This window comes from Gastrolobium bilobum, unplaced genomic scaffold, assembly GCF_033153095.1.
Source record: "Gastrolobium bilobum isolate Gb01-03AN ecotype WA unplaced genomic scaffold, APGP_CSIRO_Gbil_v1 utg1487, whole genome shotgun sequence".
Taxonomy (NCBI): domain Eukaryota; kingdom Viridiplantae; phylum Streptophyta; class Magnoliopsida; order Fabales; family Fabaceae; genus Gastrolobium; species Gastrolobium bilobum.
The window spans coordinates 352,866-424,954 of record NW_026899081.1 but is presented as its reverse complement, the minus strand read 5'-3'; the positions used below and the strand labels follow the sequence as shown (position 1 = coordinate 424,954).

The 72,089-nt window shown below is 34.3% G+C and overlaps 4 protein-coding genes across 4 annotated transcripts; 3 read left to right on the top strand and 1 right to left on the bottom strand.

Annotated features, from left to right (window-relative positions):
- The first annotated feature begins 24,120 nt into the window (after positions 1-24,120).
- On the top strand, positions 24,121-27,664 carry LOC133287030 (probable nucleolar protein 5-2). The gene is made up of 9 exons (XM_061484580.1): positions 24,121-24,213; positions 24,388-24,484; positions 24,866-24,907; positions 25,073-25,252; positions 25,352-25,516; positions 25,604-25,804; positions 26,143-26,640; positions 26,717-26,851; positions 26,932-27,664. The coding sequence occupies exons 2-9, from the start codon at positions 24,407-24,409 to the stop codon at positions 27,304-27,306; spliced, it is 1,674 nt and encodes a 557-aa protein (XP_061340564.1). The 5' UTR covers positions 24,121-24,213; positions 24,388-24,406; the 3' UTR covers positions 27,307-27,664.
- A 17,356-nt stretch (positions 27,665-45,020) lies between these two features.
- Positions 45,021-48,878, top strand: LOC133287024 (leucine-rich repeat receptor-like kinase protein CLV1B). The gene is made up of 2 exons (XM_061484572.1): positions 45,021-47,688; positions 47,793-48,878. The coding sequence occupies exons 1-2, from the start codon at positions 45,105-45,107 to the stop codon at positions 48,137-48,139; spliced, it is 2,931 nt and encodes a 976-aa protein (XP_061340556.1). The 5' UTR covers positions 45,021-45,104; the 3' UTR covers positions 48,140-48,878.
- Positions 48,879-55,151: 6,273 nt separating this feature from the next.
- Positions 55,152-57,314, top strand: LOC133287065 (V-type proton ATPase subunit E2-like). Its single transcript, XM_061484619.1, has 6 exons — positions 55,152-55,272; positions 55,415-55,515; positions 55,926-56,082; positions 56,281-56,483; positions 57,025-57,124; positions 57,291-57,314. The coding sequence occupies exons 1-6, from the start codon at positions 55,171-55,173 to the stop codon at positions 57,312-57,314; spliced, it is 687 nt and encodes a 228-aa protein (XP_061340603.1). The 5' UTR covers positions 55,152-55,170.
- A 3,582-nt stretch (positions 57,315-60,896) lies between these two features.
- On the bottom strand, positions 60,897-64,369 carry LOC133287064 (G-type lectin S-receptor-like serine/threonine-protein kinase At4g27290). The gene is made up of 7 exons (XM_061484618.1): positions 63,124-64,369; positions 62,590-62,730; positions 62,244-62,389; positions 61,948-62,158; positions 61,615-61,852; positions 61,377-61,527; positions 60,897-61,202 (listed from the first exon to the last, which is right to left on the bottom strand). Exons 1-7 carry the CDS (start codon positions 64,367-64,369, stop codon positions 60,897-60,899), a joined length of 2,439 nt encoding a protein of 812 aa, XP_061340602.1.
- Between the last annotated feature and the right edge of the window lie 7,720 nt (positions 64,370-72,089).

Here is a 72,089-nt window from a genome sequence, read left to right as displayed (position 1 = left end):
TTTGACTAAACTCGAGATGGTAGACAATTTTGCGAATTGCTCTTGAATGATTGTGAAAGTGGATGAAATGGAATTCAATACAATAGTAATGTTCCATTGAACTTGGATGTAGATAATTCATGTATTCTTCCAAGCATGTTTAAATCTGTCTTGTCTCTGTATTGTGGTGTTTTGAATGATTTTTGTACTGGTGTATGCTATTTGATCCAACTGTGAGGTGCATATGCAATTTCACACCAGTCTTGGTTGAAGAAGTGGGTGGTTAGATGAAAAACTAGTACTAGTAATAATAAAAGCTGACAATACCAAAAAAAGAAAAAAGATTTAAGATTTCAAAAATTTACCCTAGGACCTTTTCACAATAATTAGTGTTTTCACCATGTGATCCTGAGATGACAGGTTCCATATGCAAGTTAAGATTTCTCATATTGGTAAGTATTGTTTCCATCCTGACCCGAGATCACATGTTCAAACTACAGACCATTCTGTAAACCCTGTGTTAGGAAACTTTTTTGGGAATGAATTCTCTAATATTAAAAGCTTTACTCGAGAATAATGTAAAGTTTTTACGTCTATCTTTCTTTTTATACATATTAATTGAGTTATATTTACGTTCTATGTACTCCCGAAAATACATATTGTTATACTATATACTTCCAAGAGTATATAGTATAATTTATAAAAATTTATAAAAAAAATTTTGTGAACGAATCATTACCTTATTAATAATATAATTTTTTATATTTATCTCTTTCATATATAAGAAAAGTGTTTATCCTTTTAAATGACACAACTTATATCCTTTCACTCTCACAAAAATGTGAGTCCCACACTTTTATTTTTTTTTTGTCAATTCTCTCTCTTTCTTTATCTATCTCTTTCTCTCTCATAAAATGATACAACTTTACATCCTTTAAAATGACACACACTTTACCCTTCATTATATATATATATATATATATATATATATATATATATATATTAAATAGATGAAATTTAATTATAATTTATTAATATCAATAAAGATAGACATATACACAAATTTTATATGACCGTCTTATGCAAAATTTTAAAATAAGAGGGTCCATTTCCCAATCGTTCTAGCTCGAATCTTATGCCATTAGCCTACCCTATTTTATTTGTGTTGTCTAGAAGCCTCATGTGAGATACATATCGCAAGGAAAAGTCCAAAAATGACCACCAAAAGAAAAGGACAACAAGTGTATAAGAAAGTAGGAATTCCTTTTAATCGGAAAATATACACAAACATGTTTGGGTAGTGTGTGTCTGCTGTATGTCTGGCTCCAACAGAGAACCATTATAGTCCTCAGAACTCTCTTAGCTTATGTTTCAGAGAAGACATTTCAGCTCTACGATTTTTCATTTCCCTAAGTTTGTCTAAGGAAACATTTTCATAATAATAGATGTAAAACGACAACAAAAAATGATGAACGAAAAAAAGTGACAACAAAAACTGAAAGTAAAAGGTTACGACTTTTGAGTTAAAGTTGCCAGACCAAGTTCTTCGAAAGTTATAAAGATACATGTTTTGAGAAAATAAGAGAGATGGGTGCGCTCATGTTGCGAAGGTACAAGCTCCACGTGCGAGGAACAAAGTTTTAGGAGTAACTGAGCAAGTATCTATGGACATGGAATTTAAAGCTCAGAACTGAAGTCATGATTTGCTTATATGTTGTTAAGCTTTGTTCATTTACCTGAATCTTATTAATAGCAAGTGGCATCAAGCATGTGATTATTAGTCATATGGAAGTCGCTAAAATTCAGTTCATACTTTATGAGTTTATGAGATATATGAACACGAAACCTTTTGTAAATTACTTAAGGGGGTGTTTGGTTCAAGTTTTTGGAGAGGATTACCGGTAATCCTTCTTTGGTAAATGTAATTACCACGTTTGGTAGAAGGAATAAATTATGATTCCCGGATATCCAAGGATTACCGGTAATTTGATTTATAAAGAAAAGTCACTATTCAGATTACCAAAAATAATATGGTAATTCGGAATACCAATCAGAATACCAAGTAAAGGGAAAACACAACAATAGATTTTGAGACAAAAATACCCCAATACATATAAAAATCTAGACACAATCTATCAATTACAAAAGTAAAAATAGTTTGGGGTTATTTTTGTAAAATAACCTCATATTCCAAGTCATATTTCGTTCTAAACCAAATATGGAATCAGTAATTTTTACCCAGTATTTCCGGTAATATTTTGGCGAACCAAACACATCTTTCGTAAGATTCCAAGTAAACTCAATTTCTACTGAATTCCCATTAATCATGATTCCCGGTCACCAAAAAATTTCTCCTGTACCAAACACACCCTAATTGTCTAAGCAACAAATCCATAACAAGGCAATGTGTTTATTAACATATGCAAACCAATTTAAAATATGGTAACTGAATTAAAAAATCGATAACTGAATTAATCAAAAATTGAAAAAAAAAAACTCGCATATTTTAATTGAATTAGATCAATTTTCGGTTTAGTTGATGAAAATCGATCAAATCCCATATATTATATATTTATTATTTTTGAAAAATAGTGACTTAGAATCTTGTTATTTTGTAGAATTGGTATAGTGGATGTTATTGATAACAAACTATTATGTTTTAGTTTTTTATTGTCTATTAATTTATTTTAACTCTTCGTGAGTTTTAAGACTTATTTTACTTTGAAGACTTGAATTTTCCAGTGATTTGTAATTTTGTATGGCTTTATTTTAATATAGTTAGTGATTTATGGCTTTAATGTTTCTAAAGTGAATGTAGATAAGTTATCTACATTCACTGCTAAAACGACGTCGTTTTGGGATAAAAATTAAAAAATTATAATGAAAGAGACTATTATAATTCTGAAATAACTTATAATTACAAAAATACTTTGATTTTTGCCTCAAAACGACGTCGTTTTGGGCTCAATGTAGATAAGTTATCTACATTGAATGTAGAAAAAGCGAACCCGTGATTTATATGGCTAAAATTTTAGACTTTTTGAAAAACTAAAAACTGATCTAATCTAAATCGAATAAAATTTGATTGCATTTAAAAAAAATCCAAACAAATGGATGATTAAACGATCAAACTGAATGGATTGGATCTGATATTTTTGCTTTAAAACTGATCCAATCTAAACCGTAAACATCCCTACAACAAGGGATATGATACTATATCTCAACTCAAAATCTTAAGACATTATATTTATATGTCTTTTCACTTGTATGTACCATATTTAGCCCATTTCTTTCTGATACGACTTTTTATCACTCGCATTTGAATTTTCAATAATTTATTGTTTTATTTACGTACTTTTGAAGTGAAACTTCTAAAAAAGGTGTAGCAAGAAGTCTAATTTTAACTAGAAAATTGTGTTAATTAATATAATATCTACTTCACAAAACGCCAATGAAGGTTGGCTTCGGAGAAAACAATCTCGATTCAAATGCCTTTAAGTTAAAAGGGTTTAGCTTTTCTTATCTTGTAGGATTGTAGGAGAAAAAAAAAAGTAGAGAGAAATTAAATATGGGTCATATATTTTATATTAAAAAAGAAAAGAAAAATTATTTGGTACGAAAAATGAATTTGTGTAGAAAAATGAGAGTATCTCATGTGACATGAAAGTATTATTTCACTAAGTTAAAATGTTAAATTAGACTCGTACTAAAAAATTTTCTTTGGTAGCTCATGTTGAGAGTGAGACATATTGCATAAATTTAAAATAAATAATATTAATGTTTTACTCTTTATTTAGCATTGCTCGGGTGTTTTACATATTTGTTTTAAAAAAAGGATGAGAGAGTTTCATGCAATAACAGCAAAGGCTGCTTAGTGCTTACTTCTAGCCCGTTTGTTTGCATTTTATATCTTCCCTTATTTTAATAGTCTTTTTTACAAAAGTTAAAGTTATTTATATTTTTATAAAAATATTTAAATTTTGAAAAAAATATTTGACTTTTAATTTCTGTTTTTTTTAGAAGTTAAAATTTTTAGCTTAAAAAAAAAAAAGTAGATTTTTAACTTTTTTTGTGATTTCTGCTTTTTTTAAAAGTAGACATTTACACGAACTAAAAATGAAAAATGCTTTTTTCAAAAAAAAAAAAAAAAAAAAAAAGCAACAGAGACATAATGCCTAAGAAAAAGTTGGCACGCCATCTTCTAGTTATGACGTCGTTTTTGTTCGAAGCATACAAGATTATAGTTCTTAACAGCTAAATAGCAATATAGTTCTTAAGTGGGATAAAAAATAGCTTATGTAGACGAAATTTTTTATACTTTTTTAACAAACTGTTTTTTATTTTCATATTGGCTTCTAAAAATCTCATTTTTCTTTATTATTCCGTTTTGTTCAGGTTTTTTTTTTTTTTTTGGGTGCTTCTCGCAATCATATAATTTTTTTTTATAGCCGCAATCATATATTTTTATAAAATATGAGAAAAGTGTTTGTCATTTTAAGAGAGATGAACACAGAATAATTTTTTTATTTAAATTTTAAATTAAAAAAAATCACTCACTTTCTCTCTTCCATGATTTTTATTTTCTGTGTCTATTTCTCTCCTAAAATGACATAACTTATATCATTTAAAATGACAAACATCAAGCCAATAAAATATTGTTTTTGACAATGACAGGGTAATATTCAAATTTTTCTTCTGAGAATATCGAAATAATTACAATACTTAATTCGTTAATTAAACTAATTAACACCTTTTGAACAGAATTCTTATGAGATTAGTGGAAGGTAGCTATAAAGCACTCTAATGCGCAAAGGAAGAATGAGTGTGAAATTAAAAAGAGATGATTCTTACTAGGGATGTAAATATATTAGGTTAGGCTAAATTTTGACTTAAATAATTTAGGTGTGTGTAAAATACCTTATGATAAATCTGGCATGTTAGTCTTGTGTAACTTAAATTATAAGTTTGCTTTGATCTATATTTAAAAAATAAAAGCCTTAACCTAGACCTTTTAACCTGTTTAAGCATATTAAACACTTAATAATTAAAAAAAATTAAAATAATATTATTTTATCCTTGAAAATTATTTAAATAATAATTTTATTTATTTTATTTAAAATAAATAATATGATATAGGTCAATCTGGAGACTTATAGGCCCGATATGTAAAAAAAGCCTACGACCTACTTTTTAAATATACTTTTTTTTAAAGCCTATGCTTGTTTTATTTGACTATATGCAATCAGTCAAGTCTGTCCTGATATAGACTATGTCGTAGGCCTCTGTAGGTCGGGCTAACCCATTTACACCCCTAATTCTTAGACCCACACACACATGTGAGGTTGATTCTTTCACGGAATTCACCTATAGGTGAGTCTTTCCTATAGAAATAGAATTAACTTATGCGGAAGGATCTGTTTACAAAATTTTTTTGCAAATTAACTTACTCCGGAAAGTACATTGTGTAACCTAGTGTACTTCCGAGAATACATAGTGTAGTTTATAAGAGTTTGTAAATATAACTCTCCCCTTAACTTATATATGAAATTTAAAATGGTATGAAATTCATAAAAAATAATAATGCAAATATCAGTTAAAAATTAAAATTTTAAGTTGCTTTCCGATTATTTTATTTTTTTAGAATTATATTTGTGAGTATTGGAATAATAGTTTAGTTTGTTAATTTAATTTTTTGGATAAATTACATGTATACTCCGCGAGAGGAAATTCTGTTCGAGCCGAAAATATTCATATCATGGTAGGACTAGCTCTCCCAAAGGAAATTTTTTTCCATTCACAAGAACTTGAGTTTAAAACTTTACTTAAACGAAATCAAATATGTACCACTTAAACCAATCCTTTTTGTATTCTGTTAATTTTATGTTACTCTGTTTTGAAGAAAAAAAGGAGGGTAAGTAACATGACAAAATGGCTCCAATTGATTTTTAACACTTAAAAATTGAGGCTCTAGTTTCCTTAAGATTCCAACATCTTTTGCACTTCTAAATCTTTAAGTAATGAAAACAAACAAAAAGCAATAATTAAAAGATTCTTTTTTAAATTTTCAATCACTATCTTTGTCTTTCAATGCCACAATTTTCTTCCACAAAGAACAAAACATTGTAAGGGGTCGACTCTAGGGTTGTCAATGTTTTTTTAGTCACAGATCAATGATAGTTAAAAATTATGGTCTCGTGGCCACCTACGCAACTTACACTCTTTAAATAATCTTCTTTTAAAGAGTAACCATTAAAGATTGTTCATTGTTGTCAACCCTCACAACTTCACAACAGACAAGAGCACCACCACCAAGCATGACTTTTTGAAATGACAAATACGCCATTGGAGGACTTTGCATGCCCAAAGAAAACAAAGATAATTACATGCAAACCAAGAAACAAGCAATTTGTTCTGGCGTGCTAAAGTTCAGCCTGCCATATCTCTCCTTTTGTTCTTTCTCTTTTCAATCTTACCAAACAGTTAATTGAGAAAATTTTCTAAAAAATTGAACAATTGAAATGGAGTTAGGTGGTGGAGTGAAAAAGCATGCAAAAGAGATAGCCAAGAAGCCATATTAAAATTTAAAACCATACAAAGGACATAGTGTTGGACAAAACCACAAAGGTCTAGTTCATTAAACTGTGTGTAATTCTATTGTAGAGTAAGGTAATCTTAGATTGCTAACAAAGGTTGGTTCAAAGTGGCAGTATCGAAAAATGTGGACAAAATGGTAATAAGTTTGATTATTTTTTTTATATTGTTTTTGGGTTTTATTACTCTCATTCAACATAAGATAGATATCTTATGTTGTAGAGAGAAAATAGGTGGGTCCCACCATTACAAAAAAAAAGAAGAAAAAAAAAAAAGATGGGGCACGAAAATCGAAAGGAGAGAAAATGAGAGATGATATCTCATGTTGAAGGAGAGTAATATTTCCCATTGTTTTTTTATTAACAAATTATTTGTATATACCATCTGTTGAGAATTGTGACATGCTTGGCCTTGTAATGGACAATATTTCTAAAATTTACATATAACCACCACCAAACATGTGGATACCAGTAAGAGATTGTTCTAGTTTAATCAATGGTCTTGAATTTGAGTCCCTAAGAATGCAACTCCTCAAGATCTATATGATTCTACTTGATTTGAATCGAATTAATCAAATAATCAATGAACCAATGTATAATATAAAAATAAATTGCATATAACCAACAAAATTGAGTAGCCTTAATTTTTTTTATTTTTAATTAATAAAAGTAGCCTATTAGATTGACTTTCATGTGAGACTATGACTAAGTGGCATCCAAACAAGAGCAGTATCCACCATTGTGCATAAAAAAAGAAATGGAAGTCAATTTAATTTATCCAAAATAGTGTAAAGTAGAAATTCCACACAGTAAGTATGTGAATGAAAAAGTTAAAAAAATAGATATTTTTCCAATAGGGTTAGAGGAATCTGCATATCTCTTAGTTGTTCTTTTCATTTCAGTAATCCATAAAGTTGCTGAACCAGAAGCTTAAGATATGTAGAAGGGACCCGTGGTGACTATTGCTAGATTGGCGTGCATTTTTCCGAATATAACAAGATTTCCAGTGGACGGTTGACAAAAAAATTGGGAGAATAATCCGAAACTTTCAAAAGGAACATGGAAATATAATCTGTTATTTGGAATTATCTGCAATTTTAATTTGTGATGAAGAATAAAATCTTGTCCATATATACCTTTTTTTAAGTGAGTATCCATATATCTTTTTCCTTTCTTTAATTAAGAACTCTTATTCCTCCTCTTAACTGTGTGTATACAAATGGAAAGAATAATTCCCAATACACAAAATTGAAATAAAAAGAATGGACGTTTTGGTTGGCATCAATCAGATGAAAGCAAAGGCTATTTCTTTTTGCGATGCTCTATGGCAGTACCATATTATGTGAGGGAATGAAAGATTGCTCTGTAAAGAAATTAAACAAACGGAAAAGTTAAAACTCTATAAGTAAAAATTCTTTTAAAATAATATTTTGATCAATTTATAAAGCTTCTCTAGTTCTCAACTATTCAGACTTCTGGCATCTGGAACCATTCTTTGAAAAAGGGAAGCACTAATTAGGTGAAAAATTCAAGATAAGTTATTTAATTTTGTCACTTAGTTTTTTTTATTTGTTTTTCCCTTCTAGAAGCATATACTTTAAATGCAAATCTGGAGATAAAGTATTGGTGCTGATTCTTTGTTTTCATGTAAAAATGTGTCACCAATAAGATTCCAACGCATGCAATATTAGGCTAAGCACAAAAGTGCATCGAGTCTAAGCCAGTTCTTATTATTTAATTAATTGATCGACAAAAATACATAAAAGGAAGGTGAGACTAGGACCCCATGTGTACATTTCGAAATTTTGTACTGCTTGAGAAATATACAAAAGAACATAAATGGTACGCATTAAGTTTAATGACCAAAAGGGCTCAAAGTCGGTGTATTTTGGTATTCTGATTTATATATGATCCCTGTCTGGAAGAAAAAGTAAGTATGGAGCTTATATTATTATATACATGTGTGTATAGGTCCAACATTGAACAGAGGGGACAAGGATGATGAAATCTCCTACGATGTCTTCATCTTTTTGGATTTCTTTGCATGTTAGGAAAGATTGTTTAGGAGATTTATTAATATCGAAAGGGGCGAGCATGTGGCCAGCCAGGTTGTAAATATTTCACATGCTTTGATAAAAGGTTGTCTTAATTCGGAGTTTATTTTGTAAGAAATTCGTTTTTAATTGGGATCTAATTGAAGTATTTTATATTAGTGGCATTAGCTAGAGTGATCTAGAATTGATCAATTTCTTGAACATGGGTTGCGCTCTTCTGCTAATAAGAAGAGAATTAAAGGATTTAAGAGTTGTAAACGATACATGATATACGAGTTAAATGAAAATGTGGTTTCTTAAGTGATATGTTATCAAATTAACACTAAGCATTATTGGAGGTGGGAGAGGGGACCATTTGCATATCAACATTTTGTTGGTGAAAGTGTTTTCCAATTTCAGAATTGCTACTCAACACGGGTGGCTCTGCGTCCAAGTTACCGAGTCACTCGCTTTTTTTTTTTTTTTTTAGAAGCAACTTTTATTTCCCTATGCAAAGTTACAAAGACATTTTCAGAAAAAATACAAATTAATAACCACAAACTGCTATATAGTCCATTAAAGAATTTAAGTTAGCAAGAATTATCCGGTTCAGGTTATGAGCTAACCCATTAAAATGACTGATGTGGGGAAGTAGGATCACAATGCATTAAAACTAGCATAAATCAGTACAAATCCTTCACCAGGGAAGGCTTCTATTAAATTTAAACACATTATCCTTTGCTTCTGAAAAACCTAATTTAGAACCACCTCTTGTTAGTTCATGAAATTCACAATCACAGAGGAGCAACGGAACAGCTTGTTTGTGCTAAGAAAAACTAGAAAAATAAGTTGCTCTACCACCAAATTACCGTACTGCACAACAAGATGTTATGATATAGAAAGTGATTTCTAAGAGTAAGAGGTTTGAAAGGCTATTTATTTTTAAGGTTTAATGTCTAGGATATAAAATAATCTCTTATACACATATAAAAATACATGAGATCTATATTTTTTTTTTATTTTTTCCTTCTCTTCCACGAGACAAATCTTTAGTACTACGGTGGATATTTCATTTTTCCAAATTTTCTTCCACTTTTCAATTTTTTTTATCTTGCCACATTACAAAAAATCTCACATTTGGAAAAAGGGAGTACCCAAATCCATTGGTTACTCCCATAGCACTAAAGATTTGTCTCTTCACAGAGGTCTCACATATTTTTATATATGTATAAAAGATAATTTTATCTCTTATAACATGAAAAAATCATACCGTTATTTTTATTAAGAAGAAAATCACTAGATAGTAATTATGAGGAAAAAAACTCTTTTAAAATGTGTACGTGAAGGTAAAAGTATATTCACTTCTAAATTTTAGTGATTTAAGATCATAACTCATTTTATCCTTAATTATATCATTGGTGCAGTCTCATCAATTAATCTTATTCTCTCTCATCAATTAACATGCTGGATTGCATTAAAGCTGGTAGAAATTATAATGTTTCACTTTTCTTGTTCATGAAAGAAGGCAGCATTAAAAGCATTTTAATGTCATTGGTCATCAATAAAGTTACACTTTTGGAGTGGGTGCATAAATAAAAGGAGCATATAAAAATAGGAATTTGCCTGTATCGCAAAGTAAATTGAAGAATGGAAATCCATATGGGTTCAATTGATAAGCAGGTGCAAATAAATAAATAAATAAATAATTCAGGGAAAAATGTTCTTTTTTCCTCCAGAGTAGATTGAATGTGAAATAATTCGTTCAAGTTAGTTTGTGGTTAAATTAGAAAAGGTAAGCCAACAACCTCGTAGTCTAGCAGCATCTCTTCTTGTCACTAGGAAATTGTGGTGTTCAAAGTAGGGTGTTTGGTGTCTCCACATACCATTTCCCCACCTAGCTAGAGGTTTCGTATCTTAATTAAATAAATACAGATAAGAAAAAATAAAATTATCCCCCGTACAAATCACCTGCAGTATCTGGCCAAAGAGCTCTCGGAAAATGAATAGAAAGGATCCGAAATATCTATCGATCTGTGTTATTTTCAATGTTACTACTCACTCAACTCTTTTGTTAACTAGTTTTCTAGGTTTTGGAGGGAATTCCCATATTATGATGCCTTACCTAGGTGAATTGTAAAAAACTTATTAAAGATTATATTACCAATAAAGGCCTAGAAGTGTATTAAATATAATCAGTAGTCACTAAATAAATGATAACTTATCTTGAATACTGATATTAATTTTTTTTTAAAAAGGATGGATACTGACGGAGTAATGACCAACCCATTTGGCGATTGACTAATATATCTTATTGAGTACATGGGTCATGCATTGTGGATCGAATTAATACACCCAAGGTTGGGTGCTCCATATCCAATGTAAAAGATTGTAAAAAGTAAAACAGGTTTCCCTTTTCTTGGTATCTGAATTTCTAATCCGCCATAACGTGGGAACATTTTCTTGGTATACGCATTTAGTCAATGCCCAAATGCCAAATAATGAAAATTTATTCAGTGGCGTGATGCACTGAATTTTTAATGTATCTTTTATTTTTGTCAAATTATTCTTTCGTTTGATATTAAAATAAATTATTTATTAATAATTTGATAAAAAATAAGACACATATCATATTGTGAATGGAAAATGTAGTGAAAACCTAATGCATTGATAGACCGAAGAAATTATCCAAAATAAGGCATCAAAGTTAGCAGCTCATGTGATTGTTGCTCACATGTACCAAACTGTTCACATCTCAGGGCAATCCACAATGCTACCAGAAATCCTTGCAAGAGCAGTTATCATCTTTGAAATGATAGAAAGGTAATCTCTCTCTCCACACAATCACTTTGGTGACAGTCCTTGCGAGACCCTTTGATGTGTTTGGATGAAATTTTTTTAAATTATATGAAAGTTAAAATATCAATTAATTCATTTACTTTGATTGAATTCTCTTTGTTTGTAAAATGTCTTATTTAGATAATAAAATTGAAACGAACAAAGATTTGTAGGATTGAATCATGAATCAGAAAAAAGGAAATCGAAACGAATCTGATTTGTCAGTAGTGGTAGACCTAGACAACGGCTTTGGTGTGGGTTTAACGTGCATTTCGGGATGGAGTATTGGGCCGTTAAAGCAGGCTAATTTGTTGGGCCGGCCTATGTACTTGACAAAATTAAGCCAGTTATACTTATAAAAATACTTGCTTATTCAAATCTTTGTTTTTTTTAACTTGGCTCGATCTGTTAGTTAACCTCATGGCCCAGTTTTTGTTGGTCTATAACGCTGCTATTACAATTGGGCCAACCAAATAGGCCTAAAATTACTCAGTTAAGTTTCTTAAAATTAATGTTCAGATAGGTGCTTAAATAGTAAAAGCCATAAGCCAAAATTTCTGAAAGCTAAAACTTAAATCCAAACTTGAAAAATAAAAACTCATTATACATAACACGTTTCACATCTCATTGTTTGAGTATTGGACCGACATATTACATATAAAAACAGTATAAGACCTGTATTTCAGTTTTGTTTTGGGTTTAATATGTAATTTGAGCATTGTACACATTTTGTGACGATTGTTGTTGTGCTGAATTTGCTTCGGAAGCTTGGATTTAATATGATTGTAAAATTAGAATGTTATAATGTATAACTTTTTTGAAAAAAAAAAAAAACAAGGGTAATCCATTTTGGCCTATTGATTGTCCTTAATAAGCTGGACTGATAAAATATCAACACATTTAGCATTCATTTTTTTGACTTGGTATGTTAAACTTAGTGTTGGCAAAAATGACCCATAGAATTGGCTCACAATCCGTAAAAAATGAGTCGGGTTGGGTTGACAAAAATGAGCTGTCAACCCAAGCCAGCTCGGAAAAAAATGAGCCAACCTGCCGGTCAAACGAACCAGCTCGCGGGTTGAGTTTTTTTTTTTTAATAAAAAAGTACAAAATATAATATACAAAAAATGGACAAAATCCACACATGCTGTCATTGTCTTTCTTCCTTCTCTAAACCTAAGTCCCTAATCTTCTCACATCCTACCATTTTTATTTTATTAGGTTGTGCTTGCTCTATTTGGTTCAAAAATCTTACCCACTTGGTAGCAAGTGGTTCTGATTATTTCTTGACGTTTGTGCAAATTTGTTGTGGAGAAAATTCAAAACTATAATATTTTGCTTTTATTTCTTATTTTGTAAACCTTTGTTTAAGGGGATGGAAGCCATATAGCTGGTACATTAATACTGCATGATCATTTAAATAGGCTGAAAATGAGCCAATTTGCGAGTTATTTTTTCGAGCCAACCCACGAGACATATTTTTGATCCAACCCGCGAGGCAACCCTAACCCGACTCAGGTAGGGTTGGGTTGGTTTTCTGTCTCGTTTGTTTTTTCGAGCCAACCATAACTCGGCTCATTTTTTTCGGGTTGTATATGGGTTGGGCCGGGTTGGTCCGTTTTGCCAACCCTAGTGAAACTCACAGGTTAAATGGGTTTAAAAACTAGTAGTTTAAACCATTGTTATTAAAATCAGCCCGATCATTGATCCGATCGAGGTATCGAGTCTCTGAGTCACTAATTCAACCAGTGGGTCACTGGTTGAACCGAATGACCTATAAATTATATGTAAATCTAAAATTTATATTAAAAAATTATAAACATACTCAAATAGCTAAAAAATAATATAAAATCTAAATATTTTAAAATAAAAAATAATAGATTATATATTAATGTCCAATAAATGATCAAACAAACTTATAATGCTTGCGATACTAATGCTTCAGGTTTAGTAAATGATATCTCTAACTATAAATTAAATCAAAATTCTCTACATAGTATATAACTAATATAATATTAATATTGTAGGTACATACCTATATAAGTCAATAAGCAACAGATTACTCAAATATGTCAATTATAAAAATATTTTTGGAATTTGTTTTTTAGAATAATAAGTTAGACTATTTGAATTTTGGCATAAATTTGAATCTTAACATACTTTTTCAATTTTAATTGGGTTCAAAAAAATAGGTAATGTTCATAGAGTGGGCTTTTGCAAATTAGGTACTTATAGAGTTTACAAAATCCTGATATTATGATCAGGGACAATGACAGACATTGGAGAAAAGATTAAACATAAGCTATGATAAAATTTATATGCAATGGCATATTAATTTATGAGAATAAGTTATTATATCTATCTTTATTTATCACTCTTTAATATTATTAGATCGAAATCTTAATAGGAGAGAATAATGATAAAGGTAGTTGAGATTCTGATTTAATGGTACTATAGAGTGGTAGACAAAATTACGTATAAATAGAAATAGGTAGAATAACCTATCCACAGTTTATGATATTAAAAAGTTGTGCAAATATCACTACTAGGTGAACTAACATGTGTGTGCGAATACTCAGTATAGAAATTTGATTTATTTTTTTTTGGTTACACAATTGACATTTGAATTTAATTACCAAGCTATAGTTCAAAAGAGTGAATAAAGTAAGGGGGGATATATAAAAAAGTATAAAAAAAGTCCATAATATAGACCTTTTAATATTTGATCGATTCCCTTAATTAAAAACTAAAATCGAAACCGAATTTCACCCGGTGTGTTTTGATTATGATTGATTCCGAATGATATGTTTTGATTTATAATCAAATCTTGTGTTTTGAATCTTTTGATACATGGCGAAGTTGGACTCTTATATGAATTGTGGACCATCTTTCTCGGTGTTTAAAATGTCCAAAAGAACTAAACTGATCCATAACCAAACTGCTTCACATCTTAAACATCAGTTATTTTTTAAAATCAATTTTCTATGAAACTGCATTTTATTTTATAAACTATTTATTTACCATAACTAAATTGCTTTACGATTAAAGAACAAATAAGTATTATCTTTTATCATGCCTATTATATTAGTGAATTGACTCAAACTTCTAAACAATAAACTAGCAACAAAATTTAAGCAGCTCAAGTAGAAAACATTTATTAAAAAAAAAAACATAAATCGAAAGGTCGCATCCTAATAAAAGCACTTCTTATATAACTTAACAAATTTTTTTCTCAAAAAAAAAAAAAAAACCACATACAGGCTTCCTGACAAACTCATAACTTGACAAGGCGAAGGCTTTGAAATGACAACAATGAAGTTAAAAAATTATAACAAAATTAATCAATTGGCTTAACGTCTCTGAAAGAGCGCCGTTAAAAGGACAACTCACAATGGATTTACTTATATGTTCTTTAAATATAAAGGAGTTTAGTTATGAATAACCAATTATTTTTATGGTTTGGTCAATAACCAGTTTATAAAAATAAAATACAATTTCATATAAAATCTTTTTTTAAAAATAATCGATTTTTGAAATATGGAGCAACTTGATTAAGAATTGGTTTAGTTCTTTTGAATATTTTGAATATCCCTAGGTTTAACGGTCAAACGCGGGCGTTGATACGCTGTATGGTGTTTTGTTATTTTATTAATATTTAATATCATTATTTAGTAATTAAATTAATTAAGTTGTTTTTGGCTTTATGCTTTTTAAAGAACAGGGATACAGTAAGTGTGCGCTTTTATTGCCAAAACTAGTTTCAAGTTTCAACGCTTTGTTACAAGGAAAATGATTTTTTTTCTCATATTTTATTTTTGTAATAAATGAACTTCCTAAATACTTAAAAGTTTGAATTATTAATTAGATAAATTAATGAATGTTATTTTGACTCGTTAAATTTTGAGAGAATGAAGAGCAATTTTTTTTTTATAATTTTAAAATAATTCAACTATTCTTCTACCAATCACTCTCAAAATAACGTGAAACAATTTCTGTAAGAACCATTTCGTCCTGAGAGTTCCAAAACAATGAAGATTCTTGCAAGAAATAGTTGGTCAACTACCTGTAACCGGGAGAAACAAACGACTACTTATAAAAATAGCACAATCTATCAAAAATTAATTTTGAATTTGTTAAAAAATCGGTTTTGAACATGATAACCGGTTTTGATTTAAAACCGATTTTGAATTAACCGGTTATAAACCATAAACCGGTTTAAAAAATTATAAATTGGTTTTAAAATAAGAAAACCGTTCGGTTTGAAAACCAAACCGTTTAAAATCGGTTCGGTTCGATTTTGTTAAAACTGATTATGAACCGCTCATGCACACCCCTACCCGCTACTAATGTGGCATTGTTTGATGAGCTCACGAGTCTGTAGTTTATTTTCTTTTTTCACTGTACCAAAAAACAACTTATGTTTAGAATATCAAAATTAGTAAACAGTTTAATTTAATTTTAGTTATGGACCTGACAAAGGTCTATATTCTAGGAGGCCCAAATAGGGCTAACAGCTAAGAGGGAATTAATGAAACATTTCTTAATTATGTTAATTCTACTACGGCAGCAATGGATCAATAATTGGACTCCCAATGCTCCTGAGAGGCCCAAAAGTCCACTTCTGCCAGGTAACCCATCTATAAATAAGAGGTTAAACCAATAAGGTGCACACACTCCAAACCCTCTCTCTTAGCTTGTCAGTGTGCACACACCCTATGCCTTGACTATGTCGTTATATTATTGTGCACAGTGATCCGCTTATCTGTAGGGTACCTATCCTATAGGTACCTGAGGGAGGGCAAACATATGCTATATTAACATACCAATCTATGATTGGACATATCGATCTATCAAATCGTAACATTGGCGCCATATGTGGGAACCATAAATTTCGATTCCCACGCAAATATGGTAAAGGCGTAAAAACCGCCGACTAACCAAATCCTAATACGGTGGACGCAAAATGAAGCTCATCAACAGCTCAAGGCGGACCAGAGTTCGTAATCCGAGATATGAAAGCCAATCTCAACGAGCGTGATGAAACTGAGATCAAGGTCGTGACCACCGCTGTCATCAGAATCGTGGCTTAGATCCAAACGAGATTGTGGCCGAGATCGAGGTTAAAAAGAAAGGGGCAAATCAAGCAAAGAGCAAAAGCTAAGTATCCTTCCTTTTAAATTCTAAATTTTCATGAAAAGGGGAAACAAGGATCCACCTTTTTTAATATTTCATATCGATATTTGATAAAATGATTCACCTTTTTAATATTTTATATCGATATCTGATAAAATTAATCAAAGATTTGTCTTGATTGACATAATGTATTTAATACAGCCTTTGATTAAAACCTGATTAAATTGAATGCTTTGGGAGTAATCTGTGGACAAATCGAAGATTTGTCTTGATTGGCATAATGTATTTAATACAGCATTTAATATATATACACACACATGGCATTTTCCAACATTGGTTTACAATATATATTATTATTGTTGCATCTCAAATTGAGAGACATTATTTAAACATTATGTATTGTTGAACCATTGCTTGCGGGACCCGGTGTCCTTGTGGTTGCAATTGAATTTGCCTTCTTGTAGCAAATACAATAAATCAAAGTGCTTCATGGTAACACCAAGAGTGGCAATACCGTTGTGAACAAAACTCATGGAATATTGGCTTTGGAAATATAAGTCAGATAAGGAGATATTTTCTCTCATTTATTTTCAATTGTCGAGATATTATACCGGCACGATCTACTCAAGTAGATAATTTTATTGATGGGAAACCACTAACAATTTTCCCAAATAAAAGATGGGTAATTGATATGCAGAATACAGAGGATTTGGATTGAATAACATCCAATAATAAGCATCTCGGCCAAGTCATTACCGAAGTCGGGATTAGGCTTCAATAAATATGACAGCTCGGCATCATAACCAGAGCCGAGATCAAGAATAACACGCTGGAACCATGCCAATGGGCCCAAATTAAAATGACTCGAGCTGGTTTATGTTACTCCCACTGCAGGAATCGTCCTCTATTGCAAGCAAGATGGTTACAGAATGATAAGGAAGCATTCTTTTCCTTATTTTTATATCCCAGAAATTATTATCGTGATTATATATGACTTCATGCTTGACCAAATTATTATATGCTATGAAATTTCCATAAGCATTGATATACGAGATGTATTCTGGTCAAAATTGTTATGCATGTATGTCGGCAAAAGCAGGACGACAAATATTTTGAATATTACGACAAAAGGAGCATCGAGATTAACAATGAGGTCACGTTCCCTAAGTTTCATAGAGCATAGATCAACAAATTGGGGAGCATGGAGCCTTCATGATGGATGCTCAATCAAAATTGATAGCATGAAATATGGTCAACTAATATTAATTGTTAGATTGATGCTGGTCAATTATTATCAATTGCTGATTGCAATTATTATCTGGTTACACTTGGATAATTATTGATTGCTAATTGAATCAATTTTATTGCTAATTGCCTACTTCGTACTTTATTATGTTGCAAAGAATAATCAAACAGGTGGTGTAGAGATCCCCTTTAAAAAAGAGAAGGAGATCCAGATCCATTCAAATAAGGAAGGAAATCCACCTAGATGAATGCAAGACTTGGGCGAAAGAAGCCAAGCTGAAAAAAGAGACGAGGCATGAGAAGCCGGGCTCGAGAAAATGAAAAGACCACAGCAAATGAAACCGAGTTTAGATAAAATGGCACCGCAAAAGAAGTGGGGCCCAAATTAAAAAGCCATGCAAGAAGAAGAAGCAATGCAATTCAAAGAGGCAAAATGTGTCTCCTTAAATATAAGGCTTCGACAAAAGAAGCCAAGTCAGAATGAAGACCGGCCCTCCGGGATATAAATGGTTTACCGGCCCTCGGGGATAGAAATGGTTAATTAAGATCCGAAATACAAATTGGAAATAAAATGAAGACGGATATGGCAAGATCCAATCCGGGATAGAAATGAAGATCTGAGATACAAATCGGGAAAGAAATGGAGATGGATATGGCGATATCCAATCCGATCCAAGCCGAGGGCGGATATGCCGAGATCCAATCCGAGACAGAGATAAAGATCCGAGATGCAAATCGGAGGTAAAATGGAGATGGATATGGCGAGATCCAATCCAATCCAAGCCGAAGGCGGATATAGCGAGATCCAATCCGAGACAGAGATAAAGATCTGAGATGCAAATCAGAGATAAAATGGAGATGGATATGGCGAGATCCAATCCAATCCAAGTCGAAGGCGGATATGGCGAGATCCAGTCCGAGACAGAGATAAAGATCTGAGATGCAAATCGGAGGTAAAATGGAGATGGATATGGCGAGATCCAATCCAATCCAAGTCGAAGGCAGATATGGCGAGATCCAGTCCGGGACAGAGATAAAGATCTGAGATGCAAATCGGAGGTAAAATGGAGGTGGATATGGCGAGATCCAGTCCGAGATAGAGATAAAGATCTGAGATGTAAATCGGAAATAAAATGATGACAGATATGGAGATATCCAATCCAGGATAAATATAAATCCAACATATAAACTGGAAGACGGATCCAATCCGGGTTCAAATGTAAGAATAATGCATGCATGCGACATCAAGCCTGGTTCAAGAAAAGCGGGAGGACGCTTCCGTAATCCAAACTGAACTAAAATTCAAAAGGGCAGATTGAAGCGACACTAATCAAGTCATCATGACGCCTTTGAAATTGAAACTCAGGCAACATGCCGAGTTGAATATTATAAAATCACGGTATACGAATCCGGGTTAAAGTAAAACGAGGGAACAAGTACATACCTTCACAAATATGGATCCTTGTGATTCTGATGCATCAACATAAATCTGAGATATAAGCGCAATTTGTCATGCTGACTCTGATCAAGTCGAAATGCTCCGTATTAAGGTCAAAAGACCCAAGTGGGACATGTGACAATACTGCCTTTACCTTGGATAGTACCGGGTTACGAAACCCAGGTCATGATTGAAGGCGACAATGATCACCTTCATCAATGCTGACTTAACAAAACGTTAAGTGAAAACACACATGCGTCACGGAGTGTGACAAAAAGCGGAATCCGTATAATGCTTTGACCTCGGCCAGGTCAATATACCGGAAATCGTAAAATGCACGAGTTGCGAAAATAAGAATTTATTCGAGTTGTAAAAATAACCCATCTCGGATGAGGAACAACTCGAGTAAGGTTTGATATTCTTAGAAAATTGCCTAAGTTACAAACCTAGATAACAAGGATACAAGCTTGTTTATCAAAATCAAGAGAATGCTAAGTCCTTAGAAGTATTTAACGAATACTTCAGGCAACTCTGCATTCTGATGAACCTCGAATACTTAGAAACATATATCTAAGTTATCAGGGACGCATAAAACTCAAGATGCGAGTATAAAGGCAAAATCATTCAGCGGGAGTCTCACCCCGTTCTATCTGAACATCACGGCAATGCAAGCCAGACTCAAAAAGGTGAATGATTTTGATCAAATCAAAATCTGTGAAACACACGGTATGCACACCCGGGTTGAAACAGAAGACGATATCACAACGAGATTCTGGCAAAGTCGAGCTCAAGTGAATAAAACTACAGTATATAAAACTGGGCTAAATTTAACTCTGCAAACGAAACATGCGGAGAACCAGGAACAAAACACCGCAACATCAGTGAAAAGGGATCTCAAAGATCCTCATATCAGCAAAAAGGCAAATTGCTAAGGCAAGTCAGTATTCAAACATAAAAATGCTTGAATTAAAGCCCGACAACCAGAATTTCCGACTGTCGAACTGGGGGGCAAGTGCAGGAATGCAACAAAAATTAAAGGCAGCACCTTATACTTCAAGATCTCGGTAGGACAGTCAAAAAAACTGGTCAACTAGTCCGAGCTACGTACCTCGGCCAAAAGGGTTGAGGGAGGAATGTTGAATTAGTACACACGGCACCCGACTCATGAAGCTCGACACCAAAGAAAGAACAAAATTAAATCCGAAACACGGATCGACAAGAATCTATGGATTCAGAACATGGATCAATGAATCAATAAAACTTCGGCAAAGAAGTCAACATAACAATATAGCTGAAGCCATACAACAAATGCTAGCAAGGCTCGGACCATGAACATGGCCGACTTCCAGACACTGAGAATAAAATATTCGCAATGCGATAAAGAGTAATGCACAACAACCCTGTATCCCGGACATCCAAACTGTCGGGCTGAGGGGCAACAACCCAAGATAAAAATCCGATATAAAGAATGAAGACGGGTTTGGAGAGATGGGATCCTGCAAAAAGGATCACGCCCCAATCCGCGATGAAATGAAGACGGATTTGGAGAGATGTGATCCTAGAAAAAGGATCACGCCCCAACCCGCGACGAAATGAAGACGGGTTTGGAGAGATGTGATCCTAGAAAAAAGGATCACGCCCCAATCCGCGATGAAATGAATACGGATTTGGAGAGATGTGACCCTAGAAAAAGGATCACGCCCCAACCCGCGACGAAATGAAGACGGGTTTGGAGAGACGTGATCCTGGGAAAAAGGATCAAGCCCCAACCTGCGATGAAATGAAGACGGATTCGGAGAGACGAGATCCTGGGAAAAAGGATCACGCCCCAATCCGCGACAAAATGAAGACGGGTTTGGAGAGATGTGATCCTAGAAAAAGGATCACACCCCAATCCAGGATAAAGACCCATGATAAAGAATGAAGACGGGTTTGGAGAGATAGGATCCTAGAAAAAGGATCACACCCCAATCTGAAACGATGAAACAAGATGAAGTCAAAAAATGACACCTACGTCAGATATTATAAAGCCAAGGTATTGGAAACCTATGTCTAGCAATGTGCAAGAACCTGGATAGAAAACGGGTTAAAAATAAAAAGCACACTGCAGGACTGTGGCTTCTAGCCGAGGCATAGGAAAACAGAAGGACGCTTCCAAATCCTAAACGTTGTCAAAATAAACAACATGTGTACAAGCTGTGATAAATGAAATCAAGCTTGAAAAATAAGGGGCAGATTGGTACGACCTTGATCAAGTCACCATGACGCCTCAAATTTGAAAACCTAATTAAGAAAATTGGGTTAAAAGCAAAAAGCGGAATCCGCATGAAAAACCTTGGCTAGGTCATTTTGTTTAGTTAACGCTGAATAGCTAAATCTGAATCAATAAAGCCACAGTGCAAGAAGTTGGACTCCAAGCGAAAGCCTCGGAAGGAACAACTACGAGCTCGATGTTAAAAGGAGGCAAACACTGCCTCACCAAAGCACCACCTCAGCCAAAAAAGTTTGAGGGAGAAATATGGAAACAACATATTCAATACTTGGTTCACTAAAATTCCACCTCAGAATAACAGAGATAATATCTGCAATCGCTGACCCAATTAAATCGGCCAAGAAAAGTTCCAACCCGAAGAAAATTGCTTCAATAAAGATGCCAAGTCAAAGCAAGATTTCGACTGCTAACTTGAATAAAATATGCAAAGGAAATTCAAATGCAGAGATTACTGCTATTTCATCCCGGCAACCTGAAAAACTAAACTACCGGGCTGGGGGGCAACTGTTAGCCGGGTTACATGGATGAGGCTTGGGGACAACTCGCCAGTTGGATCCCAACAACTCAAGATCTTCCGTTCCCCGGTTACACATGTGCAATATCTTGCCGGGTTCATGCATAACCCGCCCACATAGTTGACAAGGGAAAATCATTCCTGGTTTCAGAAGAAAGCTACAAACTCAGAACGTGTGCGTATGGAATGATGCTTGGGGGCAACTCGCCAGTTGGATCCCAACCACTCAAGCTCTTCCCAAACTCGGTACGTGAAATGTTTTCATGGTTTATGATCAACCCGCCGAGATAAGGGGCAATGAGGACCCCCCAGTTTAAAAGCGTGAGATGTAAGGAACATATATGCAAAAAGTTTACAGAAACTCAAACGCTCTCAGCTCAGCAGAAAACCTGAAGCAAAAGGCAACACAATTCACCCCGGCAGCCTGGACAAACAACTACCGGGCTGGGGGGCAACTGTTATGGACTTGACAAATGCCTATATTCTAGAAGGCTCAAATAGGGCTAACAACTAAGAGGGAATTAAGGAAACATTCCTTAATTATGCTAATCCTACTACGGCAGCAATGGATCAATAATTGGACCCCAATGCTCCTGAGAGGCCCAAAAGTCCAATTCTGCCAGGTAACCCATCTATAAATAAAGGGGTTAAACCAATAAGGTACACCCACTCTAAACCCTCTCTCTTAGCTTGTCGCTGTGCACACACCCCACGCCTTGACTATGTCGTTATATTATTGTGCACAGTGATCCACTTATCTTTAGGGTACCTTTCCTATAGGTACCTGAGGGAGGGCACACAGATCCTATATTAACATACCAATCTATGATTGGACATATCGATCTATCAGATCGTAACAGTTTTAAAAATCCTGTCCAATATTATAGGATTTATTAGAATTTTATTTAGTTTTAAATAAATAAACTATTTCACGTTTATTAACTTTTATATTTTACTTTACACAATAGTTAAAATATAATAAATATAAAATAAAATAAAATCAGTTCCAATTTTATTGAATTTCAAATATAAGAATTGATCTCAAAATTAATCCAAATTTATTTTTTATAATGAGTTCCAAATATCAGAATCGATTTATAAATCAAAACAAATCAAATTATTTCTAGTATTAATTGATTCCTATGTCTTAACACAAGCTATATATCCAATTCATTGGAAATAAAAAACTACATTCTTCAAATATAAACTGAAAACTCCTAACGTGTTTGAAATATCTGAATTTTAAATAATGAATATTCGGATACTAGATATTTAATATTTTGAAGACTCAAACTAAAACTAATTCTATTTTTCTGGAAATTATTAATATCACACAGTTCGATTTCTCTTCTTTTATATTTCACTCCACTTTCTTGCGCATATAGTTAGTACCCGACTATTCGTGTATGAAATGAATTCAAGTAAAGTAATAAATAAATATTTTAATTTTTATTGCATTTTAAGTGATGATATATGATTTTAAAATATTTTAAATAATGGACATCACATATTATATTTAAATTTAAGAAAAAAATAAACTAATTTTTTTATTCAAGTGATAAGAATCTTATTCTCCTTGAATAAATATTTAATGTAGTTATTAAGATTGAATTTAACTTATTATTGACATCTCTTTCAGAAACAAAAAACATTTAATGATTCAAATTCGTGTTCTAATAAATAATACACGTAACGCACTTAGACTATTATATTTATTACCTACATTTATATATCTAGTTCAAGCGATTTAATTGGAGTCCATGACTAGTCAAAGTTTAATAGGATTGCAAACACCAAATATTAGAAGATGAAAACTATAATAACAAAAAATTATTTAAAACACCTAATCTAAATATCGAATGGAAATCAATCATTATCCAAAATAACATGTATGATAGATATCAATAAGAAAGGATGCTTTTGTTTTTTGTAATTTTTCTTAACGAGGAGGATGTTATTGGGTCAGGCCGATTGATTGGTTATGGATAATTTGGGCTTATATGTCATCAACGGCCCAATATGAATGTCATTCTTCCTTATATAATTCATGCCTCAAACCAAAAATCAGGGTTTAGCTTCCGCCTCCTTCTCCTCGAGTTGTAACCTGTCTCTTCAACCCTAGCATAGAGGGTTTTTGCTCTTAAACCCTTTTTTTGATCAAGCTCCTAATTTAGGTTTTTTCTCACACTTGCTTGTTGTTATAATCAATGCGTTAGTATAGTGTCTCTTCGCGGGGGATAGAAAATGCTAGCTTGTTTGTGCAGTGTTTGGTGTTTATGAGTTGCTTGTATTTTTTTTTTTTTTTCATGTAGGTTATTAACAGTATGATTTGATTCTTTGTTTTTCAGGTTTATTGGAGGTGATAAAATGCTTGTGCTGTTTGAAACACCTGCGGGTTTTGCCCTTTTTAAAGTGCTGGATGAAGGCAAGCTTTCTAAAGTTGAGGTAATTATCCTAAATTTTTCTTTACGTATTTATTCATTTTCCTAAGCCATGTTCTATTAGTTTGGTTACGTTTTCAAAAGAAAAAAAATGAATTTGTTTTCTAATTGTAATTTTTGAAATGTTTGCATCTTGTATCTGTATGATCTCGGAAATATTTCTTTTTGCCCTAAAGCATGGGTTTCCAGAATGCACTATTACCGTAACAAAATGCATAAGCTGCCACTTTTTCTTCCTTACAGCATACTCTTTGCTAGTAGCGTGTGAAATTAAAATTTATTAGACTTCATATTACATTGAACTATGCACTGTACTGTGTTTCCTTTTCCCACTTTCTCTTGCGTTGTTCTGATTGATTTACTTTTAACCTCCTTCTTAATACAGAACGTATGGAAGGAATTTTCCAGTGCAGATGCGGCTAGACAGGTTCTCTTTCTACATTTGTTTTTGTCCCTTCTTCCCTGTCAAACATATTTTTGCTGATTACTGCCATATGACAATTGGGAAACTCTACTCAATCTATTCATGTGAATCTATTATTTATTCTATTTTATGATATCTTATGAAGCTAACCCTATGATTCAAAATTAGGTGGTCAAGTTGAAAGCATTTTCTAAATTTGACAACACTTCGGAAGCTCTAGAGGCAGCTACTTTGCTGATTGATGGAAAAGCTAGCAAGGGTTTGCGCAAGTTCCTGCGTGCTCATTGTGAAAATGAAAAATTAGGCGTAGCAGATTCAAAGCTTGGGAATGTGATTAAGGAGAAATTGGTGTGCCACTGAAGTTCGCTTAGAAACTTGTGATGACAGTTTACATTTCACTCATCTAATAGCTAATTATTATTATTATTATTTTTTTTAACTTTTCAGAAAATCGATTGTATTCACAACAATGTTGTTATGGAGTTGATGAGAGGTGTTAGACATCATCTAAATGAACTTATATCTGGTCTAGCTGTACAAGATATGGCCCCGATGAGTTTGGGTTTATCTCATAGCTTATCCAGATACAAGCTGAAGTTTAGTGCAGAGAAGGTGTGTTTTCTATTTTTTTGCCTGATATTTTTCCAATTTTTTTGGATAACAAATATTTTCTGACTTTTTGGATTCTTTTTTTTTTAGGTGGATACGATGATTGTCCAGGCTATTGGCTTACTTGATGATCTTGATAAAGAGCTGAATACATATGCCATGAGGGTTCGAGAATGGTACGGTTGGCATTTTCCAGAGCTTACTAAAATAATACAGGATAATATCCTTTATGCAAGGGCAGTCAAGTTGATGGGTGATCGTGTTAATGCCGCAAAGCTTGATTTCTCTGAGGTAGATTTTTTTAAATTTAGTAACATTGTGCTGCCAATATTTTTCCCTTGGCATATGCAGTTCACACAGATATAATGTTAATTTCCTCTAATATACACAATTGTTAATTTGTTATATCTACTAAAGCCCTGTACTCTATGATTAACTAGCATTAATAATTATATTATTTTTTATGTGGAGTTGTTTGATTGCTATTAGGTCTTCCCTTACCTGAAAGTAATATTTTTATGAATCTATAATGCTCTTTTAGGCAAATTATAATATTAAGTTTTGTATGTTTGAATACGCAGCTGCTTAGGTATGGTAACATTTATCTTTCATCCTAAAAAATATTACAGATTTTGCCAGAAGAAGTTGAGGCAGAACTGAAGGAGGCGGCTGTGATTTCTATGGGTACTGAAATTGGTGAGCTTGACTTGGCAAATATTAGAGAACTCTGTGACCAGGTTTTGTCTCTTTCAGAGTACAGAGCACAACTCTATGATTATTTAAAGAGTAGGATGAACACCATTGCTCCTAATTTGACTGCTATGGTTGGGGAGCTTGTTGGTGCTCGCCTCATTGCCCATGGCGGTAGCTTATTGAATTTAGCAAAGCAGCCGGGTAGTACTGTGCAGATTCTGGGTGCTGAGAAGGCTCTGTTTAGGGCACTGAAAACGAAGCACGCCACCCCAAAGTATGGGCTTATATACCATGCCTCCCTTATAGGGCAGGCAGCTCCAAAGTTAAAGGGGAAAATATCTAGGTCTCTTGCTGCAAAGACAGCATTGGCTATCAGGTGTGATGCGCTTGGAGATGGCCAAGATAACACCATGGGATTGGAGAACAGAGCCAAGGTGCTTATTACACTTTGTTCAGCTATATGCCAATGCTTTTTTTCTTTCAGACTTTTCTTACACAAGTTTTGTGCAGCTTGAAGCACGTTTGAGGAACCTTGAAGGCAAAGAATTAGGTCGTTTTGCTGGTTCTGCTAAAGGAAAGCCCAAGATAGAAGCATATGACAAGGATCGAAAGAAAGGAGCTGGAGGACTAATAACTCCGGCTAAGGTCTGTTGCTTCCTTCTTTTGGTATTGTTAGTAATTTCCATTTTATTTCAAGCCTGTGCTGATTGTTCTTTTCTTTGTAGACATATAATCCTGCAGCTGATTCAGTTATTGGGCAAATCGCTAATTCTGCTATGGATGAAGATACACAAGAGCCTTCTGTGGCTGATAAAAAGAAAGAAAAGAAGAAAAAGAAGGCGGAGAAAAATGAAGAGGATGATTCAACTTTGCAAGCTGATGGAGATGCTGGTGAGGTACCAGAGCATGAGGTTGGGAAAAAGGAGAAGAAAAAGAGGAAGGATTCTTCTGAGCATGTTGAGTTGCAGAATGGGGACAGCAATTTGAATGGAGGAGAAAAGAAGAAAAAGAGAAAAAAGCACGCAGAGCAAGAAGAATCAGCTGAAATGCCAAGCAAAAAGAAAGGAAAGAAGAAGAAAAATGAGACTAAAGCGGAATAAATCTGTAGTCATCAGCTCCGTACTTTTTTCGGTATAATTTTTGCTTTTTCAACTATTTGTAGCTTTATTCATCCTAATTAATTATTTAATGGGATAAGTTTTGTGTTTCCAAACTCGAGTGGACAATTTGATGCAATCATGTCTATGAATGGAAAATGGTAGTGATATATCCTTTGTAATGTTATTTAGGAGGCGCGATGAGTTTTTTTAGATTTCCGAGGGAAGTGACATTGAGAATTTTTATCTATCCAAATTTGGCATAAGTATTGTAATTTTTTTTTTTCGAAAATGTAATTTTTTTAAGGTTTTGATTTGTAAAGGGGGTGTTTGATAGGACCATTTTTTAGATGTTTCGGAAAGTGAGGGTTGGTTTTTTAGAATTTCATGTTTGGTAGCACATTGGAGAAATTTTTTTTAGGAAAATTATTTTTTCGAGATTTTATTTGTGTATTTTCTAAAATAAAATACCATTGAAAAATACCATTTAGAGTGTGGTATTTCAAGAATTTTAGATGATGGAAAACTGTGTATTAATTTTTCAGACAAAGATAACAAAATATAGTACTAGAAAAATTAACCTATTATTTTTGAAATATTTTGACTTATCAAATAATTTTTTGATAATATTACTGAAAAACTTATTTTTCCATCGTATTTTTGAAAATCATGATTTCCAGATATTTATCCTCTATCTTCCATAAGGTAAAATATCATTCAAGAATACCGAATATTTTCTTCTACATCAGCAGTGCAGTTTTTAAAATCACTCTTTATTTCAAGTAATATTTGACAATTAACTAAACACGAAATCAAAAAACTTCAGAACATTTAGGATTATATTTTGATCTACAAAATTGCTTTTTGATCAAATTTTTGGAAAATTCACTTTCAGTATATTTCTTGTAATTGTGATTTTCAGGCACACAAATTTCTCGGGTTCTAAATATATTCTCGAAAAATTCACTTTTAAGGCACACAAAAATATGTACACACTGCCTTGCACGGCCTCTCCATTATGCACGCATTCCTGTTTGCACCCGAATATCGAAAGCAAAAGAACGTTGCTCTGCAAGAGGAAACAAAATATTGGTACTTATCCTCTCATGTGTTAATTAATATGACTATGTCATGTGGGGCAATCATAACTATACATAGGTGAGTTAATGGTGATAAGAGAGGAGAGAGAAAAAATATAAGGATAAGAAGTTACACGATCATCACTGTTGATTTAATTATTAATGGTTAAGATCCTCCCACATTACATGATCATGTTAAATTACACATGAGAAAATCTATTTTCCAAAATATTTTGGAATTAGAGAAACCGATTCCCACTTATCACTGAATTACATGTCTGTTAGTTTGGCCGCATATCATTCCATCTATGTAGCACCATAAGCCCAGTGGTATTCTATCTAGTCTACAATAATGAGATAGAAATTTCATTTGTTGAACACCTTTCACAATTTTTTGAAGATTCGGAACAAAGTGGATTATCTTTTCCTGCGTAGAACCCGGGCTGGCTTGGCTTTGGGACTACCTTTTGGCCCTTCAACATTATAACCACCAGAATATATCGTAATATTTACGATGGGATAACTGAATCAGCTAATAACTCATCTATTAGCTCTAGGGGTCTTTCTTCATTCCATAGTCTCCATGCCTGAATCATAAAAGCCATAAACAAGTTTATGTTCAATTCTTATTCTAGTTTTACCTCCTTGTTTTACACATTTCCAAACAAGCATATCTTAAGTGTTTGATTGAGATACACAACAAAGTTATTTGATGAGATGCAGCCAAAGACAATACATGAAGTTCTGAAAGAAAGATATATTTTAAGCTTACATGGAGAAGATTAAGATGATGATGTGGGTCATAAAATCCCCTAATCTTCCTCCCGCTAATTATCTCAAGTACCATTACACTGTACTGATAGTGATACATAGATGTCTCCCGTGAGGGTGAAGTATGTTGATATAGGGGGTTTCCATAGTGGCAATGGTAGAGACCAAGCACTAGTGGAGCTTCTCATGGTGCATAAAGGGGGGTGTGTGTGGAAGTGGCTAAGGTGGCTCTCCATGGTCACAGCCGTAGAGGCTGAATGGAGAAGAAGAGATCCCTTCCTCAATGTGAGAGGGGGGTATTTAGAGCAAGAGCTCTAGCCAACCTAGCCAGCCTAGCCTTTTCAGGCTAGGCATGCTGAACCCCTGCCCTTGTGCAGGGGCAGCTGGTGTGCATGGGGAAGAGGGGGCATCCTATGATGCCTTATAGGAGTGGGCCTTTTAGATTGGGCCCAGTAGTGGGCCTATGCATGTGGGCTATCCAGAACAGAAGCCCCCCAGCTTGGTAGCTTTGCGAAGCAAGGGTGCCAAGATGTATGGCAGCTTAGGCCAGTTATTCGTAGTATGTAGTGTTCTAAGCAGGATATAATGTAACCGATCGATAATACGTCGGCCTTCATGAGTTATTTATTTGTTGTCGTCGAGTATGAATTGTCTGATTGGTGATGCTTAAATACTTCAAGAGAATCTTCTATTATGGCTTGCAATTGTGCTGAACTTTGTTGTCTTCGAAGATGCGTCTTGTTATTGAGAAAGGTCTTCAAATGTTGTTGAAGTAGTAATAATTTAATTGTAAGAATAAGCTGGCGAGCCCATGTTGAATCAAGTACCTTGTAGATGTTGACAACTGGAACAAGAAAGTCTTGACCGTCTGATAATAATAAAATAATGTCGACAGGATTGCAAATCCGAGCTTCGTGAGATAAATAAAGTAGTAGATGAGATCTTCCGGAGAGGATGATGCGTTCCAAAATAGAGAGAGATGGAGATTCTCATGATAAATAATGCCCATGTGGAATCAAGCAGCCTGGAGAATTTAACAGCTGAAATAAAGACGTCTTGACCGTATGATAATAATAAAATAACGTTGCAGATGAAGGCTTCTGGGGAGAATACTTGTTCCAAGAGAGAGATGTGATGAAGATCCTGATGATAAATATATACGCTCCATTCTTCAGAAATAAATCTTGATGGCGACAAATAATGTAGTAGATGAAAACCTCTGAAGAAGATAATTGTTCCAAGAGGAAGAGGTGATGAAGATCCTGATGATAAATATATATGCTCATTTCTTCTGAAATAAAACTCGCAGGTGAGAAATAATGTAGTAGATGAAAACCTCTGAAGAAGATAATTGTTCCAAGAGGGAGAGGTGATGAAGATCCTGATGATAAATATATATGCTCATTTCTTCTGAAATAAAACTTGCAGGTGAGAAATAATGTAGTAGATGAGATCTTCCCGAGAAGATAATGTGTTCCAAGAGAGAAAGAGGCTGGTAGTCTTCATAGATGATAGATATGTATGCTCCCTTCTTTAACAACGACGATATAAATGTGTAATGAATAACGCCCAATGACTTGTGACTTTGATGTCTGGTTGCTCCAATTTAAATCCTGCGACAACTAGTATAATAGTGTATGAATGACGATAAAAATGTGCCTAGGTGGGGTGTTGGCCAGGCGCCGGCCATCTAGGACTTTTGCCGAGGGGTAGCACATCTCAGACTTTATTAACTGAGGGTGAGAACCATCCCGGCCTTCATAGTGTACCGGGGGTGAGAACCGTCCCGACCTTCATAGTGTACCGGGGGTGAGAACCGTCCCGACCTTCTTAATTACCGGGGGTGAGAACCGTCCCGGCCTTTGTAATTACCGGGGGTGAGAACCGTCCTGGCCTTCGTAGTATACCAGGGGTGAGAACCGTCCTGGCCTTCGTAGATTGTTTAAGCAATTCATATGGAACTTATAATCATATGAAGTTTATAAAGATGGGATAGAGAGAAACATATATATGCTAGTGAATAGATGTTATTGCTGAAATAAAACCTGACCATGTGAGCGTCGTTGGACACTTGGCATACAAGTGTTGGTTGTATAGCTTTTAGTTTGTTGCCGAATGTTGGTCTTCTTGTTGGCGTGATGAAATGTTGGTCTCTTTGTTGGGCGGGATGAAATGCTTGGTCTCCATGTTGGACGTGATGAAATGGTGGCCTTCCTGTTGAGCGTGATGAAATCTTGATCTCCATGTTGGGAGAGTTGAAACTTGGTCTTACTGTTGGGCGGGTGAAAAAACTGTCTGAGGAGGCTGGTCTTGTAACATTGCACTGCACGTGAATTTTGTTGCCGAATTTGAAAGTGCCTTTGCAAAATGACGGATCCGTCGAGTGAATATATATATATATATATATATATATATATATGGGAGGGTTCTTTTGACTCCAGAGTAAGATTTGTAAGTCTTACTCTCAATCTCAGTCGTTGATGGACGGAAATCAACGGTTGTCATTTATAGTGTAATTAATAATTAAATAATTAATATAACTCCCTAAATTATAGCCGTTGGATTGACAGAAATCAACGGCTAGGATGAAGAGTAAGACTTATAAGTCTTACTCTGGAGTCAAATGATCCCTTCCCTATATATATATATATATATATATATATTGAAGCCTTCATCGGTTTGCTTTAGTGTGCCCGTACTTCAAAATCAAACTTCACGTGAGGATAACATTGGTGCTACATTTTTTATTTCTTGTTTCCATGCTATCCGTGGGGTCCACATTGCTTTGATTTCAAGATTGAAATTTTACATGGCTGAACCTCTGATGAGTACGTGGTTTCTTCTGCACTTCGAATTGGTGCCGCTTAAAAAGTATATTTCTTTAAAGGGGTTTGATTTTCTCATGTTGAATGAGAATTCAATTCTCATGTTGTAGAGATAAAAAGCATGTGAGACCCATGTGTTAGAAAAAATTATATGTAGGACCCATGTCAGCACGAAAATCGAAGAGTGTGTAGGAAAATTTGAATTCTCATGTTAAATGAGAATTATAAAACCCTTCTTTAAATTGTTTGACATGGCCCCCACCATCACTCTTTGAAATTTGAATGAAGATCACCTGTGGCTTTGAAAATGAAACTGATGCTTTAGTTTTCACGGATCTCAAGACTAAGGTTCTGTTTGAATAATGTTTTTCAAAAATAATTTTTTTGTTTTCAGAAAAAAAAAAACAAAAAAACTCGTTTGGTAAAACCTGTTTTGTAAAAAATATTTTAAAAACTGTAATTGTTTTTTTGTTTTTAGAATCAAATTTAGAGAACATGTCTGAGTTGTTTTTGTTTTCTGTTTTGGTTTTTAACTTTTAAAATAAAAAATATAGAAAATAATTGTTTCCATAATTGTTCTACAAAACAATTTTAAGAACAAAAAAAACCAGGCGGGGCAACGACATACTGGAAGTGCTCACACTCTCCATAACTCAAGCTCTGATACCAATTTGTGAATCGCAGGTCCTCTAATGGTGTTTCTCTCAAACACTTCAAACACACAAGTAGTTCTCTGAATATACCTCTTTGTATATCTTTTAACATTCAAGCTTTACATTCAAATGATTTACATGGTGCTATTTAAAAGCAATAGTAAATAACTAGAAATACTAATGACTAACTTAGGAAATCTAAACACATTAATGACTACTTCTTAAAAACTTTAAACTCATTAATGTCCACTAACAAATTCTAAAGGACACACCTCTTCGCCACAAAACCTTTCATTTTCTATTTACTTTTATTCAAATAAAGTTTAAAACCCAACAGAACATTTGTTGCACTTGCTGGTTTGGTTATCTCGGACATCTTGCACTTTAGAGTGGCCGGTTGGAGATTCGAATCTGATGGTGGCTTTCCCACGTGGCTTTCTGATACGCAAGTGGCCTGTAGCTGGTTACAGTACAAAAGCTTTACGGACATCATTGAAATTCCTCCTTTGCTTTGCATGGGCCCGCCACGTTGGCCTTTGGGGGCTTGAACAAAGATGCAAGGGTTTTGCAACTATTTAATTTCTTCAACAGCTACTTAATGTGGGGACCACTACCATTTCTATGGGAACCGGTTGGTGGTAAGTGGTGCTTGCATCCGATGAAGAATGATGGGGTCAAGGCATGCGGACAGCGTCGGTGTCGGGTAGGCTTGAGAGGGCAGTCTTACCTCCTTTGGGTCTTCTTTGGGCGAGGGGCGGTGTTGCCTCCTTTTAGATGGGTGGAGTGGTGCTCTGACTTTGTTCACATGCTTGGTGCTCTGAAGTTGATCGGTCCGCACAAAAAGGTGATGAGGCGGTGTTGTTTGATTAAGGTCAAGTTGGCGACCAGTTGTGTCTCCCATCGGTATAAGCATATGGTGATCTGGTAGAGTGAAATAGCCATCAAGTTGAGGCGACATATGGCTCATAATGCTGGTTTCCTTTTTCTCTGTTGATCTTCATTTTTCATCAAAGATCTGGTTCTCTTTCATTTCTGCTTTCTGTCTTCTAGAGTCCGATTTTCCTTTTTCTTTGTAGATCTGGTTCTTCTTTGTGAAGTTCTGTTTGAAGGCTTTACGTATATTTCCAGTAACAGGGCTTTTCATAGTTGAATAAACAAGGGTCTTTTTGCAGGAATGCCTTTCAGGGAAGGCGAGCGGGAGGTTGTGGGTTGTGAAATAGGAAGAAATGAGAGTTTTCAGAACATCCAGTAAAGAAATGGGAATGAGAGTTTGTCGATTCCCACGTACGGCGCCAATGTACTGATAGTGGTACATAGATGTCTCCCGTGAGAGTGAAGTATGTTGATATAGGGGGTGTCCATAGTGGCAATGGTAGAGGCCAAGCACTAGTGGAGTTTCCCATGATGCATAGGGGGGGTGTGTGGAAGTGGCTAAGGTGACTCTCCATGGTCACAGCCGTAGAGGCTGAATGGAGAAGAAGAGATCCCTTTCTCAATGTGAGGGGGGGGGAGGGTATTTAGAGCAAGAACTCTAGCCAACCTAGCCAGCCTAGCCTTTTCAGGCTAGACATGCTGAACCCCTGCCCTTGTGCAGGGGCAGCTGGTGTGCATGGGGAAGAGGGGGCATCCTATGATACCTTCTAGAAGTGGGCCTTTTAGATTGGGCCCAGTAGTGGGTCTATGCATGTGGGCTATCCAGAACATACACCAAAGCTAACAACATCAGATTTAGTTGAAAAAGATCCATGCACATCATACTCTAGAGGTATATAATTATAACCATTGCACAACAACATTGAAGTTGAAAATGAGACATTTAAAAGAGTGGCAACATAGCGAAAGCTAACTAAGTCATGAAAAGTACTTAGTATATGCCCATCACTCTTTATGTTTTTGTTTTGTATATCATTTTAAATAATATAATTTTAGGAGAGATAGACACAAGGAATGAAAATCATAGGGGAGAGAGAGAGTAGTTGTTGTTATTTTTTTAATTTAAATTTTAAATAAAAAAATTGTTATGTGTCTATCTCTCTCTTAAAATGACAAAATTTTATGTCATTTAAAATGACAAATACTTTTCCATATATATATATATATATATATATATATATATATATATATATATGGGTTTTATTAATGTTATGTTACATAACTTAAGTTTTGTTTGTAACACACACAACAAAAGGGAAAGAGAAAGTGGAATGATGAAAGATATAGAAAAACATGTGGACCCCACTTCTTTAATGTGTGTGTAGGTAAATGAAGTTGTGTTATGTTACATGATAAACATAAAACCCTATATATAAATATATATATATACATATACATGGAAAAATATTTCTCAAGCTGCTTGAGATAAATTTATCTCCGACAACCCCAAAACTACGTCGTTTTGATTATTTATTTCCTTATATGTATTGATTAACCTTTGAATGGTTATGATTCTCCTTTTCTCTCTCTTCCTTTATCACCATTGATCCATCTTTGTACGGTTATGATTTAGCAGCCGGAGATAACTTTATCTCCGATAGCTTGAGAAATGATAAGCACATATATATTCTTACACCGGTGTAAGAGTTAGAAGTCTTACACTCAATCTTAACCATTGATTCACTTGTATCCAATGGCTCACATTACCAAAAAATTTGAGCCCTTAGATATAAATGGAATCAACGGACGAGATTGAGAGTGTAACTTACACTCGTGTAAAATGATCCTGACCCTATATATATATATAAACATATATATATATATATATATATATATATATATATATATATATATATACATATATATATATATATGGGTTTGATGTTTGTCATTTTAAATGACATGAAGTCATGTCATTTTAGGAGAGAGATAGATACAAGAAATGGAAATCATGTGGAAAAAGTGTGTGGTTTTTTTTTTAATTTAAATTTTAAATAAAAATATTATTTTGTGTCTATCTCTCTTTTAAAATGACATGAATTCATGTCATTTAAAATGACAAACACTTTTCCCTATATATATATATATCAATGTTATTAAAATCGGCCCGGTTATTGACCCAGTGGAAATACTGGGTCACTGATTCAATCGCATGACCCAGTAATTTTATAATATATTAAAAAATTATAAACATACTCAAATATCTAAAAAAAATGATAAAAATTTCAAATATTTTGATATAAAAATTAATTAATCATATTATTATCCAATAAAAGATCAAACAAAAATATAATGATCCCGATTCGGGACTTTAGGTTCAGAAAGGTACATGTCTAACTTAATTTAAAATTTTCTGCATAGCACATAATTGAGATAATATTTGTGTTGTATATACATATCTTATGTAAGTCAATAAACAAAAAAATATTCAAATATGTCCATTATGATTTTTTTTGGAAAAAAAAAATTTTGGAATTTTTTTTTTTGGACCGGGCCGAGTTTTTGGTTAACCGACCGGGTGACCGGTTTTTTATGAAAACCGGCCGGGTTGGATCGGGTCGCATGCATAGCCAGTCCGTTGTTTCAACGGACTAGTTATATGACCAGTTTACCGGGTCGGTCCGGTTTTAATAACTATGATATATATATATATATATATATATATATATATATATATATATATATATATCATGTTATAGACCCAACACATGATGGGTCCCACCATGTGTTAAAAAATAAATAAATAAAAGACACGTTTGCCGATGTATCTACAACATAAGACAACTCTCTCCTATTACATGAGAGAATAATTTCTCATATATATATATATATATATATATATATATATATAGAATCTATTAATCTATGTTGCATGAGATAATTATCTCATGCAACAGAGACAAGATAGTAGGGTCCACCATTTGTAAATAAAAAATAAAATAAAAAATAATGTAGACCTTTTACTTTGTCTCTGTTGCATAAGATAATTATCTCATGTAACATGAGATAATTATTTTCCTATATATATATATATATTCCAATTTATGTATGTATTCATTTCTTCTATTTTTTATTTTTTTACCTTTATTTGTTCTTTTATTTTGGGTATAAATAAAAAAGAAATTGATTAAGAATTCTTTAGTTTTTTAGGTATATTTATATGTGTTTAGTTTTCTTAGTGTGTGTGAAATTAATCAACACATAAATAATCATATGATTAATTATAATGTGTTAAGTTTTTTTTTTGGAATAAAATAAAATTCACGTAATGATATAACCATCTTAGGATGGATGTGTTCGGGTGCTGCCGGGTTTAATCCCCACCCGCCACCCCTTTTTCACATGTAATGGATTCTCGAATCTCGCTCATTTTCAACGATCAGTACAGCAGAGACAAAAGGTTTTTTTCCAAAAAAATTTCCTAATCAAAGTAAAATTTGTGGCAACTCCCTTTTTCAGTACCAATCGTTGTTGCCTTGCTAATAGTTGGGCAAGTAAACGCGTAAGTATACGCGACAACAAGTAATATAGGGCTTTTATGAGTCTCAGTTATCGTTCCCACAAGGATCTTTGCGTTTTAACTTGAAATAAATTGGTAATTGCTAACAGAACTAAAAATAGAATAAACTAAAATGAAAGGCTACTACTATTCTAAACTAGTGTACTGAAAATGATTTTGTGGAGATTTTCTCTTTTTAAAACAGTGATTTTAGTTGGTGAAAGGATCTTTAACTACTGCCTAGAAAAATAACTTAACTAAAAGACTTGTAAAATATTTTTTGTAATGATTTTCTTTTATGTTTTAAAACAGAAAAATAATTTCAGATTTGGATGAAAATACAAAAAGATGAAAAAGATGGGTTTTGAAAACAGTGTTTGGAAGTAAGTTGGGTGTCTATTTCCCCTTCCCTCATTTGCAATTAGGATGCTATAACATAAAACAGAGATTGCTTCCAGCTTAACGAAAATACTAAAATAATTGTTGTTTCCCAACAACAGTTTTCTTCCACTGACAACAGATGGCATATCCCTATGTCACTGTTGTCATAGGACCTTGAAGTACCATTTTCACAAGTTACATGGGGTAACTTCATCCCTGGAGCCATACCCATTGAGAAAGATCTTCTCTCAACTTTCCATGTGCTCACAGTGGGTCTAGTGTGAGCTATTTCCCAATAATGCCACACCACTAGGAGTAGCCTATGTGTGATCATCACATAATAAACTCAGCAATAAAAATGCACAGTAAACAAACTGGAATCAACAATGTAAACATCAAAACATCATCTAATAACAATGAGTTCCGGGTACTCTTTCAACCCAACTCTAAGAAAATTAGCTCATCAACACAGGTTGATGAGCTAACATACAACAAGAGTACATAATAAAAACAGAAACTTTTAAAAATGTACTTAAAACAAAACTCAGGAACTATCAACAGTCGATAGCCCTGAAGCAGTGCTCACTAAAAATTACAAACAGAAATACTAAAAATTGAAAACAGAAACAGTAACATAAAAATATCCCAAAGAGCAAAATAAAATTCAGCGAAGCAGAGAAGAATAGAGAGTGTCATACAAAATGCCTTTTTCCCTCTTTTTTTATAGCTGCTCCAAAATCACCTCCTCCAACCGTACGTACGCTCCTCGCTCCAATCGATCGTGGGTGTCCCTTGCACGATTAGCAACACACCACAAAAGCAGCTCCAACCACTAACGACCTCCAGCTCATCAATTTGTTTGGATTTTTCCTTGTTAAAACAAAATCGGCTAGGGTTTGTGTGGGTTGGTTTGATTCAAGAACTGAACCGTGAGTAGGCTAGGATTCTGTATCTTGAATACAAATCAAAGAGTGGTTCGATTTTGAGATGGGTGTCTGATGGATATGGTTCACTCGATGGTGGGTTTGTTGTGCTTAGGGTTTTTTCTTTTTCTTTCAGAACTTTCTTCACGATTCTGAGTCCTACCCCTCTTGTTTCCCTTCTTTTCTTTCTTTTCTTTTTTTTTCTTTGGGCCACTGATTAGTTTTATTTCATCTGGCCCAATTCTTTTCTTCTCTTCTTTCTTCTATTCTGATTTGTCTTTTCCACCTTTGTTTCCTTCCTTTCTCATTTCGGGCTTCTGGTTAGCAAAGGAGTGGCCCAATTGTTCTTCATTCTTTTTACTTGGAGAAATATCACTAATTTGGACCTGAAACATACAAAATCAGCCCATTAATATTAAAATCAGAAAAATTTACTTCAATACAATATTTGAGGTTTTTATTAACAAAGATATTTTTTTCACTCCTATTTTAACATCAATTCACATGTTCAAAGTCACAAATCATGGGCTTATCCTTAACACTTTTGAGATTGTTAGAGTACTATTAGGATGGTCCAGGAATAGGAACAGAGAGAACCTGCAAAAGAGTTACCAACTATTAAATCAGTTAGGATTTTGATAGAGTGACAGTGTAAAAGTTAAAAGTGTTGTAAAATAGAAGAAATTTTTTGATATACACAGTGTACCTACTACTTTCATTAAAAATTGACACTTGAATTAAAAAATATATATCTCTTTTCCGTACATATCACGAAGAATACCCCATTTTGATTGGCCCATCACACTAAATCAGTGAAACGACTAAATATTTCGATAAAATGGAGTCTTGAATTTTGAATTATGCATGCAACTGTTGGCGGTATTAATTGTACAATTATTTCTTATTTATGTTTTTATTACCAGTATATTAATGGAGTATGAACTCCCTATTAATGGTTGTATTCTTATATATACATGATGCTTGCATTGGAAAATGGTTGATGAATCAGAATTCTACCCTATTTTTCTTTGTCTTTTTTTTTTTTTTTTTGGTCTTCTCTCTTCTTTTTCTTTGACTTTGTCTTGTAACAAATTTCTCCCTTATCTCTGCCTCTTCATTTCTTAACAAAAAGAACATATGTATAATTCTCTGTTTATAATAAGTAAATGACAATTGAAATTCTCATGTCGTTATTGACTTGAGACCTTGGTATGAGATATTAGAGACCAAACAATTGCCCAAAATATTTAAGTCTGACTTTAATTATAGGAATATTGAAGGTAAGACCTTTGCTCGAAATATTTAAGGTGAGGCCTTGGCTAAGTTCTCATTTTATAGTTCGCAAATGATAGAGTAAATGAGAATTACACAAGTATATTTAATGTGAGAAATTTCCTCAATATAAAGAGTAAAACCCACGATACCTTGTTTAACAAATTTTTAACTATTTGTTGAAAAAAATACATATGTACGGTCAGGTTGTTGCTGACATATACAGATCTAGAGCTCTAGTTTTTTTTATATATATCTTTTTCTTCCTTTATTTATTTTCTATCTTTTTTAATTATAACATTTCTTCTTTCATACCCGGGAATTACTTTCCCATTAAATGTCTCTAGGATCACTTAATATTTTGGTGTTCTTTTTTATAACACTAATTTTTTTTTTCTTTTTATCTTTGTTATTTTTTTTATTTTCCAATTTTATCCTCTTATTTATATTAAGAAATCACCTAAAAAATGATGGTCAGAAGCCTAATAATTAAATGCACTCTCAAATCATTGACATCTCTTCAGGGGGAGCTTGGTGCAGATCAGCGTGGCGCTAACATTGGTCACATTTCTTTACTTTTTTTCTTTTCCATCTTGCACAAGGGTCGACTAGTAGTAATGTTGGAATAGAAGATTCGATCTGATCTGATTGTTATTAGTTGTAGATTGGTTGTTATCTTAGTTTGTTAGGATACCTTTTTCCTAGCTTATTTTGTTATCTGATGTATTCTAGGATAGTAGCATCTTAGCTGTTGCATATATTTAGGAATTAGTTGCACCCATCAGGAACAGCCATAGGCCTATTTATTTGTATTCATGTTCACTTCATAAGATAGAGAATTAATGGAAACAATTTCCTTTTGTACAATTTATCATGGTATCAGAGCTTGTCTTTCCTAAACACTTCCGCAGACGTGCACAACTCTAAAGCTGTGAGCAGATTTCAGTCTTACTTGAAGATGACCACTAGTGGAACGAAACCCACAGACCCGGGTTCACATTTCTATCTCGCCGGTTCAGATAATCCTGGCATTCTCTTGACAAATGTTACGTTGAGAGGGGAAGCAAATTATGAGAACTGGGCAAAACTCATGAAAAATGCCCTCAAATCAAAAAACAAGTTGGGATTCATTGATGGATCCATTAAGAAACCTGACAAGGCGCAAGCAGAGGAGTGGCGCGCCTGGGAGATGTGTAATTCCATGATCAACGGATGGATACACAATACCATCGATCAGAAATTGCAACCATTCATTAAGTGCTTTGATGAGGTAAAAGACCTCTGGAATGACCTGAAGGAAAGGTACGCTGTCGAAAATTTTACTCGTCAATACCAACTCAAGGCTAGTTTGGCCACCATAAGGCAGCAAGGTACCACCATTGCAGAATACTACATGCAGCTACGCGTTGTCTGGGATGAGCTCGCCAGCAGCAAAACTTATACACATTGTCCGTGTGGAGCAAACTGCACATATGCAAAGGCAGTTGAAGAAGAAATGGAACATGATCAGGTATACAAGTTCCTTATGGGCCTTGATGATGTCTATGGCAATTTGCGGTCTCAAATCCTCAACAATTCACCTCTTCCAACGATGAATAAGGTGTATGCCATTATGACCCAGGAAGAGACTCACAGAGCTATCACTCAAAATCGGACTCCTCGTAATGATGAAGTTGGAAATGCAGTACAAGCACCTGCACCAGCCATGGACCGGTTTGCCGATCATCCTCTATGCATCCATTGTGGCAGAAATAATCACGAGGCCTCGCGTTGCTGGCAAGCATTCGGATTCCCTGGTCGTGACGAAGGCAAGGGGCGCGAAGCTCTCAGCCGCGACGGTAGAAGGGGGCGAGGTCGTGGCCGCTTTGGTGGTTACAGAAGTAACTCACAAGGGGGATGGCGCAACTCACAAGGAGGTTCCTATGCAAAGCCTTTTGCTGCAAACGCAGCACAAACGGAGGACTCATCTGAGCAAGCAAATGCTTTTCCTGTTTTGACACCAGATGTAGTAACAAAACTACTCACACTGGTTGATCAGCCTCAACAATCGAAGGAAAAATTAATTGGTAAAAATTCACATTGGCTTATAGATAGTGGGGCATCGCGCCACATGACAGGAATTCTGGACTTATTTGCAAACATTACGACCATTGAGCCTTTGTCAATAGCTTTACCTAATGGAGCTGTCACTTATGCAAAGCAACAAGGATCTGTTTTATTTGACAATTTTTCTTTATCCAACGTTTTATTTGTTCCTAATCTAAAGTGTAATCTGATATCAGTTTCTCAATTGATACGACAACAAAACGTTGATGTGGTGTTTACTCATGATTGTTGTGTGTTACAGGACCGCAAGCTAAGGACGGAGATTGGATTGGGTGACCAAAAGGATGGTGTGTATGTGTTGAGACCAAGCCAAGTAGCAGCCTTCACAACACGTTCAAATGATTCACAAGAGCTTTGGCACAAGCGGTTGGGACATGCATCACCTGAAGCACTTTCTATGCTCTCTTTTTCTAGAGGTTTTCAATTTTGCTGTATGAATAAAAAGGCTTGCGATGTCTGTTATCGTGCCAAACAAATTCGATCCTCTTTTCCTATTTGTGATCGCAAAAGCAATAAAGTATTTGATCTGATTCATTGTGATATATGGGGTCCTTATAGAACTCCCTCTTCGTCGGGTGCTTATTACTTCTTAACCATAGTTGATGACTTTAGTCGTGTCGTATGAGTTTGCTTAATGAATGATAAAAGTGCAACGTATTTATTTCTGCGAAAATTCCTTCTAATGGTGCAAAATCAGTTTAATACAACGGTTAAATCAGTTCGGACAGATAATGGCACGGAATTTACTTCTCATAAGATGGCTGAATTATTCACTGAAAATGGTGTGTTTCATCAGAAATCATGTGTCCATATATAGTCCCACATTGATTGGATGGACAACTAATATGGCCTTTATAAGGCCTTGGGCACTCCCACCCCTTGAGCTAGCTTTTGGGGTGGTGTATCCCAAGGTTCTTTACATGGTATCAGAGCCTCACCGTCCCCCGCTTTAAAAAGTGGAATTAAAATAAAAAAAGCACAAAAAGGTAAACCAAAAATGGGCCTGTGCAATTTCCACGCTTCTAGCCTAAAGGGCTCTTGCGTGAAGGAGGGGACGTGTTGAGATATATAGTCCCACATTGATTGGATGGACAACTAATATGGCCTTTATAAGGCCTTGGGCACTCCCACCCTTGAGCTAGCTTTTGGGGTGGTGTATCCCAAGATTCTTTACAAGTAACCTCTAAATGGTGTATGCTTATGCCCTCGTGAACTTCATCCAAAACATAAGTAACCTCTTTTATTGCCAAACATTTCATAAGTGGAGAAGAAAACTTCTTCGATACAGCTGGTCATCCAACATCTCATAGTTGGTTGCTTTTCTTGTCATCTTCTTCGCTACCTTTGGATCTGTAGGTAAATCTTCATGTTCCAAAAACACTTTTTTTGTCGGCGTCATGCAGTTATCTTTTACAAAAATTGCCAAATCCACGCATGGCACAGCCAAATTATATTGTACTACCGACTGATTATTTTAGCTAGGATATCTGCTTACGTGTTCTCTGCCCGGGGATATGCCTTCACTTCAACTTTTCCAAACTGCTTCAAGAGTTCTTGGACCCTACTCAGGTATTTTGCATTCATATGTAATATAAACCATTAAAAAAGCTCTTACCTAACACTTTAAGATTTTGGGTTGAAGTGATTCTTTATATGGTATCAGAGCTTGCTTGGGTACCACAAGGTCACGAGTTCGATTCTCACCGTCCCCACTTTTGACTGGAATTAAAAAAAGAAACCAAGAAATTGAGTTTGTGCAATATTCACACTTCAAGGCCAAATAACTCTTGTACGAGAGGGTATGTTAGAAAATAATATAAATCATTAACACCTTAAGATTTTGGGTTGAAGCAGAATTCTTTACAGGCTTGATATTCTCCATTGATGTGTAAAGTAACCAACTGGGAGTCGGAAAAGATGTCCTCTGCTCCCAACTCTTTTACTTGCACCAAACCATATCAGCGTAAAATCATTATAGTACAGTTTCTTTGTTTACTGTTAAAATTGCTAAGACTAATATACCTACTTAATTTTCAGAATATGTTTTATAAATATTCTTTTGTACTGTAGACCATTCCGGCACTAGGACTAGTAGCGACCGCGACAGACTAACTCAGGAAGAGAATATAACATCTTCTGAAAATACCAAAATGGTAATTTACATTGAAGTTAAAAATGTTTCGACAGAACCCACTTATGATAAAAAAAAAAAAAACTTCCTTTTAAATTTTTATATGCGCACACAATACCCTATTACCCTCTAATCACATATAGAATACGATTCTGCAATATCTAGTGGATGATTGTTAAAAGAACTTAACAACAGAGAAATGATGCTTTGCCTTTTCATGAGCAACAACTTTACGGTTCTGAACTATCCCAGTAACATACCAAAGCACGGTAGGAAGGCTTCCACGTAAAACAACTTTTATTTATTTATTTATTTGATGAAACACGAAAAACAGCTGTTTTTTTAGTAATCGAAAACAGCTTTAGTTTCATTCCAAAGTGTCCTAGTGGCTTGTGAAAAGCTAAAACCTCTTTTAATGGTTACAAAGAGATTGCATCTTTGTCTTCAAAAAGCCATGTTCAACATAGGAGTGCACTTAACAACCAGCGGCAAGAATATTACATTATACGCCATCAATTGTTAACCAATCAGATACGTTTATCAATCAAATTAAAAGAGTGCATGTATACATAACAATCCATTTAATATTAAAGGTGCTGCTTAAGATTATTCTAGTTATATTAAAAATATAGAAATTATATCTAAAGAATAATGTATACATAATAATTACGGAATAAAACATTTATGATAGATAGAGTTTATCTAATTTTTTTCCCCTCTAAACAAATTATAATCAAGGATCTCCACCTTTAGAATTAATACGATCACCTTAGAAATTGGTCTAGGGTGTCGTCCTGAGATATGATGAAGTATCATGTTAAAAAGTAATTATTTGGTGTGATTACGAAGATATTTGGTCTTATAATAATATAGAATGGATATTAGACTAGATGAGACCCACCCAATGATTTAGTGGAAAACAGAAGTTTTAATCGGTATGTTTCACAAACTTAGTGGATTGAGTGGTTTAAAAATATCAATATTTTGACGCATATTAAAAAATATATATTTTTATTCTTGGCATCCACTTCGAATGTCTTTTTGTTCGTTGCGTAGAAATACTAGTATTGCATGCCACTATGATATACTGTCAAGTGTTTTATATATCGGCGTATATCAATAGACTAGTGCATGTGGTGTTGTGTGGTACCCAAATAAGAACGCCAAGTGCATACTAGGTCTAGGTATATGAGACGAAGCAACAGAGAGAGAGCGAACAAGCATAGACATGAGAAGCGGTGTGTGTTATATGCTGTTGTGTGTTTCCTTGATTTGGTTCGGCGTAACGGTGTGCTCTTCATTAAGTGATATGGATGCGCTGCTGAAGCTGAAGGAATCCATGAAGGGAAAGAGAGCCAAAAACGATGCGCTTCAAGACTGGAAGTTTTCTACGTCAGTTTCGGCGCACTGTTCATTTTCAGGGATAACATGCGACCAAAACCTGCGAGTGATTGCTCTCAATGTGTCCTCTGTTCCACTCTTCGGGTATGTTACTCCTGAGATCGGATTCTTGGACAAGCTGGAGAATCTCACCATCGCTCAGGACAAACTCACCGGCCAGCTTCCGAAGGAGCTCGCCAATCTCACTTCTCTCAAGTTCCTCAACATTTCCCACAACGGCTTCTCCGGCCAATTCCCTGGCGAAATCACTCTCTCCATGACCAAACTGCAGTCCCTCGACGCCTACGACAACAACTTCACGGGACCACTTCCCGAGGAAATCGTCAAACTGGAGAAACTCAAGTACCTCATGCTCTCTGGTAACTATTTTTCTGGCAATATACCGGAGAGTTATTCGGAGTTTCAGAGCTTGGAGTATTTGAGCTTAAGCACTAACAGTCTAAGTGGCAAGATTCCAAAGAGCTTGAGTCGGCTGAAGACGCTGAAGAAACTGTATCTCGGGTACGACAATGCTTACGAAGGTGGAATCCCAGCAGAGCTTGGTTCCATGAAATCTCTTCAGCTTCTTGACTTGTCTAGCTGCAACTTGAACGGCGAGATTCCATCGAGCCTGAGCAACTTGACAAACCTGAACACCTTGTTCTTGCAAGTAAACAATCTCACCGGAACCATTCCGCCGGAGCTCTCTTCTATGATCAGCCTCGTGTCTTTGGACCTCTCCATCAACAACCTCACCGGTGAGATTCCGGAGAGTCTCTCTCAGCTCAGAAACCTTGTTCTCATGAACTTGTTCCAGAATAAGCTACGCGGCCCCCTCCCCAACTTCATCGCCGAACTTCCCAATCTGACAACGCTTCAGGTTTGGGAGAACAACTTCTCCTTCGTTCTGCCACAGAAACTTGGCCAAAATGGGAAGCTCATGTTTTTTGATGTCAGCAACAACCTCCTCACCGGATTGATCCCTCGTGATTTGTGCAAAGGAGGGAGGTTGCGAACGTTAATGCTCACCGATAACTTCTTCTACGGTCCAATCCCAAACGAGATCGGCGATTGCAAGTCTCTTTTCAAGATTCGACTTGCCGATAACTTCTTGGACGGGCAGCTTCCTTCGGGGATTTTCAAACTACCTACCGTTACACTAATCGAGCTCGGCAATAACCGTTTCAACGGCCAACTGCCTTCCGAGATTTCAGGCGATTATCTCGGGATCCTCACTCTTTCCAACAACTTACTCACGGGGAGTATCCCGCCTGCGTTGAAAAACCTCAGAAAATTACAGACTCTGTCCCTCGACGCGAACCAGTTCGTTGGCGAAATTCCAGAGGAGATTTTTGAATTACCAACAGTGACGAAGATCAACATAAGTGGCAACAATCTCACAGGTGAAATTCCAACGACGATGATTCATTGTGTTTCACTGACGGCCGTTGATCTGAGTCGGAACATGCTGTCCGGCGAGGTTCCAAAAGGGATAAAGAACCTCATGGACTTGAGCATCTTGAATCTATCAAGGAACCACATATCTGGTAAAATCCCTGACGAGATTCAATTCATGACGAGTCTCGTCACGCTGGATCTCTCCAACAACAATTTCATTGGAAGGGTCCCCAACGGGGGGCAGTTCTTAGTCTTCAACGACAAGTCGTTTGCGGGGAACCCCAACCTCTGTTCCCCCCTCCAGGCCTCTTGCCCATACGACGTCGGGTTGAGGAAACGACATGCCAAATCAATCACGAGGGTGATCGTCATTGTGATTGCACTCGTCACCGCCATGCTCCTGGTGTTGGTTACGGTGTACATGACGAGGAAGAGAAAGCGCCACAGAGCAATGGCGTGGAAGCTCACAGCCTTCCAGAGACTCGACTTCAAAGCAGTAGACGTGGAGAATTGCCTGAAAGAGGAGAATATAATAGGTAATGGAGGAGCAGGGATCGTGTACAGAGGGTCCATGCCAAGCGGAACAGACATAGCAATAAAACGTTTGGTTGGAACAGGAATTGGACGAAACGGACGTTACGGATTCAAGGCGGAGATAGAGACACTAGGAAGGATAAGGCACAGGAATATCATAAAGCTTCTGGGGTACCTTTCGAAAAAGGACTCAAACTTGTTGCTGTATGAATACATGCCAAATGGGAGCTTGGGAGAATGGCTGCATGGTCCAAAGGTTGGGCATTTGAGGTGGGAGATGAGGTACAAGATTGCGGTTGAAGCAGCTAAGGGACTCTGCTATTTGCACCATGATTGTTCTCCTCTTATCATTCACAGGGACGTCAAGTCCAATAATATATTACTTGATGGAGACTTTGAGGCCCATATCGCTGATTTTGGACTTGCCAAGTTCTTGCACCACCCTGGAGCCTCTCAGTCCGTGTCCGTTATCGCTGGCTCCTATGGTTATATTGCTCCAGGTATAATTAACAAGATATTAAGATTTTAATTTGGATATGGCAAAGGTTATGTCTTAGAAATTGGATTTGTTTCTAATTGATGAACTTGTTGAATGGTTGAGCAGAGTATGCTTACACGCTGAAAGTGGATGAGAAAAGCGATGTGTATAGCTTTGGCGTGGTGCTGTTAGAGTTGATAGTGGGAAGAAAGCCGGTGGGTGACTTCGGAGATGGTGTGGACATCGTTGGATGGGTGAATAATACCAAATTAGAACTGTCTCAGCCGTCCGATGAAGCAATAGTGTTGGCAGTGGTGGACCCCAGGCTAACTGAATACCCGTTGACAAGTGTCATCCACATGTACAACGTAGCTATGATGTGTGTTAAAGAAATGGGGCCCGCCAGGCCTACCATGAGGGAAGTCGTCCATATGCTCACTAACCCTCCTCTGTCTACCGTTGAACCTAATTAGTCTCTAGGTAGCCTAAGCTATTTGCTGATTTGAGGTTTACTTCTTTGAAAATAATTTATTAAAACAGAAGTAAAACTGTGCAAATGACTGTCATCTATAGTTTGTGAGAAGTGAAACAAGAAGTCAAATGTGTTGTACCATCAAATGTAAAATAGGTTTGAATTTTGTTATAGAAAAGGCTTTTACCCGATTGATTGTGTTTCAAATAGTTTTGTACAAAAGAATTAATCTAAAACTGTACATGTCCAATATGTGATACATAACGTCCTTATAATTTTTTTGTGATTGAAGTTGCTTATTGCATGTAAAAGTAAATGAATATAGATATATAAAACCAATTTAACCCAAAATGTTAAGTTATTAAGTAATGGTCCAATCAAATCTTTTTTTATTATATCTGAGGTCAAAGAAGGTGGAGAAAAATGAAGAGGATGATGCAACTTTGAAAGCTGATGGAGATGCTGGTGAGGAACCAGAGCATGAAGCTGTGAAAAAGGAAAAGAAGAAAAAGAGGAAGGATTCTACTGAGAATATGTTGAGTTGCCGAATGGGAAGTGGACAACAATTTGAATGGAGGAGAAAAGAAGAAAAAGAGTAAAAAGCACGCAGAGCAAGAAGAATCAGCTGAAATGCCAAGCAAAAAGAAAGGAAAAAAGAAGGAAAATGAGGACTAAAGTGGAATAAATCTGTAGTTATCGGCTAATCAATCTGGTGACTGGCAGCTGTTTTTGTACCCTTCTAGTAGTCAGTAGTTTATTCGATATAATTTTTGCTTTTTCCATTTTTAATGCAATTTGTGTCTTTATTCCTAATTAACTATTTGATGGGATAAGTTTTGTGTTTCCGAACATGAGTGGATAGTTTGATGCAATCATGTTTGTGAATGGAAGATGGTGGTGATATACCCTTTATAATGTTTTTTAGAGTCTTTATGATCCAACTCAGCTTAACTGCTTAAGCGACATGAATATTCGAATGGAGTTATTTAAAAACCAAATCATTTCGTTGGTTGTTGGTTGTGTGCAGCAGTGAATGCAATGCTGTGTAGTAGGATTACAACGAGGCTTCTTACCCGTCGTGATGATATCTTGGTCTTGTGCATTAAATAGTCTGATTAATGATGTTAATCATTTTCAACTTTTTTTATATTCGTGCATTGGAAGTGTTTAGTCTCAGGGTGCCTACTTACTGTTGATGTAGCATTCTGTTTTCTGTTTCTGTTTTATGTTTCAAGTTAGTTAGCTTTATTTACTGCATGAGCTTATATGTTAATTGGGCTTATTTGTACTGGGCCTTTTCCTTCAGTTTAGGATTAGTTAGTTAGATTGGTGATGTCATATTTAAACTCACTGTGTGTAGAAACTTAACTGATTTTTCATTCATTACCTTATTCTGGTTAATGTGGATCGATTCAGATTCTAAGATGGTATCAGAGCTCTGATCGGAGCTCTGATATTCGCCGTTCTTTGTTTGCGTTCTGCGAACTTCTTCTCTTCCTATTTCTCGTTTTCAATTCGTTCTTGATTTAGCTTGCATGCACTCACTGAAGTGAATAGATGGCGAATCAGAGTTCCGACATAAATCAAGAGAATGTAACAAATCGAATACCGATTGTTACAAATCAGATTTTTCCTTCTGCAACACATGTTCCGATCGTTGATGATCCTTCAAATCCAGGTAGCACTTACTATGTGCATCCTAATGAGAATCCTTCTTTAGTCTTGGTATCTTCACTCATGGATGGAAAGAACTACCACAATTGGGCCAGATCTATGAAAATGGCTTTAATATCGAAGAATAAACTCTCTTTTGCCAATGGAACTATCTCTGTTCCAGATCCTTCTGATCCTTATTTCGCTGCATGGGAACGATGTAACACCATGGTGCTGTCATGGTTACATCACTCCATAACTCAATCTATTTCACAGTCGATCTTATGGATGGATCGAGCCTCAGATGTATGGAACGACCTCCGAGAGAGGTTCTCTCAGTCAGATATCTTCAAAATCTCAGATCTACAGGATGAGATTTATAGGATGCATCAAGGAGACAGTAGCATCTCTGATTACTACACACGACTCAAGATCCTATGGGATGAGCTTGAAGCGTTACAGCCAACACCAACATGCAAATGCATTAAACCTTGTTGTTCAATTGCTTTGAAGGTTAGGAGTATTCGTGAAAGAGATTACTCTATTCGCTTCCTTAAAGGATTAAATGAACGATTCAGTCATGTAAGGTCTCAGGTTATGTTGATGGATCCTTTGCCATCAATTAATCGAGTTTTCTCGATGGTCATACAACAAGAGAGACATTTGCAACTAGAAGGTAACTCTCTTAATTTTGAAGGTCCAAAAACTTTCTACAATTCTGCTGATCAAGGTAGAGGACGATCACAACCTTATCAAGCAAGTGGATCCTATGTTGGTCGAGGGAGAACAGGTTCAAATAGATTGTGTACTTATTGTGGAAGGACAAGTCATACAGTGGAGACATGCTTTGAGAAGCATGGCTATCCACCAGGTTTCAAACAGAGAAATACTGATTACAGGCCAAGTTTTGATTATAGGCCAAATTTAGCACACAAGGCCAATGTGGTTGATGTAAACCAGAATCATGATCCTACTGTTCCACACCATCATGCAGCTTTGCAACCAGATTCTAAAGAAGCCTTCACAAAGGATCAGTATCAAACCATCCTTGGAATGATACAACAATCCGTGCAACAAGGTTCCCCTCATATCAGCAACATGGTAGAAGCTAAGGTCCTCAATGCTGAGACCACTGATTCATCTTCAGGTAAATCTAGAATTCAATGGATTTTAGATACTGGAGCAACCGATCACATCACTCATTCCATGGACAGTTTGTCATACATTCAAAAGATTGAACCAATAGCTATCACTCTACCTAATGGAAAACAGGTGTTATCTTTTCATTCTGGAACTGTTATTCTTTCCAAGACTTTAACATTGACAAATGTGTTATATGTTGAAGAATTCAAGGTCAATTTGATTTCAATAAATAAATTGATTCAAGACACTAATTGTACTGTGATTTTCCAGCATCTTCAATGTATCATTCAGCAAATACCTTCCAGGCTAACAATTGGTTCAGCTAAGTTAGAGAGAGGTCTCTATATCCTCAATCAACATTGCAGCAATTCTGATGGCACAAAGGGAGAAGGACTATGGGGCAATACTGCTCAGAATAAGAAAGTAACAATGCAGTCTTCAACCATTGATATATGGCATTCTCGATTAGGACACTACTCAAAGTCTGTAATAAGAGCCATGATAGCTCAACACCCTTTCATTTCTTGTAAAGATACAGATGATCCATGTGACATATGCCATTTAGCTAAACAGAAGAAATTACCTTTCAATACTAGTTCCAGTATTTCAAGTTCAGCTTTTGATTTAGTTCATATTGATATTTGGGGGCCATACTCGATTCCATCCATTCATGGGCATAGATACCTTTTGACTATAGTAGATGATCACACACGGTTTACTTGGGGCATACTTATGACATCTAAAGCTGAAACCAGAAATCACATTAGATCCTTTGTTACACTCATTGAAAATCAGTTTGGTATTACTGTCAAAACTTTTCGAAGTGACAATGGGCAAGAATTCTTAATGAATGAGTTTTTTTGCTCAAAAAGGAATAGTCCATCAAACCACATGCATTGAGACTCCACAGCAAAATGGAACAGTGGAGAGGAAGCATCAGCATATATTAAATATTGCCAGAGCCTTACTTTTTCAAAGTAATATTCCAAAGAGTATGTGGTCATATTGTATTATGCATGCCATACATCTTATTAATCGGCTTAGTTCACCTGTCTTGCACAACAAATCTCCCTATGAGTTGCTATATAATAAGCCACCAATACTTACTCATCTTAAAGTATTTGGGTGTTTAGCTTTTGCCTCAACCACTGTCAGTGGGCGTCTTAAATTTGATGCTAGAGCTAGGAAATGCCTCTATCTAGGTCACAAAGATGGAGTAAAAGGATACATATTGTATGATGTGTTATCTAAGCAGATTTTCCTTTCAAGAAATGTGATTTTCCATGAAGGTTTCTTTCCCTTTTCAACTGATCAATCTACAGAACACTCAGGTAATGTTCAATGCTTACCATTTGTAATTGAGTCTTCTGTTACATATGATGCACCACACAGCAGCAGTAGAGACACTCCTATATCTCCACCAGCTCTTACTCATCAGCCATTATTAGCAGCAGATCATTTATCTGACAGTGCGCCTACTCCGCGTGATACACCACAACATGATGGATCAACCAATGACAGTAGTGATGATTCTTCTATATCTATACCTGCAAATATATTATCTAATGATCACTCTCAACTTCCTACTGTTCCCCGAAGGTCCAACAGGTTAAGCATTCCACCAAAACATCTACAAGACTACTTGTGCAACAATTCAGCTGTTTCTACTGATCATCCAATTTCTTCAGTGCTTTCTTACACCAAGTGTTCAGCTGAACACTCATCTTTCTGTCACAACATTAGTTCTTTCATTGAACCTCACACATACAAACAGGCATCACAATCTAGTGAATGGGTTACTGCCATGGCTGAAGAGATACATGCTTTAAACAAAAATCAAACCTGGACTTTTGTAGATTTACCTCATGTAAACGTCCAATTGGCTCTAAATGGGTCTACAAAATCAAACCTCATCAAGATGGCTCCATTTCTAGATACAAGGCACGTCTTGTTGCGAAGGGATATAATCAAATGGAAGGTGTAGACTATTTTGAAACCTTCTCCCCTGTTGCAAAACTAACCACTATTCGGTTGCTATTAGCAGTTGCTGCAGCTCGTGGCTTTTTCATGGAACAACTTGATATTAACAACGCTTTTCTCCATGGTGACCTCCTAGAAGAAGTTTACATGTCTGTTCCAGATGGGGTCTCTCCTCCCTCTCCAAACCAAGTATGTAAACTCCAAACATCACTCTATGGGCTTAAGCAAGCTAGTCGTCAGTGGAATGCTCGTCTCACCACTGAACTTCTGCTCCTTCGATACACCCAATCTTCAGCTGATCACTCCTTATTCACCAAGGTTAGCAATGGTACTTTTACTGCATTACTGGTATATGTTGATGACATGGTCCTGGTTGGTGACAATATGGATGAGATCAATTCTGTTAAACAACACCTTGATCAACAGTTCTGCATCAAAGACTTAGGACCTTTGAAATTTTTTCTTGGTCTTGAAATAGCTTGGTCACCTCATGGAATTGTTGTTAATCAACGGAAATATGTTCTAGAACTGCTTGCCGATAGTGGTTTGCTTGGGGCCAAGGCTGCCTCCACACCAATGGAGCCTACCCTACGTTTATGTCAGAATCAAGGTGATCCTTGTGCTGATCCTGCATCATATCGTAGACTTGTGGGGCGTCTATTGTATCTTGCTAATACTCGACCGGACATATCTTTTGCTGTGCAACAGCTTAGCCAATTTGTGGCTTACCCAATGATAGCTCATTTTGATGCTGCCATTCGAGTACTCAGATATCTAAAAGGGTCTCCTGGCAAGGGGTTATTCTTCTCTTCTAGTAGCTCTCTTACACTTTCTGGTTTCAGTGATGTTGATTGGGCCACATGCTTGGATACTCGTCGCTCTATTACTGGGTTTTGTGTCTTTCTTGGCACCTCTTTGATCTCTTGGAAATCCAAGAAGAAAACCACTGTGAGTCGATCCTCCGCTGAAGCAGAATACCGTGCCTTAGCCTCTTTGACTTGTGAGATCCAATGGCTCACCTATATTTTACATGATCTTCGTGTTCCCGTTTCTGGTCCTGCTATGCTTTATTGTGACAATCATGCTGCAGTTCATTTGGCCCATAATCCTTCCTTTCATGAAAGAAGTAAGCACATAGAGCTTGATTGTCATGTTACACGCCATCATATTCTGCAAGGACTGATTCATTTGATACCTATTGTCTCATCTCAACAGCTTGCAGACATGTTTACCAAAGCCCTTCATCCTACTCATTTTCATGACTTCATGGACAAGTTGGGGTTTAAGGATATTCACCTTCCAACTTGAGGGGGGGGGGGTGTTGATGTAGCATTCTGTTTTCTGTTTCAAGTTAGTTAGCTTTATTTACTGCCTGGGCTTATATGTTAATTGGGCTTATTTGTACTGGGCCTTTTCCTTCAGTTTAGGATTAGTTAGTTAGATTGGTGATGTCATATTTAAACTCACTGTGTGTAGAAACTTAACTTTGGTTTTTCTAAATTCCCTTATTCTGGTTAATGTGGATCGATTCAGATTCTAAGACTTACTTTGGTTTTTCTAAATTCCAGCTGCTCTGATTGTAATACTTTTTTCGTGTTTTGCTGATCATTTATGCCAAAAACTTACATCACTATTCCATACTTTTTCCTAAATTCCAGAAGTAAGGTAAAGTTACAAAATTCCTAATAGAAATTAGAAATTGCTGATGTGTCAACTCATGTGGTCCTGTAATTCGCTCAAGAAGAAAGAGTAGCATTTTAGTGGACAAAAAAATATTAGTATAATTAAATTATATGAAAGGTGGATCTTGTCTTGAGTTTACAACATTTGATTTTCTCTTTAATTTTTGTTATCCTTGGTTTGCTTGTTCAATGTTCCATATTTAGAATATTTCTGTTCAAGATCCAATCCCATAACAGACTGAAAACAAAGCGCGGATGAAGGCAACTTATTAGCATTTTATTTTTTTTTCCTCTCATTTTTAAAATTCCACCACTGTTATTTATTATAACACATGTACAAAACTAAAAATTAGTTACATAAAAAATCTTGCAATTATCTTGTAAGGAATCATAATAGTTACACTTCCATTCCAGCAGCTGGGTTTGGAGAAGACAATTGATTATAGGTGGCAAAGATACCACTTTTTCTTTTCTGTATCTGTTTTTTTTTTTTTGAGAAATTACCAATAAAATTAATACCGAGGTTGTTTTCACATTGTTCTAGGTTCTGTCAGAAAACAAAAGAAAAGGAAAGATGAAGGATGCAGATGTGTCAAAGCAGATCCAACAGATGATTAGGTTCATCCGCCAAGAAGCTGAGGAGAAAGCTAATGAAATATCTGTCGCTGCTGAGGAGGTTTGTTTAATTAATAATATATATTTATGAACGTTTTCTATCAATGATATAAAACTCAAATGTTATCAACAACAATGCTAGATTTTGCAGTATATTTTATTAATATCAATGTTTGGTTGATTATTACTCTGATTCCTTATAGGAATTCAATATTGAGAAACTGCATTTACTCGAAGCTGAAAAGAGAAAGATCAGACAAGAGTACGAGCGAAAAGCCAAACAAATTGATGTTCGCAGAAAGATGTGAGTTTGTTCGTTTCATTTTCATACGACCTGATCAAGATTAAACAATATATATAAAGATGAGTAACTTTTTGGTCCTCACCAAATTTTTTACTCCTTAACAGATACAAAGACTATTCGTGGTTTTTAAGAAATTCAAAATGAACTTATTTAGTTGAAATCGTGGTCTATCACAAATTAAAAAAAGACCCATATTAGTCATTCAGAAGGATTAAAATGGGTCAATTTTGAATTTCTTAGAGACCACGAATAGCCTTTTTATTTGCTAATGACTAAAATTTTTGGTGAGGACCGAAAATGGTATTTACTCTATAAAGATTAACCTTGCTTTTAGAACCTTTGAAATTATAAATTTTATTTCAATCATGAATTGTGAAATCTTATACGAAACTTGATAATTGCATGAGCAGTGAATACTCAATGCAGCTGAATGCATCCCGTATAAAAGTACTTCAAGCACAAGATGAGGCTGTGAATTCTATGAAGGATGCTGCTAAAAAGGCGCTTTTACGTGTCTCGAATGATAAGAAAGCATATAAGAAACTCATGAAAGACATGATTGTTCAGGTATTTAAAGCAGAGTAATATTATATATTTTGCACAATAACACAAAATGTTAATTTTAATTTCACTCTTTGTAGTTTCTTTATTGAAGCTCGTGATTAAGATTATTGATTGACATGCAATTATATATATGAAAAACAAAATGTTAATTAAGCTAGCTCAAGTGACAAGAACAATGTTAATTTGTTGCCCATGTTGTAGGGTTTAATGCGCCTGAGGGAACCATCAGTGATACTACGATGCAGAGAGGGTGACCGTAAGCTAGTTGAGTCATTGCTAGAGGAAGCCAAAAAAGAATACTCGGAGAAAGCCAACTTGCAATCCCCTAAGATTACCCTTGATGATCGTGTTTACCTCCCACCATCTCCAAAAAACAGTGCCGTGGATTCCCATGAACCTTTTTGGTATCTCCTTTTGATTCTGTTAATAATTAACATGAATTACTTTTTAATTAGTTGCTAATTTCTATGACATTTTTTGTTGTTGTTAATATTGCCTTTAAACTTGTGGTAGTGTATTTTCTTACACTATCTTCATAGAGAAATATATGATAGTTTATTGGGTCATTTTATCTCGTTAACTTAATTCACTTTTTCTTGTTTTGAAACAAAAGATTATTCAAATCCTTGCCTATCAGAGTCTTTTTTTTTTTTTTCTAAAACATTTTAAAATAAACAAGATTATATAGTATGGGTTAAGTGTATATTATTTTAAAGGACACAAGTTATGTGTTTTTAGTTTTGAACGCTATATTTTATTAGTAAGACATAATTATAATATAAAAAATTGTTCTTTTTCTTTCTTCACGTCAATTGAAGTGACTCAAGAAACAGAAAAAAAAAAAAAATTTCATATTATAACTATTCTTACCAGTATTATACTAACACCTAATTAAGCTTAAGTAAATGACTTGCCTTGTTTCTCTACTTGATTGTTTCAATGAAGCTCCGGAGGAGTAGTATTGGCCTCGGAGGATGGGAAGATAGTGTTGGAAAACACCCTTGATGCGCGACTGGATGTCATTTTCCGACAGAAACTGCCTCAGGCATGTTCATGTTCATCATCGTACACTCCTTCCATTCATTTCAACTAGAATTGCAACATTTGAGTTTCCAAAAAAAAAAAAAAAAGAATTGCAACATTTGCCTTATTAGTGCAAAAGGTTAGTTATTGCTATTAAATCTTGACTAAAGTTATTAGTGTCCTTGCAGATACGGAAGCGCCTGTTAGGTTGAACAACAGACTTCAATCTGAATTCTATCTTTATATCAACAAATGGAAGATCAAGAACATTGTCACCTCTCTGTGAACCTTATCAAAACAAATGACTCCTTTTTTATTTTATTTTATTTTATTCTATTCTGCTTTGAAGTCAAGTGTTTTATGTCTTCCTTTTTGGCTTTTTTTTTTTTTTAAATAAGTTAGAGATGAGAGGAAGAATATTCAACGAATGCTTCTGATATATTATATCGCTGGAAGAGAATAATAAGTTAGACTATTTGAATTTTGGCATAAATTTGAATCTTAGCATACTTTTTTAATTTTAATTGGGTTCTTCTTAAAAATAGGTAATGTTCATAGAGTGGGCTTTTGCGAAAACCCTGATATTATGATCAGGATTCAGGAACAGTCACAGACACTGGAGAAAAGATTAAACATAAGTTCTGATAAAAATTATATGCAATGACATAATAGTTTATGGGAATAGATTATTCTATTTATCTTTGTTTATCCCTCTTATATCAAAATCTTAATAAAAGAGAAAAATAATAAAGGTAGTTAGGATTTTAATCTAATAATATTAAAGAATGGTAGGCAAAATTATGCAGAAAGAGAAATAGGTAAAATAATATATCTCCAGTTTATGATATTAAAAAATTGGGCAAATATCACTACTAGGCAATGTTATTAAACCCGACAAGGTTATTGACCCGGTCGAGGTACTTGGTCACTGGATCATCGGTTCAACCAATGAGTCACTGGTTCAACCGCATGACCCAGTAAGTATATGTAAATCTACAATTTATATTAAAAAAACTATAAATATACTTAAATACTTGTAAAAAAATATACTAATTTCAAATATTTTAATATGAAAATAATAAATTACATATCATTGTCCAACAAAAGATCAATCAAACATATAATATTTGTGATACTAGTGTTTCAGGTTCAGTAAACGACATCTCTAACTATAAATCAAATCAAAATTGTCTGCATATTGCATAATCAAGATAATATTAGTGTTGTAGGTACATAATCTATGTAAGTTAATAAGCTACAAATCACTCAAATATTTCAAAAGAAAACAAACCATTTGTATTTAAGAGTAAAAAAAAAAGACATTAATTTATGAAAATAAATTAGTTATTTTTTATAAACCGGGTCGGGTCACCGGTTGAACCGACCGGGTCACACCGGTTCTGTAACATGGCCGGTCCAATATGAAAACCAGACCGGTTACATAATCGATTCACCGGTTTTCGGGTCGACCCGGCCGGATCGGTCGATTTTTATAACATTGCTACTAGGTGAACTAATATGTGTGTGCAAATACTCGTATTGAAATTTGATTTTTTTTTTATACACAATTGAAATTTGAATTTAATTACCAAGCTATAGTTCACAAGAGTGAATAGAGTAAGGGAGGAAATATAAAAAGGTCCAAAATATAGACCTTTTAATATTTGATCGATTCCCTTAATTAAAAACTAAAATCGAAACCGAATTTCAACCGGTGTGTTTTGATTATGACTGATTCCGAATGATATGTTTTGATTTATAATCAAATATTGCGTTTTGATACATGGCGAAGTTGGACTTTTATATGCAATGGCGGAGCCAGGATTGAATGGGAGTGGAGGCGAAAATTAATTTTTTGTCTTCATATATTAGTATTTTTTTTACCTATTAACCTCGTACGAACTCATTTAGGTAATTTCTTACCAAAATATTAACATTTAACAACATTTGAAAGACTGAAAAAATGTACTATTAGTCAGGTCCAACAGACATAAAAAGTAGTTTAAAGCAATAATTAAAAAAATAGAGTGCCTTAACTAAAACAATACTTTTAACTAAATTTTCTTAAAATAAAATAAAATAAAAGACCGCAACCAAGTTGCCCAAAAAAGTGAATCTGTTAAGTTACAGCAAATTCAATTTCTCTATATGAAACTACTACACAAAGAGAAACACAACCATGCAAATGCAAATGAAAAGAACGCAAAAAGGTGGCAAAAAGGCCAAAGCTTTCATTAACCAAAACATAGCATATGAAAATAAAAAAGAAAATGTAGAAAAGGTTACACATAACACACACATTAGGTGAAGTGGAGTTAGATTTCAACTTGGATCTCAAACCAGAACTTTCAAAAGAAGCACATTTAACAATCACAACAGTACTATATTTGACCTTTAATTGCACTAATTTTTTTTTCAATTTTTTGGAGAGGGAGGCAGCCGCCCACTTTAGCCTCCCCTTGTCTCCGCCGCTGCTTACATGCATTGTGCACCATCTTTCCCCGTCTTTCCCCGCTACTAGTGTGGCTTTGTTTGATGAGGTCACGAGTCTCTAGTTTATTTTCTTTTTTCATTGTACCAAAAAACAACTTATGTTTAGAATATTCAAATTAGTAAACAGTTTAATTTAGTTTTAAAAACATGTCAAATACTATAGGATTTATTAGAATTTTATTTAGTTTTAAATAAATAAACTATTTCACGTTTATTAACTTTTATATTTTACTTTATACAATAGTTAAAATATAAAATAAAATAAAATAAAATAAAATCAGTTCCAATTTTATTGAATTTCACATATAAGAATTGATTTCAAAATTAATCCAAATTTATTTTTTATAATGAGTTCCAAATATAAGAATCGATTTATAAATCAAAACAAATCAAATTATTCCTTAACACAACCTATATATCCAATTCATTGGAAATAAAAAACTACATTCTTCAAATATAAACTGAAAACACCTAACGTGTTTGAAATATCTGAATTTTAAATAATGAATATTCGGATACTAGATATTTAATATTTTAAAGACTCAAACTAAAATTAATTCTATTTTTCTGGAAATTATTAATATCATATAGATATCGATTTCTCTTCTTTTATATTTCACTCCACTTTCTTGCGCATATAGTTAGTATTCGACTATTCGTGTATGAATTGAATTCAAGTAAGGTAATAAATAAAGGGTTTTGTTTATCTCATTTTATATGAGATAAACAATTTTCCTACACACACAAAAAGAGGTTGGGTCTCACGATTCTTTTTTCTCCCTCCTCTTACTTGTGGGTCCCACTTATACTTTTATTTCTACAACATGAGATAATTTTTTTTCCTACAACATAAGAAAAATATATCCCATAAATAAATATTTTAATTTTTATTTCATTTTATGTGATGATATATGATTTTAAAATATTTTAAATAATGGACATCGCATATTATATTTAATGTTATTAAGATTGGGTTTAACTTATTAGTGACATTTCTTTCAGAAACAAAAAACAATTAATGATTCAAATAGAAATTAAAGGTAAATCCAATAATATATTGCTAGATGGAAACTTTGAGGCCCATATCGCTGATTTTGGACTAGCCAAGTTCTTGCACCACCCTGTAGCCTCTCAGTCCGTGTCCGTTATCGCTGGTTCCTATGGTACCAAGTTTTCACTGAATTAGAGAAACCGATTCCCACTTATCACTGAATGACATGTCTGTCATTTGTAAACTTGGTACCTTGTTAGTTTGGCCACATATCATTTCATCTATGTAGCTCCATAAGCACAGTGGTACTCTATCTTGCCTCTATTAATGAGATGGAAATTTCATTTGTTGAACACCTTTCACAATTTTTTGAAGATTCAGAAAAAAGTGGATTATCATTTCCTGTGTAGAACCCGGGTTGGCTTGGCTTTGGGAGTACTTTTTCGCCCTTTAACATTATAACCACAGATGACATGTTAGGCCTATTTTCTGGTCTCTGTTGTACGCATAATAGACCCACATGAATAAGTCGCAATATTTCGGATGGGATAACTGAATCAGCTAATAACTCATCTATCAGCTCTTGGGGTCTTTCTTCAATCCATAGTCTCCATGCCTGAAACATAAAAGCCATAAACAAGTTTGTGTTCAATTCTTATTCTAGTTTTACCTCCTTGTTTTTACACATTTCCAAACAAGCATATCCTAAAGTGTTTTATTGAGATACACAGCAAAGTTATTTGATGAGATAATGAGGACATAATTTTGAAAGGATATATTTTAAGCTTACATGACTAAGAAGATTAAGATGATGGTGCGGGTCACAAAATCCCCTAATCTTCCTTCCGCTAATTATCTCAAGTACAATTACACCAAAGCTAAAAACATCAGATTTGGTTGAAAAAGATCCATGCACAGCATACTCTGGAGGCATATAACCACTGCACAACAACATTGAAGTTGAAAAAGAGACAGTTTAAAAGAGTTGCAACATAGTGAAACCTAACTAAGCCATGAGAAGTACTTACTATGTGCCCATCACTCTTTTTGTTTTGGCTTCAACTTGGTCTCCTCTAAATATTCTAGCCAAACCAAAATCTGATATCTTTGGGTTCATTTCATCATCAAGAAGAATGTTACTAGTCTTTAGATCTCTGTGGATGATTCTTAGTCTTGAGTCTTGGTGAAGATAAAGAAGCCCTCGAGCAATCCCATCAATAATTTGGAACCGCTTATTCCAATCTAATAGTTTACTTTGCATTGAATCTGACAAATTTTACATATTTAGTTAGCATGGCAACTACATGATTGCAGAAGTGCAAATAAAGATGAATAAATTTAAGTGAGGTGAAAAGTCAAACCAAAAATAAAGTAATCCAAGCTTCTATTAGGCATGAATTCATAGATCAACAACTTTTCATCTTGAAAAATAGAACAACCAAGAAGCTTTACAAGATTGCGGTGCTGAAGTCTTGCCATCAACATGACTTCATTTTTGAACTCCTCTGTTCCTTGTCCAGAAGTATTTGAAAGCCTCTTGACGGCAATCTCTTGTCCACCTGCTAATAAGCCCTAGTAATAGTTTTGGAAATTTTAAAACTTTGGTAAAAATTCCTTTGTATTGAAGGATTTGTTGAATAAATTTAAGGTTCACTACCTTGTATACTGGTCCAAAGCCACCTTCTCCTAATTTGTTACTTTGTGAGAAGTGATTTGTGGCATTAGAGATGAATGAAAAATCAAATATTATTGCCAAATTGATGTCTTCCTCCCCTCCCTTGTCGTTGCAATGATTTATAATTCCTGAAATGGTAAGATATATGGATATAGTATATTTAACAGTTTATTAGTAGTTATAATGTAAATAAAGAAAAAGAAAATAGAAGGAAAAGAAATCAGGCTTCAGAATTGAAGAATACTTCTTGTCATTTCAATAACTATGTTTCGATTATAAAATGAAGAGTGCATCATAAAGAGTGAAAGTTTACTTATGACAAAGTCACCTGACTTCTCATTCTTCTTCCTCTGTATACAAGAGGATTTGACTAATCCAAGGATTGCTATGCATATGATGAATGTAATGATTCCTACTAGAGTCCCTGCAAGCTTCTTGCTATTAAAGTTCCTCTTACTCTTTCTATGATCTGTAAATTAAGAGAATTGGTAGTCAATAAACAAGCATTCAGTTTGGAAGCTGATTGTAACTAAATGTTCCACTAAATAGTAGAGATATCTTAAAAACACAATTTATTACTGTCACAATTATGACAAGACAGGAGGCGTTTATATCTTGGAGCAGAGCGAAATTCCAATTAGCGTGTCCCTCTAATTATTCTTGAGCATTATGTTAACCAGGACAACACCCTTGCTCTTTCATGTCCTACTTTCTAATAGTAATGAGGATGGTTTTTAAAAGACTATTCCGTCATCAATTGTGGCTTTTGAAAGTAGAAGGTCAACTAAATGCTGAAAAGTATAGTTGATGTTATGTTTGAATGAAAAAGCAAAGCAATGGATGGAATGGTAAATGAAAATACCTAGCTCTGAAGCAGCCACTCGTATGTAGATATCCTGTCCTTGGTCAGTGTGTTTTCTCAAGTCCAAAATGTCACCAAACCAAATCAAGCAACCACTCATACCGACTGTAACATCTAAATATGCATATGCTGTGCAAGAACAGTTTTGCAAACATAATGTCTCACATTCATCAAAGCTCTTGCTCTTGTCAAACAAGGAAGAAGACGTGTCTGGTAACTTCACTCCTGTGTGCTTCAGAAAGCCATCTCCATTCTGACAACTTAAATTTTGTATTCTAACACACCCACCAGTCCAATCTAATGAATTCCATTTTGCTTGAAATTTGGGAGTGAAACCTTCCAAACAGTCACATATTGGATAGTTAACAGTATCACACTTTGAATTAGCACCACAAAAGGCATAATATTCACACTGGTCCATGGGATGAGTAGATATAATCTCCCAACCTCGAGTTCTATCTAACCAAACCAAACGTTGTGTAATACCTGATGGGGTAAGCACTGCTCTAGTAACAATTGAACTGTTCAAGGTTTCATATTCCAAAGAGATTTCCTTGTCAGTAAATTGCAAAGAGAATTTCAACAATTCCTGCAATCTAAGCCAAGAAGAACCTGAAAACATATTGCCAGTCCACGGTCCTGCTCTGAATATTACAGTCGCACCCTTTGTAACAACTAGTTGAGGAAAGCCACGAGTATCTATGTGATATGAAAAATCACCAACACCAGGGTCTTGTGTGTTTCTCCAAGATGTGAGAGATCTATATGAACCCGTAACCAAATTGCTCTTAATTTTCATTCCTGCAAGGTAAGTGTCACCAGGATAATCAAAGCTTTCCCACAAAAGGTTCTCCCCATTTTCTCCATCTTTCACAACAAGGTTTCCTGAGTCCAAAAGCTGCATGAAAGGTTTCTCAGCAATTCTTGTTGCGTTGAAGATCCAGATTATACCTCTTGAGCCATCAAGAATAAGGAGGTTTCCTTGATCAGTAAGCTTCAGAATTGGCTTTGAGTTTTCAACTGGGGTATCTCTGTTGGCTACCCACACAATTGTCCTTGGTGATATGCTCTTGTACCATATACCAAAGTATTGGCTTTGTGAATTTCCAAAGCTGAAGAATCCAGCTTCGAAAATTCTCCCTGCTGAAACAAGTGTCTCATCATCTTGTATAGACTGATTCTTAGATAACGTGGGCATGAAGCAGAATAATACACAGCACATAACTAGCACCTTATTCCTCTCCATTGCATTTCTGACACTCTGGCCTATAGCTATATACAAGGATGAAGGATTTAGTGTTTCTCACGGGGTTCGTTTTTGCTGAATTGAATGCGGATAAATTATAGTCCAAAATAACGTTACTGAGGCAGAAAATAAAATATTTTTATAATTATAATTTATTTTAATATTTTTTAATCTTTTAACTCAAAACATGAGAGTAAATATAAATAACTTATTTGATTTACGGTAGAAACATTAAAGCCTTTTTATATTATGCATGACCAAGTGTTTTACTGTACCAATGCTTTATCTCTTACAATACGAGAAAAAATAAACTTTATATATAATGAAAAAAGTATTTATCATTTTAAATGACACAAATTTATGTTCATTTAAAAGAAAAATAGACACAAAAGGTGAGACTCGTATTTTTTTTAGTGAAACTCACACCTCTTTATATTTATCTCTCTTTTAAAAAATTTAAATTTACGTCATTTAAAAGTAAGCACACTTTTCTCATATATAATTCATAGACATATGCTTTTTATATTATTTTGGTTTGTCTTATTTTTTAGCAAATGTCGCTCTGTTTAGGTGAAAATCTTACGTACAGTTTGACTATTTTTTTGAATTTCCTCGGTCAATGGATAATCGAAGATTAATCTTTTAGAAACGTATAAATCATCGATATGAGATTTTACTTATATCAACAAAGTCTTTTTCATATATACAGTTAAGAATCAAATCACTGTCAATATATTTAAGAGACTCAATCATCTACTAATTATATCGGATTTTGTTGACTATTTAGTATTTAGACAAAAATAGTAACTTGAAAACAATATATGTTTCAATAAAAATAATATTTGAGCGAATAAGAGAGATTAGTCTAAATCGTACCATGTGCTTTCTTTGACTGGTCTGAAATGCATAACAATGAATGAGATTAGAAGCTTTGACCCATCTCAGTTAATCGTACAATGCTTTCTCACGTGCTTTTTTTTTTACTTTAACATTTCTATTAATAAATTATCTATATTCGCTTCGAAAATGATATCGTTTTGAGTTGAAAAATAAAAAAATCATAATAAAAAAATTATTATAATTTTAAAATAAAATAATTATAAAAATACCTTAATTTCTGCCCTAAAATAATATTATTTTGAACTCAATATAAATAAAATATCTATAAAAATACTTTAATTTCTGCTCTAAAATAATATTATTTTGAACTCAATATAAATAAATTTATATATTAAGAATAGAAAAAACAAACTTTTTTTAATACCTAAAGTGGGAACAGTGACCAATAATGACTAAACAATTCAATTATTGAACTAAAAGAAGAAAAAAAATCACTCACCCTATCCCTCTTGAGCGAGAAAAGTTACCATGCACCCGGTGCAATGCACCTTTTTCTAAAAAAAAAACAAAAACTAGGACATGGAAGGAAATACCTAAAATGATAGGAATAAAAATGTCATAAAAAATTTATTATTTTAAAAAATAGAACACTGAATTATGGTGTACCGGGTCTATCTTAATTTTTCTCCTCTTGAGCGGCGATGCAACCTTCCATAAAGACAGCCTGCCATTAAAGCCTACCAAATTATTGATCGCATCACATTATTGTCAATAAAAATTCCATAAAGACAGCCTACCAATAAAGCCACACACGAAACATATATTATTTTATTCTCATTTGATTTCTAATTAATAATTTATCTATATATTTGCCAATAAATAAATTATAGAATGAAAACTTATATAATATAATGAATGTGAACAGGGCCTACCATCTTCTTCAATGTCATGTTTTATTTTTATTTTTATTTTTTTGCATTATTTATTTAACTTTTACTTTTAGAATATTTTATATTTTTTAATTCCTTACATTAAATTATAAAACTAACAACCCCATTATTTTTAACAAAAAAACATCAGCCCAGGTCATTGGGCTTAAGTGACCAAGTCGACCTTTTGGGTATTTTTTATTTTTTAAAGAGAAAATTCACAAAATTAGGCAAAAGTATAGTACTATCATTCTTTTGCAAAAATTTCTCATATTCAAATAACATTGAAAAGTTTAGTCAGAGTAGAGCAGTCAAACGTGTTTAGTGACATGACGCGTTTAATCTTGTCAACAAATATGATGTGACTTGGATTCACGTCAGCAATCTGGAGCAACTTCATGCCAAGTGACATATTCTGCTTGAGTCCCGTCAACATATGTGACAAGACTACTCGCATCAAATCAATTGACGCCACGTGGCTAATCGCGTCACCACATGTTTAGTAAATGGTTTTCTATCCTATGGTTAATATTTAATTAAAATAATAGATATATAATAATTATAATTAATATTTTATTATTTAAGTTCTACTTCATTATTTTCTTAATTATGGGGGCTAAATTATAATTAATATTTAGTCATTTCTATACTAATTCAAAGTTTCATAATAGACTCAGATTAATTAATTTATATTAGTTAATACTAACCGTAGGATAGAAAAATATTAACAATTTATTTACTAATTTATATTTAGTTAATACTAACCCTAGGATAGAAAAATATTTACTAAAAAAATTAATTAGTAATGCAATAATTACTTAGTAATTATAATTAATGTTTAGGCTGAATAATAAATATAATTTTTGTATTTTTTTGTAGAAAACTGAATTATGAAACTTCGAATTAGAATAGAAATGATTAAATATTAATTATAATTTAGAAAACATAATTAAGAAAATAATGAAGTAATAATTAAACAAAAAAAATATTAATTATAATTAGTATATAATTATTATTTTAACTAAATATTAACCTAGGATAGAAAACCATTTACTAAAATATTAATTAGTAATGCAATAATTTCTTAATAATTACAATTAGTGTTAAGGCTAAATAATAAATGGGAAAAAAATTTCTGATGTTACTTTAGATAACTTTATCTAATGTTCATCGAAACGACGTTGTTTTGAGGTTGAAAAATTAAAAATTAGAGTGATAAAGACTATTATAACCCTGAAATAAATTAAAATTACAAAAATACCATGATTTCCGTCTCAAAACGTCGTCGTTTTCATGAACATTAGATAAAGTTATCTAGAATAACATCAGAAAAAACAAACTCATAATAAATAGAATTTATGAACATTTTTTTGTTTGGGAAACTGAATTATGAAACTTTGAATTAGTATATAAATGATTAAATAATATAATAATTTAGGCCCCATAATTAAGAAATGAAGTAGTAATTAAATAATTAAATATTAATTATAATTAGTATATAATTATTATTTTAATTAAATATTAACCTAGTATAGAAAACTATTTACTAAAAAAATTAATTAGTAATGCAATAATTACTTAATAATTACAATTAGTGTTTAGGCTAAATAATAAATATAATTTATGAATTTATTTTTTGGGAAACTGAATTATGAAACTTTGAATTAGTATAGAAATGATTAAATATTAATTATAATTTAGGCCCCATAATTAAGAAAATAATAAAGTAATAATTAAATAAAAAATATTAATTATAATTAGTATATAATTATTATTTTAATTATATATTAACCTAGGATAGAAAATCATTTACTAAAAAAATTAAATTAGTAATGCAATAATTACTTAATAATTACAATTAGTGTTTAGGCTAAATAATAAATATAATTTATGAAGTTTTTTTTTTTTTTTTTGGAAACTGAATTATGAAACTTTGAATTAGTATAGAAATGATTAAATATTAATTATAATTTAGGCCCATAATTAAGAAAATAATGAGGTAGTAAATAAATAATTAAATATTAATTATAATTAGTATATATCTATTATTTTAATTAAATTTTAACCATAGGATAAAAATCCATTTACTAAACATGTGGTGACGCGATTAGCCACGTGGTGCGAATTGATTTGACGCGAGTAGTCTTGTCACATATGTTGACAGGACTCAAGCAGAATATGCCACGTGGCATGAAGCTGCTCCAGGTTGCTGACTTGGATCCGAGTCGCGTCTTGTTTGTTGACTAGATTGAATGTATCATGTTAGTTGACGCGTTTGACTGCTCTACCCTGGCCAAACTTTTCAGATGTACTTTGAACATGAGAAATTTTTGCAAAAAAATGATAGTACAGTGCTTTTGCCTACAAAACCAACCCCAAATATCACATATTGAAACTTAACACAAAGACCCTACCACCGAAAAGTTTTGAGGCAGCTTACTTGTAGTGTAGCAACACAACGAAGAAGACCAATGAGTTGTTAAGGTGGCTTGTGTAGTGGCGCGATGGTGGAGCTCGCGATGGACCAGCGGCGAGGCGATGCTAACAGCGTGGTGGTCGGCGGGTTGCGGTGATGGCAGCGGTCACTAGTGACTTTCTTTCTCTCCAAGATCAGTGTAGTCGCCAGTCAAGTGTAAGAACCTGCACCGTTAAATAATTAACTAAATAAGATTATCAATGTCGGAGCATAGATATGATAAAGAGTATGCATAATTATGATAAGATAATTATTTAGAAAATCAAATAACGTTTAAAGTCGCTTTTCTAATGAAAAGTGCTGATATCAGTTTTGCTTCACGGTATAACTGCGTATCGGTAAAGTGTTTCAAAAAATTATAATATAAATATAAATATTCCTAGAGAAATATCTAGGTTAAGGATATCAAGTTTGGAGTAAGAATAATGACTGTTGATGTTAGAACTAATACCGGCTATGTATAAAATGCGTACCAGAAAAGCGCTGCGAAAATTATAAGAAAAATATGATAATTCCTAGAAAAATGGCTAGGCTCAGAATCTAAAGTTTTGTAGAAAAATAATTAGCGGAACTATTAGAACTAATATTGTGGATTAATGGGCATACTTATATAAATAGCCATTGCACATAAATCTAGGTCAGATTTCTGATTTTCTACATAGCTTCTTCATGTGTTCTTGGCTGCCACCTTCTCCATACACTTTCCTTTTCAAGAAACCACTCTTCTCTCCATGGATATCACCAAAGCTTTCATCTTTTACCTTCTCCATTTCATCTAATCACTAAGGAACCTTGAAAGCAAACATTTTGGTAGGAAAAAATCTCATCTTGGAGCCACAAAGATTCTGCCCATGTGTGTTTAAACACCATCTCCATTTGTGAGAGCTTGAATCACCCCCAAGCCATTGTAGAATAGTTGTTTGGCAAGAAAGAACCAACTTTGAAGAACCATTTTCGTGCTCTTACCTTGGCAGCAGAGGAAAATGGGTTATAGACCATGAAGTCCCTTCCTTTTGGTGTCTTGAAGCTCATGAGTATATGCCTCAACACTTCTCTTTGTGTTTTCATGAATATAAGATGATTTGAAGATGTAAAATTATGAATTTTGATAATTTGAACGTTGGTTGATGAACCTAAGTGTTAAAATACATGTTAAGTCGATGGGATAGATGTATCTAGGTGAAAGATGAAATTTTAATGGATAATTTCATGCTAGGCTACTATTTTTTGCCACTGTCGCGAAATATCCGAATATGGCATATTCGGATATTGAGACAGCAACAAATCTGTTTCAGTAAAAATTCGATATCTTGAGCTACAGAGCTCCAAATCGAGTGCCATTTGAACCTATGTGTAGATAACACATAGAGCTACAACCTTGTAAAATTTTGTATCCATTGGATAAGTGGTTTGATCGAAGTTTCAGTTTGAAGTCACATCTTGGTTGCTGGAAATTCAGTTTGCAATAGTCACTTTGCGAAAATCATAACCGGAGTTATACAAATCGGATTGAGACATAAAATATGTCGTCGAAAATCTTGTGATGTCTAGTTTAACATATTAAAATCTCAGAATTTTTGGTAAGAGTTGCAACTGCAGTTTTAAAAATGGTAAGTGAAGTTTGTTGTAGTATTCTTAAATAGAGTTGATTTCTTTGGAATGTTCTTCAAGGAAATGAATTATAGACTCTATTGTATTTGTAAGTGATGTTCTAAGGTTAAGGGACCTTAGGGAGTGGACTTAGTTTATCCCACTGTGGCGATTACGGCAAGTATACCAATCGTTTCAAGTAATAAAGTAGTGAATAAGAATATCGTTCCCACGAGGATTAATGCGTCAAGTACTATTATAACTAGACCCCTTAATTTGGAAAACTCGAATTGGTTGTTGAGAATAATTTTTTAATTTAAAATAAAATGAAAATTAATTGCAATAAATATCAAGAACGCAAGAATTGAGAATTAAATTTAGAATACCAAAAAGAAAAGCTGCAGTTAGAAATTATTTCACCTCAGATCCTCCTAGAGTAGTTTAAATTAAATTCAATAATAATTTACCTCAGATATTTCAGATAATTCATCTTCTAAAAATAGTTGGTTAAATCCTAATGTCTTAGTGACTTTAACCCTTTACTCTAATTAGAATCCTAATGTCTTAGTAATCCCTCTTAGAATAAGCATTAAACGCGATGAATTATGAAGTTTACAACTCAAGCAAGCCTATGTCTAGATCATACAAGAATTGGTATTTTACCCCAGTCAGTATTAAAACCTCAATATGTATATTGCGAGTCCTAACCCTCAAATCCCTATAAGAGTGATCAATTCATACAAGGATATAGAAATGCATGCAAGGTAAAATACAAATACTTAAATAATTTATTAAATAAACTAAATTAAACTACAAATAGGATTCACATCGGATCCATAATCCTAACTACATAAATAAACTTAGCCTAACTTGTTCATAAATTCAGAATAAAAAGATGCTGAAAAATAAAAAGAGTTCATGATAAAATTTGGTTGATGATCAGTGATGAGACTTCAATCTCCTTCTCCTTCTCTGGAATTCCGCTCTAGATTTTCTCCTTCGCTTCTGCCTTCTGCGTTCGTCTTCGAGTTCGCCTTTCTTTCGTCCTCTGAATCCAACTCGTCTGAAGGCTTCATCGCGTCTATTTAAAGACTTAAAATTGGGCTTTAAGTTTTGGACCAGCTCGCTGAAGCGAGCTGCTCAGCGAGCAATTTCCCTTTTCTCGCTGTTGTGCTCGCTGTTGCGAGTTGAAGAGCGGGCTTCTCGCTGAAATGAGTTGAAGAGCGAGGAAGAATTAATTTTTATTAATTCTTTATTTTCTTGATTTTTGATTTATCTTCAACCGGTGTCAACTGCCTTTTCATCAGATCAGATCAGATCATATCAGTGGTTTGTTTTTCTAGTGTGAAACAACCTGAAACAACAATAAAAATTAGAATCTTATCTATTTGTTGGCATTTTAATATCCTTTAAGATTTTATTAATTAACACCATATTTTTAACCATATTAATTATTATTTGAACTATTTTTAACATTAAAAACATAGTGTCTTTGACACTTATCAACTACCTTGAGTTGGTGTCACTACGTAAAGAATGACTACGTAAAAGATAATATATAAAATAATGTCGTAAATGAGTATACTTATTAATTGCCTTTATATCTTGAAATAGGTTGTGATTTTGTGAGGGCCTATGATTGTGGTCTTTTGGATACTGAGAGTTCATTGGAGCATATTGCAGATAAGGTAAGCTTTCGTGTTCTTAGTTTTGCCCATTGTTGGTTCCACTATACTTCATGGAGGAATGATTTATATGCATGATGTGTTTTATGAAATTATGTGATGATTACTGTAATGCTTTTGAGCTGTTTTACTGAGTGCAAGTGTCATATGATATGTATGTGGTGTACCACCTAGACGGTAATCCTGAGTATGTGGAGACA

What these genes read in the sequence shown, in the direction of transcription:
- LOC133287065 (XM_061484619.1), top strand. Translation starts at nt 55,171, where the DNA reads ATGAAGGATGCAGATGTGTCAAAGCAGATCCAACAGATGATTAGGTTC. An exon ending in ATTGATGTTCGCAGAAAGAT is followed by an intron (nt 55,516 to 55,925) that starts GTGAGTTTGTTC and finishes TTGCATGAGCAG; the next exon opens with TGAATACTCAATGCAGCTGA. An exon ending in TCCGACAGAAACTGCCTCAG is followed by an intron (nt 57,125 to 57,290) that starts GCATGTTCATGT and finishes GTGTCCTTGCAG; the next exon opens with ATACGGAAGCGCCTGTTAGG.
- LOC133287030 (XM_061484580.1), top strand. Translation starts at nt 24,407, where the DNA reads ATGCTTGTGCTGTTTGAAACACCTGCGGGTTTTGCCCTTTTTAAAGTG. An exon ending in CAAAGCTTGATTTCTCTGAG is followed by an intron (nt 25,805 to 26,142) that starts GTAGATTTTTTT and finishes AAAATATTACAG; the next exon opens with ATTTTGCCAGAAGAAGTTGA. An exon ending in GATTGGAGAACAGAGCCAAG is followed by an intron (nt 26,641 to 26,716) that starts GTGCTTATTACA and finishes AGTTTTGTGCAG; the next exon opens with CTTGAAGCACGTTTGAGGAA.
- LOC133287024 (XM_061484572.1), top strand. Translation starts at nt 45,105, where the DNA reads ATGAGAAGCGGTGTGTGTTATATGCTGTTGTGTGTTTCCTTGATTTGG. An exon ending in CTATGGTTATATTGCTCCAG is followed by an intron (nt 47,689 to 47,792) that starts GTATAATTAACA and finishes ATGGTTGAGCAG; the next exon opens with AGTATGCTTACACGCTGAAA.
- LOC133287064 (XM_061484618.1), bottom strand. Translation starts at nt 64,369, where the DNA reads ATGGAGAGGAATAAGGTGCTAGTTATGTGCTGTGTATTATTCTGCTTC. An exon ending in GAAGAAGAATGAGAAGTCAG is followed by an intron (nt 62,390 to 62,589) that starts GTGACTTTGTCA and finishes TTACCATTTCAG; the next exon opens with GAATTATAAATCATTGCAAC. An exon ending in CTTGGATTACTTTATTTTTG is followed by an intron (nt 61,853 to 61,947) that starts GTTTGACTTTTC and finishes AAAATTTGTCAG; the next exon opens with ATTCAATGCAAAGTAAACTA.